The sequence below is a fragment of the Staurois parvus genome, unplaced genomic scaffold, assembly GCF_062004578.1.
Source record: "Staurois parvus isolate SC_StPar_1 unplaced genomic scaffold, SC_StPar_1.0 ptg001270l, whole genome shotgun sequence".
Classification (NCBI taxonomy): Eukaryota; Metazoa; Chordata; class Amphibia; order Anura; family Ranidae; genus Staurois; species Staurois parvus.
This window is the reverse complement of record NW_028319066.1, coordinates 2,468,277-2,538,962: the sequence shown is the minus strand read 5'-3', so window position 1 is coordinate 2,538,962 and position 70,686 is coordinate 2,468,277. Positions and strand designations below refer to the sequence as shown.

The window sequence follows — 70,686 nt, the reverse complement described above, 5'->3', positions numbered from 1 at the left end:
GTCGGGGTAAAGTTTCAGCACCACAAGCGGTAACCCCGAGCTACACTCGGGCTTACCATGCGGTGCTGCTCCGCGATCCCTTGGTCACTTACCTTGTCCTGCGCTCTCGCGATGTCCCTCCTGCAGTGTCCCCGGAAATGTAATCTGGCGGATGTCAGCATCTGTCATCTGTGTTCCGTCCCCTGCGATGTCGGGACGTACGGGGGACGGAACGGCGGGAAATTTGAAAATGACAAAAAGTGACATTCACTAAATACACTAAAATCACATAGTATAACATTTCTGTATCAAACCATTTCACATACATTTTGTCCCGAGTGCTTTGTCCGGCGCCCTGCCTGCGTTTTTACTGTTCTTTCTGCCTGGAAACTGAGAAATGTCCATGGCGTCCAAAAAGCGTCCCTTTAGGTCAAAAGCGGTTTTAGACCAGCTAGAGAACAGCGATAGTAAATCAGAACCACTTGCAGAATTGAGTGATAATGATTCGTGGAGAAATTCATCATCAGACACTGAAAACGATTTTGTGACTTTGCTCAGTGATGTGCGAACTTGGCGCTCTATTTCAAATTTCAGTGTTTTTGGTTTGATTATATAATTTAATTAAATTTATTATTATATTATTATTTTTTATGATTATTTATTAAATTATAATTTATGATTTCGTGTTTCAAGTTTTATCCTACCCGGGATGTTTACTAGACTCTTGTTCGAACAGATTTCAGTGAGTTATTCCTAAGAATTACAGGCCTACGATATAAAACGCCAAATTTCCATGCAAAATAATGGTACCGCTTTCAGCACCAAAAATCTGAAATAATCATACCGCCAGGGAGGTTAAGGAGATTCCCTACTAATTTTCACGAATCAACTGATAATCCAAATTCTTTATTTGCGCTAATTTGAAGACGAAATAAAAAGCAATAATGTGCAAAAATATATATTAATAATAATAAAAATCAGTGCAAAATGAAAATGAAATATAATAGGTGATGATAAATAATAAACAATTCAAAATAACAGTACAATGATGTCATCCAAAATAATGGTTATAAATTCCAACCAGCAATTACTTTCAAATATTAAAGGATTAGAAGCAACTGTCTAGAAATTGCAGCAGGTGACTTTCAGTAAGTCAGCAACATGTGACAACGGCTATGTAAATCGACCATGTGATCTCTCTACAACCAGATATTCAAAGCTCAATGAGTACCTTGGCATGAATTGATTAACCACTTGCCTACCGGGCACTTATACCCCCTTCCTGGGCAGGCCAATTTTCAGCTTTCAGCGCTGTTGCACTTTGAATGACAATTGAGCGGTCATACAACACTGTACCCATATTAAATTTTTATCATTTTTTTGAGACAGATAGAGCTTTCTTTTGCTGCTATTTAATCCCCTCTGGGTTTTTTATTTTTTGCTAAACAAACCAAAAACAACTAAAAATTTTGAAAAAAATAAATTTTTTTTTCTTAGTTTTTGTTATAAAATTTTGTAAATAAGTGATTTTTCTCCTTCAGTGATGTGCACTAAGGAGGCTGCAGTGATGGGCACTGATAGGCTGCACAGATGGGCAATGATAGGTGGCACTGATGGGCACTGATGAGGAGGCACTGGTAGGTGGCACTGATGGGCATTGACAGGCATCACTGATGGGCACTGAAAGGCAGCGCTCATATATGGCACTGACAGGCAGCACTGATAGGTGGCACTGATAGGCGGCACTGACTGGCACTAATAGGTGGCACTGACTGGCACTGTTAGGTGGCACTGACTGGCACTGTTAGGCGGCACTGATAGGCAGCACTGACGCACACTGATAGGCGGCACTGACTGGCACTGATAGTTGGCACTGACTGGCACTGATAGGTGGCACTTAAAGGCAGCTCAGATGGGCACTGATATGTGGCATTGATGTGCACTGGTAGGCACTGATATGTGACATTGATGAGGCACTGATGGGCATTGGCAGGCGGCATTGATGAGTACTGACAGCTGGCATTGATGTGCACTGGTAGGCACTGATATGTGGCACTGGCAGGTGGCATTGATGAGCACTGACAGGTGGCATTGATGAGCACTGACAGGTGGCATTGATGGACACTGACAGGTGGCACTGCTGGGGCTACACTGATCATCAGGGCACACTGATCATCAGTGCCCTGATGATCAGTGTAGATGTCCCCTCTGAGTAATGCCGATCACCGGCTCTCCTCGTGAGCTGTCAGCGTGACTGCCCGTGAGGAGAAAAATGCCGATAACCAGCTTTTCCCTTTTTACATGTGATTAGCTGTGATTGGACACAGCTGATCACATGACCGAGCCGACGTCTTCAGCTCTTTCCGTTGATCGGTGATCCGTTGTGTCGGAGGGACACAGCGCACCACCGACTGCTACGCTGCGCACTCCTGGAGCCACGCATGCACGGTTAGATTGGGAGAACATCATATGACATCCTCCCAGAATGAGAGAACTGCCGTCATTTCCTTATATGGTGGGCAGGAGATGGTTAAGAATACCATACACAGGACAATCCAATCAGCTTACAATCTATCTGAGGTCAATTGTTACACTAAGTTGTCTACCTTGTCATATATATCCAGCTAAACCATTGACTAGAAGCTAAAATTAGCTGCAGGGATATTAAAGGTAAAATCTTTCCCCCAGAGAAGTGAAATGAAATGAATTTATACTGCAGTTAAAATTATTTCACACCAACTCCTGTGCTAACCAAAACCGTAATTAGACGAAACAATTTCGCTGAAGATAGAAGGCGAGTACAAGTTAGCTGAAGAAAATGAAAGTTATAGTTACCAATATGGACTCTATGGTGTCAGTGATGTCAGCTCTCAGCTCACTTCAGGGTGTGTCTGTGTCTGTCTGTTGTCCCTCGTCTCATGTCTTGCCTTATGATGCCGTGTCTTTTTGGTGATGTGTCCCACGTCTCTGTCTGTCTCCTACTTTTTATCCCTCATAAACCCTAGGCGAGCAAATCTTATCTCTCCTAAATGTGACCTCAGACTAGGTGTCATTTTCTCTGCTAATTGATGTCAATTACCTGAAGGGGGCAGTAGAGGATTAGGAATGATTTTGGGTTTCTCTGACATGTCTTCTGTAACATTTCAAATGTTGACCTCTAACCCCGATTAGTAAGAATATCATGAATATCAGAGATAACTGCTTTTCTGACAGGATTGGTTTCAAACAGACTAGTACCCACGTCAGTGCAAATAATGCAATACCTAAAGTGATTCTGGAGAAGAAAAAAATCTACCTATGTATCCTACAAAAAGTTGAGGTTATCTTACTGAGACTTCTTATTATCTCACATCCCCTGTAACGTACCAACGTTGTAAAATAATTAACAAACTAATTCTTTATAATGTTTAAAAACATAATATCCACAATATACCAATATGAATTAATTGTTAAAACCAATTTTATATTAAAAAAAATATGTATATGGAGATTGAATATAGTAATATAAAACCTGAATTACGTAAGTAAGCAAGTATTCACTTCTTGCTATACTAATAATAATACTACAATTTACATTTTTGGTTAAAATATTCTTGTCAAATAATAATAACACCATTTGCAAAGTAAAGTTTAATGTGCACTCTTTTTCCAGAGGTTCATGGGGAAAACAAATAATTGTGAACAGTTCTTTTGTCCTTTGTTCAATCTAGACATGGATTCCTCCATTTATCTTACAACTTGGTATCATTTCTAGTCTTTATCCTGTAGCTGTCTGATACCATCATACCTCCCTCCACATTTATAACTTGGGAACATAAGCTGTAACAACTTTGGAATGTTTGCTCTTGAGGTTTGTGTTCAGACATCGTGAAAATAGAATATACAGAACGAAATGGCTTCCAGCATGCCCATGTAGAGACGATAAGTTCAGGCGTTCCTGTTTCATTTTGTGAGTCCAGAACATTTCCAACTTGGATACAAGGCTGTCTTTTGCTGGATATGGGATGTCTCTATGCAGGATATGTGGATGTCTTTTTGCTGGATATGGGGTGTCTCTTGCTGCATATGGGGATGTCGCTTTGCTGGATATGGGATGTGTCTTTGCTGGATATAGGGCTGTCTCATTGCTGGATATGGGATGTCTCTTTGCTAAATATGGGGCTGTCTCTTTGCTGGATATGGGATGTCTGTTTGCAGAATATGGGGCTGTCTTTCTGCAGGATATGGGATGACTCTTTGCAGGGTATAGGGCTATCTCTTTGCTGGATATGGGATGACTCTTTGCAGGATACAGGGATGTCTCCTTGCTGGATATGGGGATGTCTGTTGCATGTCTCTTGCAGGATATGATGATGTCCCTTTGCTGGAAATAGGGCTGTCTTATGCATGATATGGGATGTCTCTTTGCTGGATATGGGACTGTCTCTTTGCTGGATATGGGATGTCTCTTTGCTGGATATAGGAATGTCTCTTTGCTGGATATGGGGCTGTCTCTTTGCTGCATATGGGCCTGTCTCTTTGCTTGATATGGACCAATCTCTGCTCAATATGGGCCAGTCTCTTTACTGCATATGGGACTGTCTCTTTGCTGGATAGGAGGATGTCTCTTGCTGGATATGGGTCTGCCACTTTGCTGGATATGGGGATCTCTCTTTGCTGGATATGGGCCTGTCTCTTTGCTGCATATGGGGCTGTCTCTTTCATGGATATGGGCATGTTTCTTTTCTGGATATGGGGCTGTCTCCATGTTGGATATGGGGATGTCTTTGCTTAATATGGGGCTGTTGAAATCATCTGGAAGTACCTCTGAGATTACTTTGGTAAATGTTGGATATTTCTAATGTTGTGTACATTTTACTACATTGCTTTTTATTAACTAATTCTATACAAATTACTTGTATAGCCCCCCAAATTATACTTGGTATCCTGTTCTCTAAAGGGGGTGGTGCTAGGAGATGTGTAGGGGTAGAGACAAGGGGAGGGTCTAGCAGCCATTCTAGGTGTGGGTAGGGACAGAGACAGGTGTGACCTAGGGGAGGGGGGTGAATTCCTGCACCTTTTCTCTGGGAAAAAAATGCCCTGTGCAGTACCATCAATGTGCAGCACCCGGTGGGAGTGAAATTTATAGAGACTTGTACCCCTCCTCTGAATATCACGCTTGGATACTGGAGTCTGCGGTCATTTTTTTGGGTGTCTCATGTCTGGGGCCCCAATGTTCACCCAGGGGACAGTTTTTCTTGATCATGTTTTGGTGGAGCCCAGAGCCATGAAAAGCCTCGTTTATATTCCTGATGAAGTGGAGTCTACATCTGATAAACGCATCAGAAAGATCTCCATCCCATCAGCTGATTGGCTGGATTACAATATACAATCACCCAACTGGGAGGAGAATACAGGGGAGGAGCTATAAGCAAGGAGTGCTGGAAGGTGACACCTGTACATCTGAGACTTCAGTCCATGTATATGAGAAATATTTACATTGTTCCTGAGCACCACAAACTGAAAACACTATGTCATTCATTTTTAATATTCAAAGCAAACTCCCCCCTCCATCCATCCATCTATGTCTCCATGCTTCAATCACTTTTAGTACACCCCCTAGCACTTCTAGCTGTGGCCATCTTGAGTAAGGGCAGATGATTCATGTAGCATTTACTTCTTGGAATCAGTCTGCCCTTACAATCAGTCTGCTCCATTCACATTGAGCGTAGTGGTTTTTAGTGTTTTTCATGCATTTTTTGTGCATATTTTACCACGATGTGTGCGCGTTTTTGTGCATTTTCATACAGCGTTTTTAGCTGTTTTTGTGCTTTGGATTTTTTTTAAATTAGCCAATAGAGAAAAATATCATCTGTTGCATCATTTGTTGCTAGGTTTTTCTGCTTCAGCTTTTCCATCAGCTTTTATTTTTTTCTATTATTATTACTATTATTATTATTATTATTAACCACTTGCCCTCCTGAGGATTTACCCCCCTTAATGACCAGGCCTCTTTTTGCTACTCGGCGCTACACTAATTCAACTGACAATTGCGCGGTCATGCAATGCTGCACCCAAACAAAATTTACGTCCTTTTTTTCTCACAAATAGAGCTTTCTTTCGGTGGTATTTAATCACCTGTGCTCTTTTTATTTTTCACGCTATAAACAAAAAAAAAAATGTTTGAAGAAAAACAATATTTTTTACTTTCAGGTATAAAAAATATATAGTAAACTCAAAGTTAGTTATAAATTTAGGCCAAAATGTATTCTGCTACATGTTTTTGGTAAAAAAAATCCCAATAAGTGTATATTGATTGCTTTGTGTGAAATTTATAGCGTCTACAAACTATGGTATAGATACTGCAATTTACGCCATTTTTTTGCTATACAGCGCTGCGCTAGTTTAACGGACCATTGCGCGGTCATGCAATATGGTACATAAATGAAATTTATGTCCTTTTTTTTCACACAAATAGAGCTTTCTTTTGGTGGTATTTGATAACCTGTGCACTTTTTAATTTTGGTGCTATAAACAAAAATATTTTTGAAGAAAATTTTTTTTTTTTTTAAAAACTATTTTCTCATTTCGGTCATAAAAAATATCCAAAAAAACTAAAATTTTGTCATAAATTTAGGCCAAAATATATTCTGCTACATGTTTTTGGTTAAAAAAATCCCAGTAAGTGTATATTTATTGCTTTGTGTGAAAGTTATAGCGTCTACAAACTATGGTATACTGTAGATAATGGAATTTACACAGCTTTTACTTTCTGACTACTCATCACATTTCTTGAGGTGCTAAAATACCAGGATAGTACAAACACCCTCAGATGACCCCTTTTTGGAAAGTATACACCCTAAGCTATCTGCTGAGAGGCATATTGAGTCCATGTAAGATTTATTTTGTTTTCCACAAGTTTCTGGAAAATGACCAAAACATTTTTTTTTACACAAAGTTGTAATTTAAATTATTTAGTTCTCACACAAGCCATGGGTATATGTGGAATTACACCCCAAAATACATTCTGCTACTTCTACCAAGTATGGGGATACCACGTGTGTGAGACTTTTTGGGAGCCTAGCCACATACAGGAGCCTGAAATCCAATGACCACTTTGAAAGCCTGAAGGTGAGTAACTTCCTCATTTCACTTCCTTAATAACTATCACAGTTTTGAAGGCCCTGACATGCCAGGACAGCACCAAACCCCCCCAAATGACCCCTTTCTGGAAAGTAGACACTCCAAGGAATTTAAAAAGAGGCATGGTGAGTATTTTGCAGATCTCATTTTTTCTCACAAGGTTTTGAAATATAAAAAAAAATAGAAAAAAAATGTTTTTGTTTTTTTTCTTCATTTTCCCAAAACTTATGGCAACAAATGAGATCTGCAAAATACTTACCATGCTTCTTATCAAATTCCTTGGGGTGTCTACTTTCCAAAAAGTGGTCATTTGGGGGGGTTAGGTGCTATCCTGGCATTTCAGGGCCTCCAAAACTGTGATAGGTAGTCTGGAAGAGTAATGAGGAAATAAAGTCCTTTAAAAGCCTGAAGGTGCTTATTGTATTTTGGGGTCCTGTACTTGGCTAGACTGCCAAGTCGTCTCTCACATGTGGTACCCCCATACTCGGGAGAAGTAGCAGAATGTATTTTGGGAGGTAATTCCACATATAACCATGGCATGTGTGAGCAGTAAATCATTTAACTGACAATTTTGTGTAAAAAAAACAATTTTTTTGTCATTTTCCAAAAACTTGTGGTAAAAAAATAAATTCTTAAATTCTTCTGTTGATTCAACATGCCTCTCAGCAAATAGTTTGGGGTGACTACTTTCCAAAAAGGGGTCATTTTGGTGGGTGGGGGCGTTTTATGCCCAGCATTAGAAGTTTATGCCACACATTACTCACTCTTCTAACCACCTGAAGACCAAGGCTTTTCCGACACTTTTTGCTCACATGAAAAAAATCTGTATTTTTTGCTAGGAAATTAATTTAAACCCCCAAATGTTATATTTTTTTTAAAGTAGACACCCTAGTGAATAAAATGGTGGGTACTGCAATTTTTTATGGCACATAGTACTCGCGCAGCGATTTTTCAAAGCAATTTCTTTTTTAAAAATACACTTTTTTTTACTTTTAATGCACAAAAACACAATATATTGGCCAATTATTTGGTAAGATATAAAATATGATGGTATGCCGAGTAAATAGATACCAAACATGACATGCTTTAAAACTGCGCATGCCCCGTGAAATGGTGACAAACTGCATACATTTTTAATATCCATAGGCAATGCTTTAAAAGCCTTTAAAAGCTATCATTTTAGATTTACAGAGGAGGTCTAGTGTTAGAATTACTGCCCTTGTTCTGACATTCACGGTGATACCTCACATGTCTGGTGCAAGCCGACACAGGGTCAACGCTTGTGCACACAGATGTGCGTGCATGGGAGGGGCGAATTTTTTTTAAGTTATTTTGATTTTTTTAATTATTTTTACACTTTACCTTTCGTTTTTTTTTTTTATCACTTTTAATGCTATCACAGGGAATGCAAATATCCCCTATAACTTCAATGGGCATTGTCATATATTCTTTTTTCAGAAATCTGGGTTCTATCAGACTCTAGATATCTCCTCTGCCCTTACATTATCTAATCAAACCAAAATCGGTGTGATCAGATACTTTCCCAATTTACAAATGGCGCTGTTTATATCCTGCGAAACTGAAGTGATGAAATGCTCGTAGCTTCTGAATTCTTAGACTATAGAGATGATTGGCACCATTCTGGTCTCCAATCAGCTCTATGGTCAGCTGGCAGAAACACCGGCTGCATTCTCAGGTTTCCCCAATGGCACGGGACTGCCCGAGAACGCCATGGAAGGCAGCGGGGGAGGGGGGGGGGCATCATATCCTGCTGCTTGTAAAAGCAATCGTGCAGCTAATTAGCCACTAGGATTGCTTTTACATGAAAGCCAATCGCCGGCTGAAAAAAACGATACCAGGATGATGCCTGCAGCTGTAGGCATCATCCTGGTATAACCATTCAAAGTCCAGTGATGTACCAGTATGTCACTGGTCCTTGTTGGGTATATATACTATGTTCTTTTTTTTTGTATGCAGCCTGTGGACTGAATGAAAAAAAGAGAAGAATCTCTGCCAGAAAAAGTGTGTGGTATGCCCACCATTAGAATATACCACCCTCCATCCATCCACTTCTAATGGTGGGCACACATTAGGTCACACTTTGCCACATGCGCCAGTTCCAAGTTTGTACAAATGTCTAAATAGTGGCACGCTTGAATAAAAATTGTCCATGTATAAGTGGTACCCCATATGAAAAAAGGATGACACCAAGTCCCAAACTATCTTGTCACTGCTCCCCATGTAGTCTGGGCATCCAGGGGGCTCCACGTGACTATCTTTTTCCTCGTAAATCCAAAACTTATAAGTATAGCCTGTTGTCCTCTCACAGGTCTTCTACATCTTGACCCCATATCTGGCACGCTTGCAGGGTAGAAATTGTTTGAATGCAAGGCGGCCAGAAAAATTAATGAGGGACTCATCAACGCAGATGTTTTGCTGGGGAGTATAGACATCTGCAAATTTTTGGTTAAGGTGATTTGCGAGGGGCTGAATTTTGTGGAGCCGATCAAATTCAGGGTCACCCCGAGGATGACAGAGTGTATTGTCGCTGAAATGCATAAAACACATTATACTCTCATATCTATGCCTGGCCATGGCAGCAGAGAACACGGGATATGATGAATAGGGTCTGCGGACCAATACAACCACAATTCATTTCTTTTAGTAATGCCCATGTTGAGGGTTAGGCCCAAAAAAAATGTAAATTCGAAAACCGTAATGAGTTTCCATGCGAATGGTCTGGCAAGGTTTGAATTTGGGTTGGCGGCGATAAATTGTTGTGCATATAAATTTCTTAGATCCACAATCAACGCATACAGATATTCCATGAAAAACAGCTCCACAAATTAAGGGGAGTAGTTAAATAAAATTTTTCCACCTGAATTCCGGGTTGGGTAGTGAATGGGGGAAGTACAGCTGCTGCAGAATTTGTGTGCTGTCAATCGGGATTTGCAAGCACATCCGGAAGGATACTAGGAGCTCTATAGGCCTGTGTGCGATTTCTTGGTGGTTGCGGGACAATACTTGTGCTCGCCACCGCATTGGCTTGTACTGCACTTATGGGACTCGCCACATCACCAAGTCATACTGCAGTGCTGGTATTATTATTATTATACAGGATTTATATAGTGCCAACAGTTTGCTCAGCGCTTTACAGTATAATGGGAGACAATACAGCAACAATACAGTTCAATACAAGAGGGTCAGGAGGGCCCTGGTCCTGGGAGCTTACAATCTAAGAGATATGTGAAAGACCAAGATGTACTAGACCGCTGGTACTCACCAGTTCACCAAAAGGTAGCGCAGCACTAGTACTGGCACTCTGCTGCATATGAGAGTCATCAAAATTTACAGGCAAGTGCTAACAGAGATCAGGCCTGATTCTGCGAACACTGCAGTTTTGTGTGCAATGTATCAAGTGAGAGTGACAATGACCTACTGACACTGCACTTGCTGGGGAGAAGAGGGGGGGGGTAAGCATAGGGGCTAAATGCAGGTGTTGGCAGATGCCAGGGCTGATCCCACTAACGCTGCATTTTTGGGGAAGCTATACTAATGTGAACGCTGGCATAGTGCTGATCTGATCAAAGATATTGATTTGTTCAGACACTATACTAGCAATGGAGGTTTATTGTGCATGAGCGTGTTCCTGGCAGTCAAGGGGTTAAATGTATTGTCTGGTGTACTGAGGGACAATCTGACTCTATCTGGGAGGGGCGTGAAAACCACAGGAGCACAAATCACGTATGTATATATATATATGTGATTTTGCGCACCCATGCCGCCCTGTAGCAGTATTTCCACTATAGAGCGGTCAGGAAGCGGTTACAGAAGCGGTTTGTGTTACGTCGCTGCGTTACTTAACTGAAAATTGCGCAGTCATGCAACACTGCACCCAAATTAAATTTACATCCTTTTTTCCCACGAATTGAGCTTTCTTTCGGTGGTATTTGATCTCCTGAGCGTTTTTTATTTTTTGTGCTATAAAAAAAAGGCTGACAATTTTGAGAAAAAAAACAATATTTTGGACTTTTTGCTATAAAACATGTCCAGTAAAAAATTAAAAAATCAAATTTCAGCCAAAATGTATTCTGCGACATGTCTTTGCTAAACAAAATCCCAATACGTGTAAATTAATTGGTTTTCGTGAAAGTTTTAGCATCTAGAAATGGTGAGAAAGATACTGGGATTTTTTTTTTATACTAATAATGGCGGCGATCATCGACTTATTGCGGGACTGCGGTGGACATTTTGACATTGGGGGGAACTGACTTTGGGTCACTGACATCCCCAGTGACACCAATACAGTGATCAGTGCAAAAAAAAAAAACACTGACACTGTACTAATGGCAGTGGGGAGGAAGGGGTTAACTTTTTTAGGCAATCAAAGGGTTAACTGTGTGAGGGGAGTGTTTTACTAGTGGGCATTGGTGGGGTGTACATCACAGGAACACACTGATCCCGAGAGCTAAACTCCGCTCTCAGGAACAGTGTGTTAGGAACTGACAGGGAGCAGAGCTGCATTGAAAACAAAGCAGCTATGCTCTGTGTCACTGTTTGCCGGCAATCGCCAGGACCCGGCGGGTAATGACCATCCGGGACACGGTGATTGACACCCGCAGCCGCGATCGACGGCATAGGTAGGGCGGTCGCACACCTTGCACGCGCCCCCTACCTGTTTTGCAAAATGACGTTTTAAAACGTGATTTTGCACAGCGGTGCCACCCTGTGGCTGTTTTTATACAGAGGCTGCTCGGCAAGCAGTTAATAATAATAATAATAATAATAAAAAAAATCAATAGATATACTGCTACAGGGTGACATGGATGCGCAAAATCACCTATATATATGTGATTTTGTATTTCCAGGTAGGGGGAGCGCACTTGCCCTACCCTCGCCACCATTCACGACCGCATCTGTCAATCACCGGGTCCTGCCCGGTAATTACCCGCCAGCGCCCGGTGATTTCTGAGGATCTCCGACGGGGAGGAGGGCTACTTTGTTTACTAACAGTCCTCCTCCCTGTTAGCTCGGGCACACTGCTCTGGATGGCTGTGCACAGCACAGCCATCCAGAGCAGTGTGATTACAGTGAAGCACCAACACACTGCCCCCCTTAGTAAAACACTCTCAGCACATAGTTAACACTTTGATCGGCCCTCATGTTAACCCCTTCCTGCCTAGTGCCATTTGTACAGTGTCAGTGCTTTTTTTTAGCACTGATCACTGTATTGGTGTCACTGGCAATGTCAGTGACACCAAGTCAGTTCCCCCCCCAGTGTCAGAATGTCCGCCGCAGGTTCGCTATAAGTTGCTGATCGCCGCCATTACTAGTAAAAAAAAACTTCCAGTATATATACCACCATTTGTAAATGCTATAAGTTTCACGTAAACCAATTCATTTACTGGGATTTTTTTTTAGCACAGACATGTAGCAGAATACATTTTGTACTAAATTTATGATCAAATTTGATTTTTTACATTTTTTTACTGGATATGTTTAATAGCAAAAAGTCCAAAATATTGTTTTTTTCTCAAAATTGTCGGGTTTTTTTTTATAGCACAAAAAATAAAAAACACACAGGTGATCAAATACCATACAAACAAAGCTTAATTCATGGGAAAAAAAGGCCAAACATTTAATTTGGGTGCAGCGTTCCATGACCGCGCAATTGTCAGTTAATATAACGCAGAGCCGTAACGCAAAAAATGGCCTGGTCAGGAAGGGGGGGGGGGGGGATCCCCTGGAGGGCAAGTGGTTAATAATAATAATAATTTATCTAATTTTTTAAGGTTAGGGGTTAATTATTATTATTTATTTATCATGATTTTTATTTATATGTGTATTTATTTTACATTTATGTATTCATATTATTACAAATAAAAAAAAAACATTTTTATTTAAGCAGAAAATTGCACAAAATTGCTTGACAGCTCGCAAAAATGCGCCAATCGCACGTTTCTATTCTTTTGTATGAGAATAAAAACACGCCAAAAATGTGCAAATCTGTCCAATTTGAGCTACAAAAGTAGCTCCAAAACTTTTTCGAGCTTCAGGTGTGCTTCTTCAGGCAACTTGGAGTGGAGATGTGAACCATCTCTATGAGAAATATTCACTTTTTCCCGCTGAGCGTTTTGGAGCTTCGTGCTACAATACTCTGAGGTGTGAATACGGACTAACTCAGGCATTTAGGCAGAAGCAGGGGCGGACTGACAACTCTTGGGGCCCCTGGGCAATAGGGGATCATGGGGCCCCTGCAAGGCGGACTGACCATTTGGAAACTCGGGCACTGCCCGTGGGCCTGGGGTCAGTAGGTGGCCCCATGAGATGCCCCTGGTACCTTTTTTATAGGCTTTTTTGAGTTTGGGCAAGGACACAGAGGCCCCATGATCCACTATTGCCCGGGGACCTCATGAGTTGTCAGTCCACCCCTGGGCCTCTGTGTCCTTGCCCAAACTAAAAAAAGCCTATGAAAAAGGTACCAGGAGCATCTCATGGGGCCCCCTACTGACCCCGGGCCCTCGGGCAGTGCCCCAGTTTCCAAATGGTCAGTCTGCCTCTGGGCAGAAGGGTGTACTTAGCTGAGAAAGCTCCTCCTCCCTTTCTCCAGATGAAAGAAAAAAAATTTTCATGGAGATGGGATGATGGGATGTATGATGTTATTTTTGGCCTAGGTCAGAAACCAGGAAGCAACTAAAGAAATGTAAAAAAACAAGAAAAAGTTTATAATAGGTAAATATACCTTCCTATCTATTCACTAAAGCTGACAGCACAAGCGTTAAAAACAGTTCATGTTGATATTGATGGATGACGAGTTTGATTTGTATTGATTTAAGAATGAACAGAAATTCTTCCCGAGTTCCAAAAAAGTCATTTCTGTATCCTATGTACTGTGTGATATCAAACGGGCACAAAGCCGGGCTCTCTGGCGGCATCTAGTGGTAGCAGTTCATTGGTGTCAGGTTTGTGCTCTCTAGCGGCATCTTGTGGTTTTGACTGGGCAGTGACAGGTCTCTGCTCTATAGCGCCATCTAGGGGCAGTGGTGAGGCAGTGTCAGGTGTGTGCTCTCTAGCGGCATCTTGTGGTTTTGACTGGGCAGTGACAGGTCTCTGCTCTATAGCGCCATCTAGGGGCAGTGGTGAGGCAGTGTCAGGTGTGTGCTCTCTAGCGGCATCTTGTGGTTGCGGCTGGGTGGTGACAGGTCTCTGCTCTATAGCGGCATCTAGGGGCGGAGGTGGGGCAGTGTCAGGTGTGTGCTCTCTAGCGGCACCTTGTGGTTGCGGCTGGGTGGTGACAGGTCTCTGTTCTATAGCGGCATCTAGGGGCAGAGATGGGGTAGTGTCAGGTGTGTGCTCTCTAGAGGCATCTTGTGGTAGCGACTGGGTGGTGACAGGTCTCTGCTCTATAGCGGCATCTAGGGGCGGAGGTCGGGTAGTGTCAGGTGTGTGCTCTCTAGCGGCATCTTGTGGTAACGAGTGGGTGGTGACAGGTGTCTGCTCTATAGCGTCATCTAGGGGCGGAGGTGGGGCAGTGTCAGGTGTGTGTTCTCTAGCGGCATCTTGTGGTAACGACTGGGTGGTGACAGGTGTCTGCTCTATAGCGTCATCTAGGGGCGGAGGTGGGGCAGTGTCAGGTGTGTGTTCTCTAGCGGCATCTTGTGGTTGCGGCTGGGTGGTGACAGGTCTCTGCTCTATAGCGGCATCTAGGGGGAGAGGCGAGCAGTGTCAGGTGTGTGCTCTCTAGCGGGATCTTGTGGTTGCGGCTAGGTGATGACAGGTCTCTGCTCTATAGCAGCATCTAGGGGCAGAGATGGGGCAGTGTCAGGTGTGTGCTCTCTAGCGGCATCTTGTGGCTGCGGCTGAGCGGTGACAGCTCTCGGCTCTATAGCGGCATCTAGGGGCAGAGATGGGGCAGTGTCAGGTGTGTGCTCTCTAGCGGCATCTTGTGGTTGCGGCTGAGCGGTGACAGGTCTCGGCTCTATAGCGGCATCTAGGGGCAGAGATGGGGCAGTGTCAGGTGTGTGCTCTCTGACGGCATCTTGTGGTTGCGGCTAGGTGGTGACAGGTCTCTGCTCTATAGCGGCATCTAGGGGCAGAGGTCGGGCAGTGTCACGTTTGTGCTCTCTAGCAGCATCTTGTGGTTGTGACTGGGCATTGACAGGTCTCTGCTCTATAGCGGCATCTAGGGGCAGAGGCGGGGCAGTGTCAGGTGTGTGCTTTCTAGCGGCACCTGGTGGCGGCGATCAGTACTGTCAGGTGTGGGCGGGGTCCGCAGTTTGAACCGGGCGGCTGGCAGCACGCTGTCCGGGGACATGTCTCGGTTCGGGCGGGGAGGGAGAGCTCCGGATCCCCGGGCTGGGTTCCGGGACCAGAAGGAGAAGGAGCCGCCGGTTCCCCAGGGATTGATCAATGCGGCCCGGAAGAGCGGACAGCTGAACCTTTCCGGGAGAGGCCTGAGCGAGGGTGAGAGACGGGGGGGGGGTCTGCGGGTGATAGGTGTAATAATGGGGTGTCTGCGGGTGATAGGAACAAGAATGGGGTGTCTGCGGGTGATGGGAACAAGAATGGGGTGTCTGCGGGTGATGGGAACAAGAATGGGGTGTCTGCGGGTGATAGGAACAAGAATGGGGTGTCTGCGGGTGATGGGAACAAGAATGGGGTGTCTGCGGGTGATGGGAACAAGAATGGGGTGTCTGTGGGTGTTAGGTGTAATAATGGCGTGTCTGCGGGTGATGGGAACAAGAATGGGGTGTCTGTGGGTGTTAGGTGTAATAATGGGGTGTCTGCAGGTGATAGGAACAAGAAGGGGGGGTCTGCGGGTGATAGGTGTAATAGTGGGGTGTTTGCGGTGGATAGGTGTAATAATGGGGTGTCTGTGCATGATAGGAACAAGAATGGGGTGTCTGCGGGTGAAAGGTGTAGTAATGGGGTGCCTGTGCATGATAGAAACAAGAATGGGGTGTCTGTGGGTGATAGAAACAAGAATGGGGTGTCTGCGGGTAATAGAAACAAGAATGGGGTGTCTGCGGGTGATAGGAACAAGAATGGGGTGTCTGCGGGTGATAGGAACAAGAATGGGGTGTCTGCGGGTGATAGGAACAAGAATGGGGTGTCTGCGGGTGATAGGAACAAGAATGGGGTGTCTGCGGGTGATCGGAACAAGAATGGGGTGTCTGTGGGTGATAGGTGTAATAATGGGGTGTGTGTGGGCAGTAGGTGTAATAATGGGGGGGGTGGTAGGTGTAATGGGGTGTCTATGGGTAAAAGATGTAATAATGGGGTGTGTGTGGGTGGTAGGTGTAATAATGGGGGGGTGCGGTAGGTGTAATAATGGGGTGTCTATGGGTGATAGGTATAATAATGGGGTGTCTATGGGTGATAGGTATAATAATGGGGTGTCTATGGGTGATAGGTATAATAATGGGGTGTCTCTGGGTGATGTAGCCATATCGGAGTGTGTGTGGATGATCGGTGGTCCCCGGGGGGGAGGTTACACATGGAGGGTGTTTAGATCTCAGCCCCTCCTCATGTTGCGTCTCCCCCGCAGTGCCGTCGAGCGTCTGGCGGATAAATGTGGACACCCCGGAGGAGGCGCACACCAACGTGCAGTTCGGTGGGACGGACCGATGGTGGGAACAGACCGACCTGACCAAGCTGATCCTGGCCTCCAACAAACTGCAGTCCCTGTCGGAGGAGCTCCGCCTGCTGCCGGCTCTGGTGGTGTTGGATGTAAGACCGGAGTTCACCGATAAGCAGCCGTGTACTGTACTGTGACATCACAGCGTCCAATCATAGACCACACAGCACAGGAACTGTCATCAGTCCCAGCATAGGGAGTCTGAAGAAGGAGCGAAAATAGCTAAACAGGAAGTGAGAGGAAATCCCTGCAAATTAAGGGAATTCTTTGGGATCCCACAAGTCACCAGAACTAGTGTCCCCATTGGAAGATTTCCCCTCTATGACTTTTTTGGGGACAACCCACATTTTTGGTTTTTCTTTTACTTTCTATGATAATGTTAACCAGGACAAATAGAGAGGGGGAATCTCCATAATGGGGGCACAGACGGCAATAAATACCTGGCAGGTGTTCTAATCCCTCTCCATTCCATCCAAAACTTAAAAAAAAAAAGTTTTGCCTTTAGTTATTCTTTAGTCATAGAATACAAAGCTTCCTGTGAATGGTTGAGTGACGCTCAGCTTGACTCTTCTGTTCTGGGTGTCCTTGTCTCACTGCCTGCAGAGCCCTGTATACGTTGGGGTTAATTAAAGGCAAATAGTCTGTGCACTTTGTAAGTTCTGTTGCAGTCTGCAAGGGCATTTGCTCCAGAATTTAGTCAATGAGTTGAAGCTTCACTTTGCAAAGAACACCCAATCACATGCAAGGAAAATAAAAAAAAACAGCATTTTTGCTTGCACATGATTGGATGATGGAAGTTAGCAGAGCTTCATCTCTACAAAGTTTTCGAGCAAATGCCCTTGCAGAGGTTACAGTCTATTGGAATTTAGTAAATCAACCCTTATATGTAGCTGAGGCTACATACAAGTCATACAGAGCATCCAGGAAGGTCACCTGTTAGTGCAGCAAATTATTTATTTCGGCCAGCTTGGCCGAAATATCCATTAAGGCTTTAACAAGAATCCTACCGTCCCCCTCACTCTCCCTACTGTCGCCCAATCTGGGCTTCGGAAACTTTGGCAATAACAAGTCAAACAGCATCCGGTTATGGTTGTTATTTATTATTATTATTATTATACAGTATTTATAAAGCGCCAATAGTTCGCTCAGCGCTGTACATTACAAAGGGGGACAGAACATGTGACAGAACAATACCAATACAATGCAAAACATGAGGGGATCGAGGGCCCTGCTCTTTCGAGCTTACAATCTAGGAGGGAGGGGATGGAACAGATATCGGAGAAAAGTCATTTTCTGAAGATTTTTGTGTTTCTAGGTTCATGACAATCTGCTGCCGGAACTTCCCAGAGAGATCGGGGAGCTGGTGAATCTTCAAAGGCTGAATATAAGGTATGGCCTACTTTGTAATTCTGCTCCAGGGGCGGACTGACAACTCATGGGGCCCCCAGACAATAGGGGATCATGGGGCCCCTGTGTCCTTGCCCAAACTCAAAAAAGCCTATGAAAAAAGTACCAGGGGCATCTCATGGGGCCCCCTACTGACCCCGGGCCCTGGGGCAGTGCCCGAGTTTCCAAATGGTCAGTCCGCCCCTGTTCTGCTCTTATTAAATGTTGCTCTCCGCTTAAATCTGTAATATATATATATATATCTCATACAGGGGCGGACTGACCATTTGGAAAGTCGGGCACTGCCCCAGGGCCCGGGGTCAGTAGGGGGCCCCATGAGATGCCCCTGGTACCTTTTTAATAGGCTTTTTTGAGTTTGGGCAAGGACACAGGGGCCCCATGATCCCTTATTGCCCGGGGGCCCCATGAGTTGTCAGTCCACCCCTGATCTCATACATACAGTGGTACCTCGGTTTATGAATGCCTTGGTTAACATAATTTTCGGCTTACGAATGAAAATCTATTGAAAATAATGCCTCGGTTTGCTAATTTTTCACTAATTCTTTCCGCAATACGAAGTGTATGTTGGTGCCGATTTTTAAATGCAATTGCCGGCTTTTTGTTTTTTCTTTACTATCGTTTACAAGACTAGCTGTCACTTTCCCCGGAGTTACAGGAAACTTTGTTTCTTTTAAGACAATAAAAGGAAACATTGTTTCTCTTAACTTGGGGAAAATAAACTAAAAGAAAACTTTCACTCTGTTACCTGGGGGGGAAAGTGACAGCTGAGTTGTAGTGAAGAAAAAAAAAAAGCTGTAATTACATTTAAAAACCAGCACCATAATAAATAAAAAACACGGCGTGGGGTCCCCCCCCCCCAAAATCCATACCAGACACTTATAGGAGAACGCAGCCCGTCAGGTCAGGAAAGGGGGGGGGGACACGAGCGAGGGCCCCCCACCTTCTGAGCCATACCAAGCCACATGCCTTCAACATGGAGGGGTGTTTTGGGGCATGCACCTGGTTCCCATGTTGATGGGGAGAAGGGTCTCTTCCCCACAACCCTGGCCGGTGTTTGTGAGGGTCTGCAGGCAGGGGGCTTATCAGAATCTGGAAGCACCCTTTAACAAGGGTGCCCCCAGATCCTGCCCCCCCCTCCCCATGTGAATGAGTATGGGGTACATGATAGCTCTGCCCATTCACAAAAAACAAAAAGTGTAGTGCGAAAAAAGACAGGACACGGTCTTTGACAAGTCCTTTAATAACAGAATGTCCCCCGCAGTAGATCCAACTTCAATCACGATGTCCGCCGCTGACCCGAAAAAAAAAAATCCCGTTCCCGATGATCTGCCTGCTCCGTTGGTTTGACAGTTCTTAAATATGTAAGGGGTGGGACCACCCAGGGACAAACTCTATTGTGCAAAAATAAACAAAATGCAAATACACCGAGACGTCATCGCGTCAGCACCGCTGTCTAGATCAGAGAGGATTGCCCAGCCCTGAGTCAAACATAAAGAGGACCTCGTAGGGTCATGTGACTGACCTGAACACGTTATAAAAGGTAAGCATAAACACAAATTGGGGGGGAGAGCACAAAAGTTAGTCTTTCAGGTTTTTAATAAGATTTGAATTTTTTTCTTTATTTTAAATCTGGCTTGTCCGTATTTCTTTCTAACAAAGTCACAATAAGTTGAAGAGTCTTCCAGAAGAGCTGGCCCAGCTACAGAACCTCAAGAGTCTTCTTCTTCATCACAACCAGTTAGAGGAGGTCCCTAACTCCATGGGTCAGCTGACCGCTCTGGAGGAAATGGTAAGCTATTTATAATGATGGAAAGATGGTCCGGTAAAGCCCAACTCTGCCAAAAAATGTTCTTCCCATGCAATGGGGCTGTGCCTGCACTGCACGGGTCAACTGCTTGTTTTGTATAGGGGTGAGCAAAAAGCTTATACTCACCCGGTCCTTCGATCTTCTGGAAAACGGCGCTTTCCCACGGTCCATCAGTGGACTGTTCCTGGTCTATGGAGCCTGCTGTGGGCATGATGACGTCAGGATTGGTCTGCTATGCAAGACCAATGGAGCATGGGGGTGTCAGACTGTTCTTGTGCTGGGAGGATCAGAGGATAAGGTGAGTATATCTACGCTCTCCTATCCCCTAGAAAAAGACAAGCAGTTAAAGGAGAAGTACAGCTAAAGCTCTTTTTCTCAGTCGGCTGATTTCACTCAGCCAGTCCATGCTGGGGAAAGATGCTGACTTTAAAGTTGGGGTCCACCCCAGAGTCTGGAGCAGCACCTAGCTCAGCCTCTCAGCAATCCCCTTAGAGCCTGAGCCAACCGATCCCTACCTGTCTACAGCCCAGCCCTTCACTGAGCCTGGGGGAACAGAGCAGAGTTCTCTGCTCATAGTAGGCTGTGAGAACTCAGCGATCACGTGATCGCTGAGTTCTCACCCCTAGAGCCGGCAGGGGACAGATGCAGCTTCGAAGCGATGCTGCACCCACCTAGGTGAGTATGATATTCATATTTTTTATTTTTAAACTAAATCCCATACTTCTTTTTTACCTTGTGTGGGGCGGGTACAGCTCCAATGCTTGAGAATTGTTTTTTGCCTGGAGTGTGGGGGAAAAAAAAAACCCATAAACATACTGTACATTCTCACCTAGAAGGCTGTATCAGTGTTCCCATGGTTGGCTTATAGTGGTGTGCTGAAAGGCTGAGCCAGCTGCTGGTCAGGCATCTAGGCAGATCCCGACATTATTGTCAGGATCTCTGCAGAGCCTGTATTGGTTCTGTGACGTCAGCCAACAGTGGGATTTAGCCCACTGTCAGCTGAGTCTGAATCACAGGAGCGCAGAACTACAGGACCCACAGGAGAAGTATGCTTAAAAGAGCTTTGGCCATACTTCTCTTTTAAAAGCACAAACCACCTTTAAGTCTGTTTCATATTACAACCATATTTGGGTTCTAACATGAAGCATGATTGCCTACACTAACCCCAATCTGACCTCCCCTCTCCCCACCTGAATTGTGGGGTGCATCAAATTGGAGAATTGGATCCATTAAGTGTGACTCTGCCTGCATTGTAATCTCAGCAGTTCTACGGGTACATTGACTACACTGCCTGATACTGAGCCACCCGCTGTTGTGGAACTACCAGTCCCATGAGGCGTTGCAAGGCTGGCAGTTACAAACATGACTCCCACAGGCAGAGGCACAATGGGACTTGTAGTTCTTCAACAGATGGAGGGCTGCAAGTTTGACACCCCTGGGCTAGAGGGATAATCTTCAATTGTGTACATGTAAAAGCAATCCTAAAATATAGAACAAAAAAAAAAAATGAAAGTCGCCTTCAACGTACCTTTTATGCACAGATAAGCACTTACTAGAAATGTACTATAGTTTCCTTTAACACGGCGATAATATTGCAGGACTTCTCCAATAACAGTCTGAGGAGCCTTTCGAGCTGTCTTGGGGCCCTCACCTACCTCACCCGGCTGAACTTATCCAACAACAAGCTGAAGGTCCTTCCTCCGGAGATCAGCCACATGAAGAGTAAGATGGACTCTTTTATTTTCCTATATAGATATAGATGTTGTTTTTTAATCGCATAACACTCACTGGGCACACAGGATGGATATCAGACGGGCACTGATAGGCAGCACTGACTGGCACCATTGATAGGCGGCACTGACTGGTACTGATAGGTGGCACTGAAAGGCAGCTCAGATGGACACTATATGGCATTGATGTGGCACTGATGGGCACTGGCAGGTGGCAATGATCAGCACTGACAACAGGCATTGAAGGACTCTGACAGATGGCACTGATGGGGCTACATTGATCATCGGAGAACACTGATCATCAGTATAGATGCCCCCTCTGAGGAATGCTGATTACTGGCTCTCCTCTCCACTGTCAGTGTGACAGCTCGTGAGGAGAGAAATGCCGATAACCGGAATTTCCTTATTTACATGCGATCAGCTGTCATTGGACACAGCTGATCACATGACTGAGCCGAAGTCTTTGGCTCTTTCCGTTGATCAGTGATCTGCTGTGTCCGTGCCCCCGGAGCCATGCACACACGGTTAGAGTGGGAGGACGTCGTATGACGTCCTCCCAGAACGAGAGAACCGCCTTGCACCCACATTACCGTATATGGCGGGCGGAAGGCAGTTAAAAAAAAAATGTGGAGAAGACCAATTACCTTTTACAGATGTTTTCCTATACCAAGGATAGGAGGGGGGGGGGGATCCAGAGGCTGCTTAAGGAAAACAGGAATGCGGGGTAAGGAAAGAGGAGGAAGGGGGAAGAAGTTAACCATGGAGATGGTGGGGGGTGATATTGCTCATTAGAGTTGAAGGATGCTGAAAGGGGTAAGTAAACCAGGGTAGACAGATTAGAAAAACTAGTGCTGTGTTTTCAATTCCCTTCCTTCTCCACACCCACCATTGGGTGCTCTTTTGACATGAGAATTGCTTTTGATGCCTCCTTTGGCAGCTCTTAGGAGACAGTAGACTGGTTCTGGATTCCACCCTTGGCTACCACTAGCACACACACATTGACTTTGCATGCCCTCTCTCCCTTGCAGGCTAAGGGCCCCCTATACATATGCACACACATACTAGGGTCCGTTTAGACAGGATCCACTTAATCTATGAGCACGTCTTTGGAGTTTGGGAAGAAGCTGGAGACCCTGGAGGAAGCCAATGCCAGCACAGACAGAACATGCAAACTGAATGCAGATAGTGTCGTGGCTGGGATTGGAACTGAGAACCTCAATGTTTCAAGGCAGTACTAATCAATGACCCACTGTGACTAGCCCATTTTATATTAACCACTTGCCGCCCTGCCACTGTAGAAATACAGCGGCAGGGCGGCACGGGCAGGCAAAACCACGTTTTAAAATGTGTGTTTTGTAAACAGATAGGGGGCGTGTGAGGCGCGCCGCCGCCCTATCTGTCCCGCCGATCACCGCCGCGGATGTCAGTCGCCGGATCACAGCCAGTCCTTACCGACTGTTTTCCGGCGATCGGTGGCAAACAGTGACAGACAGCACAGCTGCAGTAGCTGTGCTTTCTGTCACTTCCCTGACAGCTCAAGGACGAGCTGATCGAGAAAGAAGAGTTTCTCTCTCTCGATCAGCGGTGTCCCGTGCAGCACACACTCCCGCCCCCTAGTAAAACACTCCCCTCACACAGATAACCCTTCCCTGCAAAATAAAGTTAACCCCTTCCTCCCCAGTGCCATTAGTACAGTGTCAGTGTTTTTTTTTTTTGCACTGATCACTATATTAGTGTTTTTGGGGATGTCAGTGACCCCAAGTCAGTACCCCCCAATGTCAGAATGTCCGCCGCAGTCCTGCCATAAGTCGCTGGTCGCTGCCATAATTCGCTGATCGCTGCCATTATTAGTATAAAAAAAACCTAAAAATCCCAGTATCTTTCCCACCATTTGTAAATGCTATAACTTTAACGTAAACCAATTAATTTACACGTATTGGTTTTTTTTGTTTAGCAAAGACATGTCGCAGAATGCATTTTGGTAGAAATTTATGACTAAATTTGATTTTTGCATTTTTTTTTTACTGGACATGTTTTATAGCAAAAAGTCCAAAATATTGTTTTTTTTTGCTCAAAATTGTCAGCCTTTTTTTTTATAGCGCAAAAAATAAAAACCGCACAGGCGATCAAATACCACCAAAAGAAAGCTCAATTTGTGGGGAAAAAAAGGATGTAAATTATGTACCATATTGCATGACCGCGCAATTGTCCGTTAAACTAGCGCAGCACTGTATAGCAGAAAAATGGCGTAAATTGCAGTATTTATACCATTGTTTGTAGACGCTATAACTTCCACACAAAGCAATCAATATACACTCATTGGGATTTTTTTTTACCAAAAACATGGAGCAGAATACATTTTGGCCTAAATTTATAACTAGCTTTGAGTTTACTATATATTTTTTATAGCTGAAAGTAAAAAATATTGTTTTTCTTCAAAATTTTTGGCTTTTTTTGTTTATAGCGTGAAAAATAAAAAGCGCACATATGATCAAATACCACCGAAAGAAAGCTCTATTTGTGTGAAAAAAAGGACGTAAATTTCGTTTGGGTGCAGCATTGCATGACCGCGCAATTATCAGTTGAATTAGTGCAGCGCCGAGTAGCAAAAAAGAGGCCTGGTCATTAAGGGGGGTAAATCCTCTGGAGCTCAAGTGGTTAAAGTGAAGCTCCAACAAAAAGGGGAAGTTCAGCTTTGATCCCATGAGGGATCAGGTACCAAATTTTGACAGATACGCACTCCCACTTCCAATGCGACCGCCTAGGTGATCGGAAGCAGAAGTTGTTCTCCCTCCCCGTAGTGTTCTGGAACATGTGACAGGTCCCAGAAGACTAGGGGACCATTCACAAGGCACACTACTCCCGCATGTGCTGTGGGCACTTGGCTGTGAAGCCACAAGCTGTAGCAGCTGGGTGCCCACACTTAGGATGCCGGTGCCGGGGAGTGAGGATGGCTGGTGAAACCGGCTGTGGCGAGTACACTGCTGGATCGTTGGACGGGTGAGCTGCTGTTTTTTTTAAAAGTCGGCAGCTACAGTTTTTCCAGCTTCTGACTTTTATTTTTTTTAGGTTTGACTGGAGCTCTGCTTTAAGCATCCTCTGGTGAGTCCCTGAAGCATCCCACTCACTAGCCAGAGGAATGTAAATACAATGCTGGCAGAAACAACTGTACATTCCTAAAGCTTTGTGACCATCACACCTTGTTGGACATCCCTTTCCAAACCAATAGACAGTCATATGGAGTTGGCCCTCTTTGTGGCAATAGCAGCTTCAACTTTTCTGAGACATTTTTCCACAAGATGTTGGAGTGAGTCTGGGGACATCTGGGCTTATTCATATGTGAGGTCAGGTACTGATGTTGGATGAGAAGACCTGACTCACATTGCAATTCATCCTAGAGGTGTTCAGTAGGGTTGAGGTCACTCCTCATCAAATTAAGCCTTTAACCCCTTACCCTCCAGAGGGTTTACCCTCCTTCCTGACATTTTTTGCGATACGGTGCTGCATTACTTTAACTGACAATTGCGCGGTCATGCAACGTCACACCCAGATGAAATTTACGTCCTTTTTTTTTTTTTCCCACGAATTGAGCTTTCTTTCAATGGTATTTGATCACCTGTGCTTTTTTTATTTTTTGCGCTATAAGCAAAAAAAGACTGACAATTTTGAGAAAAAAAAATATATTTTGGACTTTTTGCTATTAAACATGTCCAGTAAAAAAATCCAAAAAATCTAATTTTGTGATAAATTTAGGCCAAAATAGTCCTACTAGTAATGGCGGCGATCAGCGACTTTTAGCAGGACTGCGGAGGGCATTCTGACACGGGGGGGGGGGACTAACTTGGGGTCACTGACATCCCCAGTGACACTAATATAGTGATCAGTGCTAAAAAAAACAGAACTGACACTGTACTAATGACACTGGGCAGGAAGGGGTTAATGTGAGGGGCGATCAAAGGGTTAACTGTGTGTAGGAAGTGTTTTACTAGGGGGTGGTGTCTGTGTGCTTAACTGTAAGCACACTTATCGGAATGGCTGTGCTGAGCACAGCCATCCCAAGCAGTGTGCCCGAACTGACAGAGAGGAAGACTGTTTGTAAACAAAACATATTGGTGATTGTTGGTAATCACCATTGGCCGGTGGGTAATCACCGGCTGGGACCCGGTGATTGACATCCGTGTCTGTGAATGACAGCGCGGGTAGGGCGCTCACGGCTCGCGTGCGCCCCATACCCAGAATTGCAAAATTACATACATACAAATATAGATAGATAGATAGATATAGAGATAGATAGATATAGATAGAGATATATATATATATAGATAGATAGATAGATATAGAGATAGATAGATATAGATAGATATATATAGAGAGAGAGAGAGAGAGAGAGAGAGCTATATATATAGAGATAGATAGATAGATATATATATATGTGATTTTGCGCACCCGTGCTGCCGTGTAGCAGTATATCTGCTATACAGCAGCGGGTAAGCGGTTAAGGAGCTGGCTGTGTGCACAGGGACACAGTCATATTGGAACAGAAAAGGACCTTCACCAATGTGTTACCACAAGGGTGGAAGCACAGAGTTGTCTAAAATATCTTTGTTTGCTGCGGTAATAATACCCTTCATTGGAACCACCTGACCTCAATCCCTTAAAGGCGTCTACATGTACTTTGGCGATATAGGTAGGTCTAATAGTCAGCTGATTACTAACTTGGGCTATATAGTTTATACATTTTTCTGCTTGACTCCTGCAGGTCTCCGTCAGCTGGACTGCACCTCCAACCTGCTGGAAGACATCCCTCCTTCCCTGGCCGGTATGGACTGTCTGGAGCAGCTGTATCTGAGGCAGAACAAACTGACCTTCCTGCCAGAGCTGCCCGACTGCAAGCTGCTCAAGGTAAGGTCTTATAATGTGATTATTTCCTGTAGTTATATAGAGCCGCCATGTTGTGAAGAACATGTAACCATTCACTCCAATCCCTGCCCCAGAGGAGCTTACATTTCTTGGGTCTCTGGAATAAAGTGTGTAATGCTTGTATGAATTATATTTCTTCCCAACCAAGGAGCTTCTGCCTTCAGGGCTCATGTCCTAACTAACTAAACCTACTGTCAGCCTCATTCCAAGCCTAATCTATCTAGCCCTGTAAAGAAGAAAAATCGCTGTGCTTACCTGTTCTGCAGCTGCTCCGGTCTCCAGTGGCGCCCTCTATGTGCAGGAGGCAGCCGACAACGGCTAGGAAATGCCTGGAAAGTGACGTCACTATAGGGCAGCAGTTGTCGGCTGCCTCTCTTACACATATCTGTACTCTGACATCTCAGCGTGGCACCGGAGTGGCTGCAAAACAGGAAAGTATAGAGATTGTTATTCTTTACAGGGCTAGATAGACAAGGCTTAGAATGTGGCTGAGAGTAGGTTTACGATTATTAGTTAGCTTTTGCCTTTACTTCCACTTTAACCGCCTCCCACCCGCCGTATTGATAAATTTGATGGATAGGTGGGAGCTCTTGTTCTGGGAGGATTTCATATGTCCTCCCACTCTAGCCGCTCATGCATGCCCCTGAGGGCACATGTTGCTGTAGAGAGCTAATCACATGCAAGCAGGAAATACTGACAGCGTGTGAGGAGAGCCGATAAGTGGCAATCTTCAGAGGAGACATCTACACTGATAATCAGGGTACTGATTCAGTGCAGCCCCATCAGTGCCCATAAGTGATGCCTGTCAGTGCCCATAAGTGATGCCTGTCAGTGCCCATCATTGATGCTTATCAGTGATGCCTGTCAGTGCCCATCAGTGATGCCTATCAGTACAGTCTATTAGTACCCATCAGTGCCTTTTATCCGTACCCATCAATGATGCCTGTCAGTGCTGTCTTATCAGTTCCCCCTATCAGTGCAGCCTCATTAGCACACATCAGTGAAGGAGAAAAATTACTTATTTAAAAAATAAACTAAGAAAACTTTATTCCCCCAAAATTGCAGTGTTTTTTTGTTTGTTTAGCAAAAAAATAAAAACCCAGTGGCGATTAAATACCACCAAAAGAAAGCTCTGTGTCAAAAAAATTATAAAAACTTTCATATGGGTACTATGTTGCATGACCGCACAATAGTTATTCAAAATTCGACGGCGCCAAAAGCTGAAAATTGGCCTGGGCAGGAAGGGGGTGAAAGTGCCTGGTAAGCAAGGGGTTAAAGTCTGGGCACTAAAAAAGTATTCAGCCACACCACAGGCATACCTCCCTCTCACTTCTCTGACAACGGGTGCAGGGCTCCAGTAGTCGCTGTCCGCTCCTTAAAGTCCACTCTCAAGCAACAAGGTAAGGGAAACCACTCTCCAGTAAAATCCTTGTGAGTTTCCTGAATAATTCTATGCACAAGCTCTTTCACCTGCCCCATGAACTGTAACCCATTTCGCTCCATTCAGAGCTTTTTCGTAGAATTTGTGAATAAGCTCCGGATGGAGTGAAATGCATTAGGACCCGTGGGACAGGTAGATTAGCTTGTGCATGGTTTCTCTGAAGGTAGTGGTAATGTTGCCTCCTGAGCATGCGCAGGAGTCAGTCATCCCGAAACACAGATTCTGGGCTGGTGGTGTCAGCTGAGCTGTGCATGCGCAGGTCAGTTTACATGCTGGAAAATACAGCGAGCAGGCTAGTAGGTACATCTTATTGTTCCGCTTTGACAAGGAGAATTTGCAAACCTTTTTTTATGTCAAAAATAATAATTGAAGTGCTATTATTCATGTGTTAGTGTTGAGTATTTTCACACCATAACTACCCGCTTGTCTTTTTCTATATACAGTACATTTTTATATATAAATGTTGGCCTCTGATCCTTTAACAGGAGCTGCATGTTGGGAACAACCAGATAAGTACAGTGGGCCCCCAGCACCTGACACACCTCACTTCCCTCTGTATTCTCGAGCTGCGGGATAACAAGCTGAAGAGCCTACCAGATGAGATAATCCTGCTGAAGGGACTGGAGAGGCTGGATCTCAGCAATAATGACCTTGGCAGGTAAGACCTATTCCAGGCACAATTATGCCTTTAATGCAGCTTCGCTACAGCTTCACTGTTATAAATGGCAAACAGCTTCTTCTTTTTTTTTTTCTTTGCAGCCACCTAGTGCACTAGGTAGGCACAGAAGTACCTATTTGGGGCCAGCAAATGGCAGGGGTATGCAATTGCTCAAAAGCAGTCATTGTGCTTTTGTGCCCTATAGAATTAGATCTTTATGGTATTGTTACTCCTAAACACTCCCTATCAGGGGTGGACTGACAACTCAAGGGGCACCTGCTCAATAGGAAATCATGGGGCCCCTGTGTCCTTGCCCACACTCAAACAACACCCATAAACGCCTATGAAAGGTACTAGGGGCATCTCATGCGACCCCCTACTGACCCCGGGCCCTCGAGCAGTGCCCGAGTGGATAAATGGTCAGTCCGCCCCTGCCCCCTATAGAACCCCTCTTATAGCTAACACTGGAGATATCCTGTATGTTTGGCTTTATCTAGATAAAGTATTTTATTTTATGTTTTCAGTTTGCCCGGTGCCCTGGGAAATCTTCCGAATTTGAAATCCTTACAGCTGGAGGGTAATCCACTGAGGGGGATTCGTAGGGACATACTGAGTGTGAGTATTTGGCACAATTCGCCAGCTAGGGTCTTACTGCTTAAAGGGTAGGTTCACCTTTTCACAAAAAATGAAAAGGTGAGCAAGCTTTAAATATCTTGACCACTCCTCTGTACCTCATTGCACATAGATGCCCCGTGGTGCTGGTGCAGCAATCCGCACACACTACAATACACCGCTCCGGAGTAAGTATGCATCATAATGTTTGGGGTGGTAAGCGCTCATTGGTCAGAGTGACCACATGATCAATGAGAAACACCTTGGATCACCTTACCTGAAGAAGAAAAAGTCTTAGATGTGCTACTCATTGGACTACACAGTCACGAATCTATGCTGACGAATGAGCTCTTGCCATTGCGAACATTATGGTATATACTCACTACAGGGTTGTGTATTGCAGCGTATGGTGCACGGACCACTACACCAGCAGCATGGGGCATCGCCGCTTTGTGCTGGAGGGGTAGCCAGGATATTTGAAATTAGTTCACGTTTTAATTTTTCATGGAAAAAAAAAGGTGAACTTACCCTTTAAAGTGAACTTGTGCTTTGCCCATTCACCACTGAAACAGACTGGAATCTGTCTCTCTTACAAATAATAAAAAAAAAACTAACATATTTGGGTATTTTACAGGGGGCTGTCACAGTGGTCACATGATCGAAAAGCTCCTGATCGCAAGTAGCAATCAGGAGCTTTCCATTCGGCGCTGGTAACCGTGCTGGTGGCGCATGCTGTCAGCACAGATCTATTTAGGTATGCAAATTTGCAGCATCTCGTTATCAAGGACCTCCTGCCAAGAGTCCGCATATTTGTGTACTGTCATTTTTATATATAAATGTTGGCCTCACTTTAATGATTTTTGTGGCTGGAAATTAGAAGTTTAACTAATACGTGTGTGTATATGTATGTGTGTGTGTGTGTATATATATATATATATATATATATAATGTATGTATGTGTGTGTGTGTATATATATATATATATATATATATATATATATATAATGTATGTATGTGTGTGTGTGTATATATATATATATATATATATATATATATATATATATATATATATATATATATATATATATATATACGTATACATTTTTGTTTTTTCTTGTCCCTTTAGAAAGGCACTCAGGAACTACTGAAGTATTTAAGAGACAGAATACAAGTTTCAGGTAAGTTATTTCCACTCTTCAGTTGACGCATCACATCTGGGCTCTGAGGTTATTGTTTAAAAAAAAAAAAAAAAATCTTCCTGCTTCCCCTTTTCAAAAAAGTGATGATAGCTTTCAAGGATTTACCTTTCTATCTTGAGGCTTTAATTTCTTCTATTTTGACCTGCAGCTCCTGCTAGTAGGGACTTCGTGTCCTAGGGTGATAACGCTGCCATAGTCTGTGCCTCTGCAGGAGCAGCATTGTCTCCCTAGGGAGCTGGAACTTGGTTAGCTGTGTTCTCAGCCTATAGCTCAGGCTCCAGTTTCTCCTCCAGTGATGTAGTGGAAGTAGAGTAGAGTGCAGCACAGAGCCAGGAGCCGTGCATAGCTTTGTTTTTAATAAACTGAGTACATTCTGTATACAGTTCTATGCAGAAGTTATAGGCATTTGTAGAAAAAAGCTGTAAATGAAGAATGATTTCTGAAATAGAAGTGTTCATACTTTATTTTTATCAATTAAAGTGATTCTAAAGGCTTATTATTTTTTCTTTTTTTTTTTTTAAGAAAAAATAATAATCATGTCTATACTTACCTGCCGTGTGCAGTGGTTTTGCACAGAGCAACCCAGATCCCCCTCTTCTCGGGTCCCCCGCATGCTCTCCTGGTCCCTTCCTCCTGTCGGGTGCCCCCACAGCAAGCAGCTTGCTATGGGGGTACCCGCTGCTCCGTGTGTCCATTCACACACAGGGCCGCGACTCGTTCCCACCCCCTTTCTCTTCTCATTGGCTCACTGGCTGTGACTGACAGCAGTGGATGCCAATGGCTCCCACTTCTGTCTCAGCCAATGAGAAGAGGAAGTCCCAGGATAGCTGACAATCCAGTGCACAACGCTGGATCGAGAGGGGGCTTAGGTGAGTGTTAGGAGGGCTGGGGGTGGATGCATGAAAGTAAAAAATCTTGAGCCTTTAGAAACATTTTAACAAAATGAAAAGTTAATGAACAGAAGAGAAATTCAATTCAAATCAATATTTGGTAAACAAAGAAGCCACCAGAGCGCTGAATCCGTAATTGTAGCAATGATTTAATTGAGATAAAATGAAGTAACTTACATGATAGTCTGCGGTAAACAATTTGGACAAAGGAAATGGATATTTAATAGCAAGAGTCAGGGACACACAGAGCTGGAAGGTGGGAGCCTGGTCCGCCCGGAGTGTAACTTTTTGCAGCTGCAAAACCTGTGTACAGGACATAAACACTCCTAAATCTTCAGCCCTGGTTAATACTGATGCGGTGCGGAATTCACAGCGTTTTCTGTGCGAATTCCGCACCGCATAAGAATCGCACCCCGTTCATGCAAACTGCTGAGGGTGTGTATGTTAAGTTAACACCACCCCGAAAGCAGTCTGCAAAACACGGTGCGATGTGCAGAATCGGATCACTTAGGTGTGAATACCCATGCAATCCGATTCTAATGCGGACCCAAAAAAGGGTCCTGCACCTTTTTGGTGTGGTGCGATTAGAGCCATACAAAATGTATGGCTCCAATTGCACCGCACACAAATCACGTGTGATTTGCACAGGAATGCGGTTCGGTTCCTATGTGAATCACATGTGATATACCGCACCGCATATGTGTGGACCCAGGCTCAGTGTGGATCCGAAGGTGCTGGGAGATTGGAGAGTGACTAACGCGTTTCAGTGTCCTGCCCCTTTGTCACGTTACCTGCAAAAAACAAGCTCAGCTTTAAAGCAGGCGGGCAAAGGAGAGAGAAGCAAACGACAGCTGCAATCAATTAACCACTTAAAGACCGCCCGAAATGTACTGCGGATGGGTGGCAGCTACAGGACCAGCGATGTACCCATATTTCACTGTGTTTTTCCGGGTTTGGAGCGCCCCACGCTAACCCCTGCTGTCATTTGCTACAGGACATGTTTGCCAGCAGGTCCTGGCCAATGTTTTTTGGCCGGGACTCTGCTGATGATCTGCAGCAAATGGAGAAGCAGATCTGTGCTTGTATTTGTAAATACAGACCCAGGATCTAGCTGGATCTTCTCTCCCTGGAACCTTTTTGTTCCAGGGAGAGAGGAAAGACACACCCAGGGGCGGACTGGCCATTTGGAAACTCTGGCACTGCCCGAGGGCCCGGGGTCAGTAAGGGGCCCCATGAGATGCCCCTGGTACCTTTTTCATAGGCTTTTTTGAGTTTGGGCAAGGACACAGGGGCCCCATGATCCCCTATTGCCCGGGGGCCCCATGAGTTGTCAGTCCGCCCCTGGACACACCACATGTGAGTAAAAGCAGCACATTTTCACCCACACCATAGTTAGATACATATTAACCCCTTGATTAATGTTTTTTTAACCTTTTGATCGTCCCCAGATGTTGACCCCTTCATGCTTAGTGTCATTAGTACAGTGTCAGTGCTATTTATTAGCACAGATCACTGTATTGGTGTCACTGGAGATGTCGGTGGCAGTTAGTTCCCACCCAGTGGCAGTGTCAGAATGCCCACCACAGTCCCACTTTAAGTCGCTGATCGCCATCATTACTAGTAAAAATAAATATGGTAAATAAAAATTCCAGTACATATGCCGTCATTTGTAGACGCTGTAACTTTCATGTAAACCAGTAAATATACACTTATTGGGATTTCTTTTTTTTACCAAAGACATGTAGAAGAATACATTTTGGTCTAAATTTATGAAGAAATTTTATTTTTATTTTTTTATTGGATATGTTTAATAGCAAAGAGTCAAAAATATTGTTTTTATTTTTTAAATTGTCAGTTTTTTTTTTTATTTGTTTATAGCGCAAAAAATAAAAAAAATGCAGAGGTGATCAAATACCATTAAAAAGAAAGCTCTATTTGTGGGGAAAAAATGACTTAAATTTAATTTGCATGACCACACAATTGTCAGTTAAAGTAACTGGTCATGAAGGGGGTAAATCTTCTGGAGGGCATGTGGTTATTTAAATGTCTCTAAAGAGAACTTTGACAGACTAATAGGGCTACTGAGAAAGCCGATTAAAAAATTCCAAATATTTATTCTAAAAGAGGATAAAGTGAAATGGGGAGGGGGAAAGAATAATAATAATAAAAAAAAAAATACTAATGGCCGCCACCAAGCCAGCTCTGTATGCCAACACTCTATCTGTATCACAATCTAAATGGTAAGTTATAAATAAATAGCATGCAAATACATACTTCCAAAAAGGACACTGCTGTGGCACCTTGTAACAACAGCCACTGTTTGGTAATTATATTGATTCCTGCATCAAGACTGAAAAATAGGTAAAACATAAAGTAATTTTTTTATTTATTTTTTTTTAACCATTTCAATACCGTGCAATTTTACACCTTCCTGCCCAGGCCATTTTTCACGTTTCAGCGCTCTCACACTCACAATTGCGCAGTCATACAACATTGTACCCAAACTAAAATTTTATCATTTTCTTCACACAACTAGAGCTTTCTTTTGGTGGTATTTAATCACCGCTGGGGTTTTTATTTTTTGCTAAATTAACAAAAAAAGACTGAAAATTAAAAAAAAAAAACAAGTTTTTCCTTGTTTCTGTTATAAAAGTTTACAAATAAATAATTGTTCTTCATAAATTTAGGCCGAGATGTATTCTGCTACATGTCTTTGGTGAAAATAACCCAAATTAGGATGTATTATTTAGTTTGTAGGAAAGTTATAGAGTTCACAAACTATGGTATAGATCTGAATATTGATCAATCCTGAAGTACTGACAGCCAATCTAATTTCTTGAGGTCCAAGAATGTCAGAATAGTACAGATATCCCCCAAATGACCCCTTTTTGCAAAGTAGACAGTCCGACGTACTTCATAAGAGGCATGGCGAGTTTTTTGAAGTTATATTTTTTTTGTCATAATGTTTCAGAAAATGAAAAAATTGAAAAAATTATTTTCACTATTTTTTTTTTTTTACATACTGTCACCAGTGCAGTACAGCGTCATCATATAACTGGCATGACAGTGAACAGGGACACTGACTGGTGACAGTATGGGAAAAAAAAAATTATATATATTTTTTTAAATTTTTGTATTTTTAATTTTTTATTACATTTTTTAAAAACATTTTTTAAGATTTGCTTTCATATTTTACTATGACCAAAGTAGTACAATGTTACCATAGTAACATTGTACTACTTTGGGGAAGTGATCAGTATTTTTTTTTTTTTTTTTTTTTTTACACAATTTGCTTATAGCAAAGAATTACTTTGCTATAAGGAAGCATTTACCTGAATGAAATCGATTCATTCTGTTTTTGTGTTTTTTTTTTTTTGTGCTTAGCTGTGATTTGGTCACAGCTAATCACATGACATGTGCATGTGATTAGCTGTGACCATTCACAGCTAGGCACTAGTATACAATGGATGGCATGAATGAAGCCATTCATTGTATAGAACTGTCATGTGACCTGCTGTGATTGGTCACAGCAGGTCACATGGTACCAGCAACGGGGGCCGGTACTCAGATCTGTACCTCGGACACGGCCGGTGACAGATCGCGCCGCTGCGCGGCTCTGCATTAGCGCAAACTGTGCATGTGCGGCAGCACTCCAAATAGCATGCACCCGGAATGCCGAAGCACTTTTGAAGCTGCCAAATGGCCATTGGCCGGGCGGCTAATGGTTAAATATTGACCTTTATAATAAAATAAAAAATTAAAAATAGTAAAACCCCACATATTGTATTACTGATACTGCATAATCTTACTCTCTCCTGTTAAAAAATGCTGTAATGACGTTAGGAAATGAATATATTAAAATGAAAGACACACCAGGGACCCAGAGATAGAATGATATGTATTTCGAGCTCCTCGTTTAGCCCTCCTGAGATTCAAGATTAATCCGCCAACTGATTAAAAAAAGAACACTAGAATCCAAAACTCTGCATGCCCCCAATTCCCTCAGCCAGTGGTCACTCTGCAGTTTTTTAATTTTTATGTCAACTTTATATGTAAAATTGTCACATAAAGTTGTAGTTGTTTGTCAAATCGAGTTGCCTTTGCCGCTGTATGCCTAAGATCTAGATGAATCAAGCTGGTGAGAAAATACAGATCAAGCTCAGATAAGGAACCTGGTGGCAAGAAAGTTATCTGTGAAATCAGAAATTAGTCAAATGATAAAATACATTTTGTGTCCTTTTACAGGTTTGCATATCTGAATTTATTTGTTGTTTCTCAATCACATTGAATTTTACATCTATGTAAGTTGGTAAATTTACACATTTTTACATTCAGTAGGAATTTTGTAGATTCCAATCTGCCTGTAGAATCCAGTGGTGATTTTAGTGTTGTTACTGTATTTTTGTACTAGGAGTAAAAAAAGTAAATTAAAAAACGTCTTTTTTTTTTTTTTTATATAAGCGTTAAAGAGTGAAGAAAATACAAGTCCTGTGGTCACGGCTATGACACTTCCAAGTGACTCTGTGGTTAATACACATGCGATTACTACACTGAAGACTTTAGAATATAGGTAGGGCTCTTTTTATAATTTATAGTAGTCATGTCCTTCATCAATATTGCTGAATGATTCTCATGATTTTCCATGAATTAAAAATTGATACAAATAATACTTTAATATACACTATATTGCCAAAAGTATTTGGACTCCTGCCTTTACACACACATGAATTTTAAGGGCATCCTGATTCCCAGTCTTAGTCCGTAGGGTTCAATATTGAGTTGGCCCCGCCCTTTGCAGCTATAACAGCTTCAACTCTTCTGGGAAGGCCGTCCACAAGGTTTAGGAGGGTGTTTATGGGAAGGTTGGACCATATTTCCAAAAACGTATTTGTGAGGTCAGGCACTGATGTTGGATGAGAAGGCCTGGCTCACAGTCTCCGCTCATTCATCCCAAAGGTGTTCTATGGGGTTGAGGTCAGGACTCTGTGCAGGCCAGTCAAGTTCCTCCACCCCAAACTGGCTCCTCCATGTCTTTATGGACCTTGCTTTGTGCACTGGTGCGCAGTCATGTTGGAACAGGAAGGGGCCATCCCCAAACTCTTCCCACAATGTTGGGAGCATTAAATTGTCCAAAATATCTTGGTATGCTGACGTCTTAAGAATTCCCTTCACTGGAACTAGGGGGCCAAGCCCAACCCCTGAGAAACAACCCCACACTATAATCCCCCGTCCACCAAAATTTACACTTGGCACAATGCAGTCAGGCAAGTACCGTTCTCCCGGCAACCACCAAAGCCAGACAAGTCCATCAGTTTGCCAGACAGAGAAACGTGATTGGTCACTCCAGAGAACACGTCTCCACTGCTCTAGAGTCCAGTGGTGGCGTGCTTTACACCATGGCATCCGAATCTTTGCATTGCAGTTGGTGATGTAAGGCTTGGATGCAGCTGCTCGGCCATGGAAACCCATTCCATGAAGCTCTCTATGCACTGGTGTTGTGCTAATCTGAAGGCCACACCAAGTTTGGAGGTCTTTAGCTATTGAGTGTGCAGATGGCTGGCAAATTCTGCACACTGCGCTTCAACATGCGCTGACCCCGCTCTGTCATTTTACATGGCCTACCACTTGGTGGCTGAGTTGCTGTTGTTCCCAGTTGCTTCCACTTTTTTTTATAATCCCACTAACAGCTGACCGTGGAATATTTAGTAGCCAGGAAATGTCACGGATGGACTTATTGCACAGGTGACAACCTATCACAGGACCACGCTTGGAGTCACTGAGCTCCTGAGAGCAACCCATTCTTTCAGAAATGTTTGTAGAAGCAGTTTGCATGCCTAGGTGCTAGATTTTATAAACCTGTGGCCAATAAAAAAACGAGGATTTAGAGGGCCCTGCTCATAAGAGCTTACAGTCTAATAGGGTGGGGCAAGTGGTACAAAGGGTCATACCTGTGGGGGGATGAGCTGATGGAAGTGATAAATGTCTACACAGAGGTGTGATAGGCTTCCCTGAAGAGACGAGATTTCAAGGATCGCCTAAAGGCAGCCAGAGTATGGGATAACTGGACAGATTGAGGTAGAGATTTCCAGAGGAATGGGAGAGGCTCTGACGAAGTCCTGGAGACTAGCATGGGAGGAGGAGACCAGGGAGCTTGAGAGCAGGAGATCATGAGAGGAGCGGAGATCACTTAGAGATTGTTTAGTAGAAGCAGCACATAATACACACATTACATAATGTTAGGTACACATTTAACCCACTGTTCGCCCTAGATGTGAACTGCTTGTTAAAGTCCCACCCAGCCGTTATTTTGCTATAGGCCAGGCAGGAAGTTGTTAAAAAAGGAAATGTGCTTTAACCACTTCCTGTCCGCCCTATAGCAGAAATACTGCTACAGGGCGGCACGGGTGCGCAAAATCACGTGTATATATAAGTGATTTTGCATTTCTGGGTAGGGGGTGTGCGGCTCGCGCGCCCTACCCAACACCACCATTCATGGCCACTGCTGTCAATCACCGGGCCCCAGCTGGTAATTACTCGCCGGCGCCCAGTTATTTCCGACAATCACCGACGGGAAGGAGGACTGTTTTGTTTACTAAGTCGTCCTCCCTGTCAGCTCTGGCACACTGCTCTGGATGGCTGTGTACTGTACAGCACAGCCATCCAGAGCAGTGTGCTTACAGTGAAGACACCGCCCCCTAGTAATACACTCCCTGCACACAGTTAACCCTTTGATCGTCTCTTATGTTAACCCCTTCCTGCCCAGTGCCATTGGTACAATGTCAATACTTTTTTTTTTTTTTGTTTTAGCACGGATTACTGTATTGGTGACACCAAGTCAGTTCCCCCCCAGTGTCAGAATGTCCGCCGCAGTCACTGATCACTGCCATTACTAGTAAAAATTAAAAAAAAAAAAATCCCAGTATTTATACCGCCATTTGTAAATGCTATAACTTTCAAGTAAGCCAATTAATTTACACGTATTGGGATTTTTTTTTTAGCAAAGACATCTTGCAGAATACATTTTGGCATAAATTTAGGATGAAATTAGATTTTTTAAATATTTTTACTGGACTTCTTTATTAGCAAAAAGTCAAAAATATAGTTGTTTTCTCAAAATTGTCAGTCTTTTTTTTTTTTATAGTGCAAAAAATATAAACGCACAGGCGATCAAGTACCACACAAAGAAAGCTCAATTCATGGGAGAAAAAGGGCGTAAATTCAATTTGGGTGCAGAGTTGCATGACCGTGCAATCGTCAGTTAAAGTAACGCAGCGCCGTGTCGCAAAAAATGGCCTGGTCAGGAAGGGGGGTAAATCCTCAGGAGGGCAAGTGGGTTAATAGGATACATGGTATCTAACACCTCGGGTGTGACTTGGCATGCGATTTGCATGCTCTGCAACTTGCAAACTTGCATGCCAAGTCGCACCCTATTGTCTGCAATTACAGCGGTCCTATCGGTGCGGTTCTGAGTTGGTCGGAGCCGCATCGATTTCCAAAGTAGTGCATGCGCTACTTTTGGTACGATTTGCATAGACATCTGTGTCAGATGTCTATGCAAATCGCACCTCAAATCGGCATGTCAGCTGACTTTGAAATTGTGCGACTTACATTGAAGCCAAGCAATTTCAAAGTCGGGATTGGTGTGACCGGGGGGTAAATGACAATTTTGTGTTTATTCATCCTCCATGTATTTGTCCCTTGATCAGGGATGTCAGACATGAGATGCTCTTGCATGTCCCCATTATATTCCACCTTGACTACTGCATCACCCCCCAGTGTCTCGCGCCAACACAGACCTTTTCCTTCATTGCAGATGTTCCTGTTTTTGTTGTTCACTTTGAGTGATCCAGATGTTACATTTTCATTTTGTTTCTCCTTTTTTTTTCTTTTTCTAGCGACAAGCAGGCTGCTGCCATTCCAGATGCAGTTTTCGATGCTGTTGGCTCCTGTCTTGTCACCACAGTAAATTTCATCAAAAATCAACTGACTGAGGTGCCCCCAAGGTAAACTCTGCTTTATTTAGGATAGCAAAATGTCATTTGTTCTGAAGATGCAAAATCCACATTGTGTGTTAAATGGAATTTTGTAAAAAAATTTTATTTATTTTTTTTAATGCTGAAGCCCAGCCTTCCCAGTTGTACAGGCTCCTCTCTTGTACTGAAGTTGCTTACTTTGATTTTCTTACAATGTGCATTAGTAGCTGCAGCCAGTCAAATAGTCTGCATAATTTCTTGGCTGGAGGATGTCCAGCATCATCTAGCCCTTTGCTTTGTAGTATAACTGTCTCTGGCCCACCCCTTTCATTTATTCACATGTGGGCTTTACCGAGGGAGGTCTGAATGCAAATGCCGTTTGTCTAGAAATGCCCACTCCTCTAGACCCCTGGGGCCCAACTTGTGGCCCTTGGTATATGATGTGTGGCCCTTGGACCTCAGGAGGCTGTAGTGGGAACGTAAAAATGTATATTATATAGGGCGCGCTTGTTGGAGCCCAACCTCTGTAGCTGTAGGATAAAGATGCCAGGTTTATATCGGATGGATGGCAGCAGTAACATTGAGGCAGCTCTTTTTAGAGTGGAAGCAAGGCTCTAATACAGTAACATAAAAAAGAGAGGAAGGCGCCTCTAAGTGCAATATAAACAATAGATAAATTGCACTTACAAGGAAAATAATTAAAAATACTCATCATGGGGTGTAATAAAATCCAGGTGGAACATGAGGCTTGGAGAGCAGAGTTGGATGTAGGAGGTGAAGGGGGCAGTAATGCATTTCAGAGCATGCTCAGTAGGCTCCCTCTTCAGACCTCTGAAATGCATTACCGCCCCCTTCACCTCCTACATGTGACTCTGCTCTCCAAGCCTCATTCTTGATGCACAGGCACATCCTGGGCTCTACTTCCTGATCCTATAGACAGAGTTTGCTGCTGGACGGCAGGATGTTCCACCTGGATTTTATTACACCACATGAGTCTTTTTACTATTTATCTTGTAAGTGCAATTTATCTATTGTTTATTAAATTGTCAATACTGCACTTAGAGGTGCCTTCCTCTCTTTTTTATGTAGTGGGAACGTTGATTAGAGTAACAGCATTGATCTCAATTAGTCTCATGTCACATGTTCCCAGTAGTGATGCACCAATATATCGACTTTAGTGCAAAATTGTGTCCTATTGACCCAAATGCAAACTCGCCCCTATTGATTTCAATGCAAAATCACGCACCCTTAACTCCAATGGAAAAACACCCCCTATTGACTTCAATGCAAAATCACATCCTATTGACTCCAACGCAAAACTACGTCCCATGGACTCCAATTTAAAAACGCCCCCTATTGACTTCTTTTTATGCAAAGTTGCGTCCTTTTGACTCCAATGCAAAATTGCATCCCATTGACTCCAGCAAAAAAAAAAACTCCCCCTATTGACTTTTAGTGCAAATTTGCGGCCTGTTGACTCCCATGCAAAATTGCATCTCATTCCAAAGTAAAAATGCTCCCTATTAGCTTGAATACAAAATCACATCCTATTGACTCCAATGCAAAATCGTGTATTTTTGTGTGCGTTTATTTTTTTTATGCTTTACTTTGTATATTTGTGTCAAAGGTGTAAAGGACTCACTTTGTCGGACTTACAAACGAATCCGATTTAGGAATATTCTCCCGCAACGAAACTCGTTCATAAGTCAGGGACTTACTGTGTTAATTAAAAAGTCGAAAATAATACCATTTTATATATTAGAAATATTTTTTTTTAAAAATTGTTTATTTTGGTTTCGGTTTTCGGCCAAGTGCATCCTGAATTTTCAGTTTTGGTTTCAGTCCAGAATTTTTATTTCGGTGCATCACTAGTTCCCAGTTTCGTATTGACTCCTGCAGCATATTCTCATCCGTAAATGTAGCGTGTCCACTCTCTCATTTCCTGTATTCAGTCTGCAGTCTCTGACAATCCTCCGAAGCATTCCATATATTAAACATTATGTGCGGCCCTTTGCTGATGGGTTGCATTTGACAACCACTACTCTAGACATCCACCCAACAAGAACAGGATATTTTAATATTTACATATGAGTTCTGTAAATATCAAAAGGGTCGGGACTGAGGAGTTCTGAGGCAGGGTGCTGCGATGTTTTCAGGAACTATGTACAGCATTCTGCTGGCCTTTACCACCAGCCATGATCTGTCTGCATTGCATAGGGAGGCATAGCTGCCCAGTGATGACATTACTGGTTCTAAAATAAGGTATGTAATTAAAATCAAACTTTTTTTTTTTTTAATTCGTTGATATGTTGGTGAGGAAGGAAGGGAAAAAAGGGAAGACAAAATATTAAACAGATTAAACTTCAGCTTTAAAGATTCTGCAAGTACAGAACAATACCTGTTAATCTAACAGACATTCGGTGAACTCCTAACGTCCCGTGCTATCTGCTAAAATCTGCAATCCAGTGAAAGATGGGGTGACCCAGGGACAGTCACAGAGGATGGGGGGGAGTCAGGGTGGATTTGATTTAAATCACGATTTAAATCACTAGTCAGTAAGGCTTGATGTAAATCCTAGTTTTCTACATAGACTAATTCTTGCTGGTATAACTTTAATATACAAGTAGATGAAGATTTTTAGAATAACAACTTTTCATATTAGTTTTTTTATCCCCAGTTTAATAGGTTAATCATTCATATTTGGACAACTTTTCTGTTGTACTTAGGAAGGAGAAAAATAATCATTACCTTAATAATAACAATTTAAATGGATTTATTCAACTGAAACAATAACATTCCAGCAGATGTGATTTGCTTAAACATCCATGTTTGGTAACTAATTTGGCTAAACAAAATATATATATTTGAAGAAACTTAGACTGTCAGCCCCTCCTCCTCACACTTAGTTTCACTTTCTTCTTGTGCAGATCTATTCCACTCCAAACAATCAGAAAAATATTGTTTCTATTCTATTCACTGAACTTCTTGAAACTTGGCAGTGAAGGGGTTGATTCTGTATTCATAGGTTTGTAGAAGTTAGGATGAAGGTCTTTTTCTTAACTCTGTTCATGTTATAACATTTTTGCTGTGAAGAAGAGGCATGTGATCTCCGCTGAGCCAAATTCAGTTTTGAGAACTGCAAAAGTAAACCAACATCTGTGATAATATCTTGTAGGCAGAGAAACTGCCCAATAATCTTACAAAAACCTCTGGAAGAGCATGACATTGTGAATGGATTCATAGAATTTATTTACCAAAAAAATTAAACATATACAGCCTTATTCTACATAATTAAAAAACGAATCTTTATTTCATGATGGAATAACCTTTGGATGGTAATATATTTTTCTCAAAAAGCATTTTATTTAAAAAAATCCGATTTAAATAAAAAAAATCCGATTTTTTTTTTTTTTTTTTTTTTTTTGATTTTTAAAAAAAAAATCATTGATTTTTATCCACCCTGGGGGGGAGTACTAGATGATGCTCATGCTGATGCCCTATAAAGATGCCCTATAAACCAGATGATGATGTGGGCTCTGTCTGACTTGCAGCTTCTAATGCACATTGGGAGTTGCTCAGTGTGCAGTGAAATCAGCAATTTAAAGCGGACCTTCACCCTCTTGCAGCACTCTCCTCCCCTTCATCCCGCCCCCCCCAAGGGCCTATTTACCACAAGGCATTTGCCTAGGGTGGCATTTTTCAGGGGGGCAGCAGCATTTTTCAGGGGGGCAGCGCTGCCTCCTGGAAGAAGGAACACATGCAGCATGGGGACCAGGTGGGATCTGAGAGGGACTGCTTGATTGTGTATGCAGAGCCCGACTCTTGTTTCCGGGCATGCCCGGAGCTGTGAAGGTGAGTGTCTTCTCTCTCGCCGGTGTGGGGTGGGTGGCCAGTGTACGGGGGGTGGTGGTAGTAGAAGGCTCTCTCGGGTGGGGGGGCTGTGGTGTTATTGGTCAATGTCAGGCTCTCTTTGTGGGGGAGGGGGGTGTTGGTCAGTGTCACGGTCTCTCCATGTGAGGGGGGGGAGCCGATTTTTGTGTTGCCTAGGGCAGACCGAAACCTAAATACACCACTGCCCCTTCCCCTTGCAGTGCCGATATCCCCTCCCGTGACTTATGGAAATTGCCTAGGCGAATGACGTGGTACCCCCCCCGGTGCCTCCTGAGATTAATGACATTCAGTCCCATTTACTGAGGAGGAGGGGGCGGGCCTAGCAGTGCCTGCCACCAGAAGAGCCGTCAGCTGGCACCGGAAGAGCCGTCAGCTGGCACCGGAAGAGCCGTCAGCTGGCACCGGAAGAGCCGTCAGCTGGCACCGGAAGAGCCGTCAGCTGGCACCGGAAGAGCCGTCAGCTGGCACCGGAAGAGCCGTCAGCTGGCACCGGAAGAGCCGTCAGCTGGGACCGGAAGAGCCGTCAGCTGGGACCGGAAGAGCCGTCAGCTGCCACCGGCAACATAGCAGCATCGGACCCATGCAGTGGCTGCAGAGAGGAGGATTCCAGCAGCTCAACGTTGGATCCTCTGGCTAGGTGAGTAGGTTTACAGTGCAGAAGAGAGTAAAAGGTAAGCAGGAGGGGGGGGAAAGACTAAAGCTCCTTTTTAAATAGAGAAGAGGAGCCTTTACAACTGGGCAAGACAAGAAGGGAAGGCTGGAGAGATGTACTGCAAATGTTTTGTGTACAGTGTCCTAACACATGTTTTAAATATCTAAGGGGGTTTCTAAGACCCTTTCCTCTGCCTTTTTGGGGTCTATAGTTTTGCTCCCCACTGCCTGTATTCAGAATGGTGAGTCAAATGGTAGTAAAATGCAGACTTGTAGCAGATGATGATCTGCGATTTTTTTACAAGCACCGAGGGAAGCCGGTGTAATTTCCCAGCACTTCCACGCCGAGCGTCTGCCTGTTGAAGAGCCCTCAAGGGGAATTTTAAATCCTTCTTACTTACTGTAATTCACTGTAAGTGCTTTCCACAAGTCATCTTAGGTGCGTGTGTTCGCTCTGCTTCAGCACTTGCAATAGCGCAGTCCTATCGCCAGTGAGATGAAGACGCCGGGATTTCTTGCCTTGACTGGGATTCAGAGGCAATCATAAATTATTGGAATATTTAAGCGGTATTTAACCCAAAACCAAAAATGTTATATCTTACAGTTTAACAATCATTAGATGTGGTGGCTGCATTAGTTTTCTTTTCTTTAGGCTTTTTTTCCCCTCTTTTTTCACCTGCTAGTCTGGCCAGTAACACTCTTCCTGTATTAGAGCACCTCCGCTATGGATGAAGGAGCACAGGGGGCAGATTTGGTCAGCAGAATTGTCAGTCTGGGTGAGGGGAGACTTAGATGTACTAGCCAGGGGCGGACTGACCATTCGAGCACTCGGGCACTGCCTGAGGGCCCGGGGTCAGTAGGGGGCCCCATGAAATGCCCCTGGCACCTTTTTTATAGGCTTCTTTTGGGTGTGGGCAAGGATACGGGCCCCATGATCCCCTATTGCCCGGGGGCCCCATCAGTTGTCAGTCTGCCCCTGGTACTAGCAGATTTAAATACACTAACAAATTAAAGCAAACCTCCAGCAGTTACAGCATATTTTTTTTTTCCTTTTGGGATAAAGGTTTTGCATAAGTCATTGTAAGCACCCCTGTTAGTGGTAAATGGTTTGTATCATCCCTGTAACTGCAAGACAGGTTGTTCTTTGAAAAACAATAGACTTACTGGCTGCATCACTAGGTAAAAATAGAAGAAAGAAAGCCTAAGAAGAAAACGAATACAGCCATCACATCCAAGAATTGGTAATATAATAAATGTGTACTTTTGGGTTCGATACTGTCACCATCTGATAAGCAAACTGAAGGCTGTGTCAATGGCCTTACTTTGATATCCGTTTTAGAATTATTATTATTATACAGTATTTATATAGCGCCAAAAAGTTTGCCCAGCGCTGTACATTATAGTGGGGGACAGTACATGAGACAATACAGTAACAATACAATACACGAGGGGTTCGAGGGCCCTGCTCCTTGGAGCTTACAATCTAGGAGGGAGGGGATAGAGGTACAGGAGGAAGTGGCTGTGGGGGATGGAGTGGTAGGAAGAGTGGAGGATATTGGCTGTTAGGTGTGGGTGGGGTAGGCTTCCCTGAAGAGATGGGTTTTCAGGGTGCGCCTAAAGGTGAGGAGGGTAGGTGACAGTCTGATGGATTGGGGTAGTGAGTTCCAGAGGATGGATGAAGCCCTGGAGAAGTCCTGTAGTCGGGCATGGGAGGAGGAGACCAGGGAGCTAGAAAGTAGGAGGTCTTGTGAGGAGCGAAGAGTACGGGTTGGGTGGTATTTGGGTATCAGGTCGGTGAGGTACTTTGGGGCATCTCTATGAACAGCTTTGTACATCAATGTTAGTAGTTTGAATTTTATGCGTTGGGCAATCGGAAGCCAGTGCAGGGATTGACAGAGTGGGGTGGCGGATACGGATAGGTTGGTAAGGTGGATGAGTCTGGCCACAGAGTTCAGGATAGACTGAAGTGGGGATAGTCTGTGATGAGGTAGGCCGGTGAGGAGGGAGTTGTAATCGTCAAATCGTGAGATAATAAGGGAGTGAACGAGTTGTTTAGTAGTGTCTGGGGTTAGGAACGTACGTATTTTGGAGATGTTGCAGAGGTGGAGCCTGCATGAGTTTGCCAGTGATTGGACATGGGGCTGGAAGGACAGGTTTGAGTCTAGAGTAAATGGTTTGTATCATCCCTGTAAATGCAAGACAGGTTGTTCTTTGAAAAACAATAGACTTACTGGCCGCATCACTAGGTGAAAATAGAAGAAAGAAAGCCTAAGAAGAAAACGAATACAGCCATCACATCTAAGAATTGGTAATATAATAAATGTGTACTTTTGGGTTCGATACTGTCACCATCTGATAAGCAAACTGAAGGCCGTATTAATGGCCTTACTTTGATATCCGTTTTAGAATTGTTTGAGATCTTTCATAATTCATTGACAGGTTTATTTTATCCGCAGTTGCAAAAGCTCTACTGCACACTGATGTCAGTGATCTATTAAAACTTCATTGTTGCGGACATGTACATAGTTACATAGTTAGTCTGGCTGAAAAAAGACAAAAGTCCATCCAGTTCAGCCATTAAAAAAAAAAGTTATAATCCTATACCCACAGTTGATCCAGAGGACACAGGAGCCTCATCTGGGACCTCCTCAAATGTTAAACCCAGGCATCCCTCTGCCTTGAAAAAGGAATCCTGCTAGGTCCCAAAACATTTGCCTGTGATGACTGTTAAAGGACCAGATTGTCCCTATACCAAGGTGTGCTGGTGAAGGTCCTTACTTTATTGTGGTTGTATGGTGGCACCATCCATCAGTTCATTACAGCACCCTACACAAACTATGGACGAGCCTGTAAGGAGTGCGACAGATCTCAAAGGCGACATCTCTATGACTAAGCCCTTTCCAGTTGAAACGCGTCAGTAAAGAGGTCCCAGGCCATGTCTGGAAAAATAAAGTTTCAACACGATGCTGACATGCCCAATGTGTGTCTTTTGCAACTGAGATACCTGGGGTGTGGACAAGCTCTGTCTAGCCTGCACTTGGCTTTACAGACATTGGCGGAGTTTGGGAGAGGCAAAGCGTCTTCTGGTCTGCATTTGGGCTGCAGTTGACTTCCTTCTGACCTGTATTTAACGTGTTTCAAGCAGGTTTTGCATTCTCATAGATTTGTATGGGAATGCAAAACCTGTTTGCATGTGAACAAAATCTCAATAACACAAGGAGTTCTGGTCTTACTTGAGAAAATAAAAAACAGGGATATCTATTGTGGCCATTCTACTGGAAAGTCAACCATTCTGGTAATGTCTGATAGAGAGCCTTCTGGGCCACCATCAGCGCAAGGCAACGGGTCTCTTTCATACCCCAACAACAGCACATAATGACCTTTCCTTTGCTTCCTCCATTACTCTCTTCAGCTATAGATGGCAAAAAATACCCAATAATTTCAGGTGTGGAGGATCATGTAACTCATTCCAGCACTGATGCTAAATTGGTAATTGGTCCAGTGCTGTCACATGGGAACAGAAGGTCTGCTGATCATTGGCAATAAAGTTCTGCACACCACTTTACCAGCACAAAAGCAAACAAAAAAGTAGCATATACAATTGCTACACAAGTTATATTGTAATTTAATGGTATTAAACATTACCTTTCCTTTTTCATCTGCAGCGCTGTCATTTTTTGTAAAATGCAATATGGCAACCTGGAGGCGTTCTGTATACAGATGGTCCACAGAACACCCCCCCCAGAAATATAATTTCCTGCTTTTGTGATTGGCTTTCTGATTTTCCCAGAAGCCTGCACTAAGATACAAGTCCGATTTCCCCTGCAAAAGAAATGTCATTTTTGATGAGATACTCCCAAAGGGAAATGACATGTAATGGGATGCAGACCCTGCCACTTTTCTCATTAGAACCCTGCGGGTGCAGCAGATGATTGATAAATATAAAATCACTCCCAGTCACATTACTTTTTCACATGTCCACAAACAAATGAAGAGCTATTTCTTCAGAATAACAAAAGGTAGGAATCTGCAGTTTGTTAAAATCCCTGCAATGTACATAAATCGCCCAGAGGGGAATGTTTCTTTTCTCAACAAAAGTGAAGTTATTCTTTAAACCCCTACATAGTGTATCAAGCTGCTAATACAATAATTGCAATTATATAGAGGAAGCACACCACATCCAAAGAATGCTTTTGCTAAAAAGTTGTCTTCAACACATAGAGAAGCATTCAAGTAGAATAGGTTCAAATATCCAGATATATCACATGAAGAAAAATATATCATATGAAGAAAAATATATAGAGTATTTGTTCCATTTTTAATTCCAATATATATCTAAAAGAATACACAGATAAAAAGAGCACCACTCAGTCATATAGTAGGTGATGTTGTGACTATATACTGTTCCCTATATAAAGTACGGCTTACGCAGGGCTTTCTATCTTAGATTAGTACTTTCTGGTGCTGCATGGGGAGGGTGGCGGAGAAAGGCAGAAGCAGTGTATACAGTGACAGACTGTCACTAGATGTTAGTGCCGGTTTTTTAATGCAATTGCTGGGGTTTTTTTTTTTTTTTTCACTATAGCTCAGAAAATCAGCTGACACTTTCCCCGAGCTAAAAGAAACGTTTCTTTTTAGTTTCTTTCCCGAGCTAAAATGAAGAAAAAAAAAAAAAGCCGGCAATTGCATTTAAAAACCGGCACTGACGTATAGTGACAGCCAGTGAGGGAGCCTCTCTGTATTCACTGCTCCTCTCCTGCCCCCTCCTTGCACACACTGCCCCACCCCACCCCACAAAGAGGACCTGTCACTCATATGCTATCATATAGGGGACTATTGGTTCCCTATGTGATAGCAATAAAATCTTAAGTTAAAAAAAAAAAAATATATATATATATACAGTCATGGCCGAAATTGTTGGCACCCTTGATATTTTTCCTGAAAATCAAGTATTTCACACAAAAAAGGTATTGCATTAACACATGTTTTGCTATACACATGTTTATTCCCTTTGTATGTATTGGAACAAATATAAAACAGAGGCAGAAAAGCAAATATGACATAATGTCACACAAAACCCCAAAAATGGGCTGGACAAAAGTATTGGCACCCTTAACTTAATATTTGGTTGCACACCCTTTGGAAAACATAACTGAAATCAGTCGCTTCCTATAACCATCAATAAGCTTCTGACACCTCTCACCCGGAATTTTGGACCACTCTTCCTTTGCAAACAGCTCCAGGTCTCTCTTATTGGAAGGACACCTTTTCCCAACAGCAATTTTAAGATCTCTCCACAGGTGTTCAATGGGATTTAGATCTGGGCTCATTGCTGGCCACTTCAGAACTCTCCAGCGCTTCTTTGCCATCCATTTCTGAGTGCTTTTTGACGTATGTTTGGGGTCATTGTCCTGCTGGAAGACCCAGGATCTTGGACGCAAACCCAGCTTTCTGACACTGGGCCCTACAGTGCGACCCAAAATCCTTTGGTAATCCTCAGATTTCATGATGCCTTGCACACAGTCAAGGCACCCAGTGCCAGAGGCAGCAAAACAACCCCAAAACATCATTGAACCTCCACCATATTTTACCGTAGGTACTGTGTTTTGTTCTTTGTAGGCCTCATTCCGTTTTCGGTAAACAGTAGAATGATGTGCTTTACCGAAAAGCTCTATCTTGGTCTCATCTGTCCACAAGACGTTTTCCCAGAAGGCTTTTGGCTTACTCAAGTACATTTTGGCAAACTGTAGTCTTGCTTTTTTATGTCTCTGTGTCAGCAGTGGGGTCCTCCTGGGTCTCCTGCCATAGCGTTTCATTTCATTTAAATGTCGACGGATAGTTCGCGCTGACACTGATGCTCCCTGAGCCTGCAGGACAGCTTGAATGTCTTTGGAACATGTTTGGGGCTGCTTATCCACCATCCGGACTATTCTGCGTTGCAATCTTTCATCAATTTTCCTCATCCGTCCACGACCAGGGAGATTAGCTACAGTGCCATGGGTTGCAAACTTCTTGATAATGTTGCGCACTGTGGACAAAGGCAAATCTAGTTCTCTGGAGATGGACTTGTAACCTTGAGATTGTTGATATTTTGCCACAATTTTGGTTCTCAGGTCCTCAGACAGTTCTCGTCTCCTCTTTCTGTTGTCCATGCTTAGTGTGGCACAGACAGACACACAATGCAAAGGTTAAGTGAACGTCTCTCCTTTTTATCTGCTTTCAGGTGTGATTTCTATATTGCCCACACCTGTTACTTGCCCCAGGTGAGTTTACAGGAGCATCACATGCTTGTAACATTCTTATTTATCCGCAGTTGTGAAAGGGTGCCAATACTTTTGTCCAGCCCATTTTTGGAGGTTTGTGTGACATTATGTCGAATTTGCTTTCTTTCCTCCCTTTTTTTGTTTTGTCCCAATACACACAAAGGGAATAAACATGTGTATAGCAAAACATGTGTTAATGCAATACGTTTCGTGAGAAATACATGATTTCCTGGAGAAATATCAAGGGTGCCAACAATTTCGGCCATGACTGTATATACATGAAAGTAGAAAAAAAATATTTAAAAAAATAGGAGCCTTCCCACCCCTCTCATACGCCGACATTTTGGTTTCAGCTCGGTTTTCGGCCACATGCATTCTGATTTTTCGATATGCACACACTGCCCCCCTCCACCCCACAAAGATGGCCTGTCACTCATGCTATCACATGGGGGACTATTGGTACTTTCCGGTGCTGAATGGAGAATGAATTGAGTTGGTAAGCTAAATCCCAAAGGAAGACATAGTCCACTCTAAGGCCTCGTTCACATGGGGCATACTGTAGCATACACCTGTGCAGGGCCAGGTTTACCTGCATGGGGATGCACAGGTGTTCAATGCAGCCCCATGCAGGTAGTCCCATTGATGTCAGTTGGGATGCAGCAGCTGCATGGACACAGCTGCTGCTCCCAATATGATATCCGTGTGGGTGCGGATATGTGTCTCTGAACGCAGACAGTGAGTTCGGTGACACAGATCGACACGGGTGTCACATTGGGAGCAGCAGCTTTGTGCAGTCACTGCATCCTATCTGACATTAAAGGGAGTACCTGCACAGCAATGAACAGCCCTGCATGGGCATACGCTATAGTATGCCCTGTTTGAATGAGACCTAAAGTTACACTGACTACTCTTTGCAGCACTTTTCAGGAGCATTGGTAAATATTACATTGGCTTTGTACAGCTCTGGCAGGTGCCATTAGTTTACATACCTGTACATTTTTGGCTTGGAGGAAGAAATCCATATTGGAACAAGGAGTAAAAACAACAAATTCCCAGCTAACTTGCCAGCCAGCCTGCAATAAACTGAGTTGTCCTGTCTAACAGTTCACGCTAAAACCAAGGGGTTAAGTTTGCACACATTTACAAATATATGCGCAAGCTGCAGTGGCCACATCCCAGCGCCCCAGTATACTGCAGTCCTAGCTATAAATGTTGAGAGTCTCCAAAGTTGGAGCACATATATAATAATGGATAGATTATGGGCAGGCATGCCTGAAGGGAGCCCACCCCTCCTTAAAGGTATAGGGGCGCATTGGATACCCAGCAATAGCACACTGTCATTGAAGGTATACAGTGCATCCCCCTCACCAATTCACTTTGATCAGGGGACGTGCTGGATACCTTCGCTGCGCTGTTTGATATGCGACGCCCTTCCATGTGCTCCTTGCTGCAAAGGCCAGTTATAGGTTGGGGTCAGGGGCGGACTGACAACTCATGGGGCCCCCGGGCAATAGGGGGATCATGGGGCCCCTGTGTCCTTGCCCAAACTCAAAAAAGCCTCTGAAAAAGGTACCAGGGGCATCTCATGGGGCCCCCTACTGACCCCGGGCCCTCGGGCAGTGCCCGAGTTTCCAAATGGCCAGTCCGCCCCTGGTTGGGGTGTTTGCCATTTGTTTGTACAAGGAGTAAAAACAAGCTCCACGCAGATAGTAGCCCTGCTGTAAATTGATGTTGGGTTTCTAGGGCAGCTAGGTCAGAATACTGACCATGGAACCACAGGGCTGCCTGGGTTTGCCAAGTTACAGATGGGAAGTATAGGGCGACAGAGGTAATTGGTGCCTTTATCAAACAAATGAGTGAAGCTATAAGAGAACAAGACCCCCTCTAATTGTTGTTGTTGTGGGGGAGATCAGGGGTCACTCATAGTTACTGAGATCGAAGAAACTCTTGGCTGATTTGGTTTGTAGGCGGATGCTTGTGATTTATAGTATGTAATATTTTTTTTTTACATTTTTTTCTTGCAGGATTGTAGAATTGAAAGAATCTGTGTGTGACGTCAACCTGGGTTTCAATAAAATCCCAGCAATCACCTTGAATTTGTGCATGTTACTGAGATTAACACATCTGGATATGAGGTCAGAATCTCATTTATTAATGATCAAGGGCTTTCATTTTTTTGTAATATGTGACCTTGCAAAATAATAATTTAGTAATGATTGACAGAGTTCTGTAAGTTCTGGTGGAGATAACTAAAAATCTGCCCCAGTGCCATAATCTTATGTAAAATGCTGGCATTATTAACCCCTTAGTGACTAAGTGTAAGAAGACTGCTAATGCCTAAGCACAATTTTGCAACTTTGACATGTGTTAGTAAAACCGCACATATCTTCGCAACTAATTTGTGCGTCCAGGTGGATTATACCTTTTTTTTTTTTTTTTCTTTTTCCCAGGAAAAATTGGTCTTTTTTGTTGGTAATAGATATCTCCTGATATTTCTTTTCTTTATTATCAAAGGAAAACTGTACCAAAATAGTAATACAAAGTGTATGTGTATGTGTATATGTGTGTGTGTGTGTGTGTGTGTATATATATATATATATATATATATTATTTTTTTTTTTATTTAGCTGTATATTTTTTTTGCCACTAACATACCATCAAAGAACAACTTAAAATAAATTCCCCTGCCTCTGATGATACAGCGATACCACATATGTGTATGTTAGTTGCTGTTTGTGCCCGTAGAAGGGCCCAGAAACAATGGTGCACATTTTGCTTTTTTTATCCTACCTAAAACATATTGACACTGATACTTAAAAAATACCCTTTTTTGTTTTTTAAATACTGACCATGGCCTTTGGACCTGGCCTCTGACCTTTACAAACACTAACCCTGGCACTAACCTGGAATAAAAACCTTGATCTAGGCATTTTTTCTTTAACTTTAATTTTGTTTATATTTTTTTATACACATTTGTTTGTTACATATCTCCCTGAAAGGGGAGAGAAATACAACGTATTTTTCTCTCCATTCAGAGGAAAAGTAAAGAGAGGGGCGGGCTGCACAGTGATGGATCACTGTGATAGCCAATCTGAGAGTGTTTCAGATCATGGAGCTTCCACATCTCCATGGATGATTTTTTTTTTTTTTGTGTGGAGACATTTGCTTTGCATGCCAGGTTAACCTTAAAGCAGCCTTTCTCAGCCAAGGTTCCAGGGAATCCTAGGGTTCTTCTAGAGGTTGCCAGGAGTTCCTTAAACTATGGCTGATTGACTTCCCATTTTGGTGGTTACTGCGTAGTTCCAAGAAGAAGGCCACTTGGCAAAGCCAGTAGAATGACACCAATGACTTTAAGGCACCAATGTAAGGGAGGTAATCTTTCTACTGACCACCAATGTAAGGGGCATTTTTCCCATTTGATCTCCAATTAATAGGTTTCGGTAAGAGTTCCTCAAGACCTGAAAATTATTTTAGGGGTTCCTTTGGGGTAAAAGCTTGAGAAACGCTGCTTTAAAGTCTATCCACACCCCCAAACGTGTATTACACATGTGATACATTGTAGCTTACCAGGCCTTGGGTATGGTGCCTGTTCTTGTTTCCATTTTTTCCCCCTTTATTTTCACCTGGTGATCCTGCAATGGACACTCTTCCTGTAAACCTCCTCGCTCACTACTTTATTCGTTGAGGAGCAATATTGTCACTGTAGGCTATTCTCTGGATTTAGACTTAAAAACCTTCTCCACTGCTCATATCTGAGGACTGGTATGCTGCAGTACATTACATTGCTGTTCTTGAGTTTCAATATCCTATAACAAAGTATGTGTCCATACCTGTGTTGTATTCAACAGAACCTGCAGACATTGGTCATTACTGTATGTAACCTCTTGGTGTCTTTAAAGTGACATTAAAAGCAATTTAAAAAAAAAAAAAAAAATAAACATGTCTATACTTGTTCTGTGCAGTGGTTTTGCACAGACCAGCTCCAATCCTCTTCTCTAGTCCCCCACTGGCACTCCTGGCCCCTGCCTAGTGCCTGCACAGCAAGCATCTTACTGTGGGTGCACCCAAGCATGCTCGCTCCTGAGCTGCTGTTCTGCATGTCCATTCACACAGAGCTGCAGCTTGGCCCTGCCACCTCTCTAACCTTATTGGTGAAGAGGGAACCTCCAGTGCTTTCCTCTGCTGTCTCAGCCAATAAGGAGGCCGAGTCCCCGGAGAGCCGAGGCTCCTGTGCACATGGCTGGATCGTGATGGGGATCAGGTAAGTATTAGGGGGGCTGCTGCACACAGAAGGTTTTTTTACCTTCATACATAGAATGCGTGGAGGTTAAATACCTGGAGCCTTTACAACCATTTTAAATGTCTTCACTGTGATTTGTGAAAAATTTACTAAACTGATTTTTCTTATTGCAGGAATAACTTTCTGTCATCACTCCCTGATGAGCTGGAAGCTCTGACCCACCTGCAATCCATCATCCTTTCTTTTAACAGGTCTGTGATATGTATTGTCAGTGGTATAGATTTTTAATGTGTCACACCTGCAGAGCTCGACAAATCCCAGGTAGCCATGGTGACTAGAAATTGCCTCTTGGCGCCTGGGTTCACACATTGCCATCCATAGACTTGAATGGGAAATTGCGCCCCATAGACTTGAATGGGAAATTGCGCCCCATAGACTTGAATGAGAAATTGCGCCCCATAGACTTGAATGGGAAATTGCGCCCCATAGGCTTGAATGGGAAATTGCGCCCCATAGGCTTGAATGGGAAATTGCGCCCCACAGGCTTGAATGGGAAACCGCGCCCCACAGGCTTGAATGGGAAACCGCGCCCCACAGGCTTGAATGGGAAACCGCGCCCCACAGGCTTGAATGGGAAACCGCGCCCCACAGGCTTGAATGGGAAACCGCGCCCCACAGGCTTGAATGGGAAACCGCGCCCCACAGGCTGGAATGGGAAATCAGGACTTGGGACTCTTTTTATGCTTTGTCACAGTAAATGATATTTATTTTTCCATGACACATTGTTTGATATAAACACATAAGATATACACACGTTCATTCATTTATTTTTTTTTGTATAGTTGGAATTCATGTGATGTCTTTTTAGTAGCACACAGCTTATGATTTTATTTTTTATCTCTAGGAATATTTGTATTGTGCGGCACTTATTCATCTACAGTCAGGTCCATAAATATTGGGACATCGACACAATTCTAACATTTTTGGCTCTGTACACCACCACAATGGATTTGAAATGAAATTAACATGATGTGCTTTAACTGCAGACTGTCAGCTTTAATTTGAGGGTATTTACATCCAAATCAGGTGAACGGTGTAGGAATTACAACAGTTTGCATATGTGCCTCCCACTTCAGCTAATGTGACCCAAAGCTGAAAAGGCAAATGAGGTTGTGAAGGCGCCCAGTGTCCTCTTTATCAACTGATGACATCATTGGTTGGTAGGACACTGGCAGCTAGAACGTCATAATGGTGCACAATGAAAACCTGTGGCTTTAGGTAACTAAAAGGCAGGCTTGTTCAACCTACTGACTTGTATACAGTTTTTGGGCAATATTTTGGCATTTTATCAAGGCGCCCCTAAAGAAACCTGAAGGCTCCCCAAAGTGCCTAGGCTCCCTGGTTGAAATAGGCTTCCTTATTTCATCACTTGGTCTCTGAGCTTCTCTATACAGTGCAGACAGATCATGGGTGATGGGAGGAACTGACAGGGTGCTGTCCATAGCTTCCTGAAAACATCACAGCCCCCTTCCTCAGTAATACTTCTCTTAGGTGCCCTCAGCCTTGATGGAAGCAGTGGACTGGATCTTGAGAGGAGTTCTGCAAATATTAAATTTTCCTTGATGGGTGGATGTCTGCGGGAGTGGGCTGTATTTGTATGCAGACTGTCCTAGGTAATACCCAAACACAATACTGGGCCTCGCATCATTGAAAGAACTGAAATCCGATGAATGAAAGGGCGAGTCAGGGACAGTCAGAGTGGGGAGGAAAGGACTATGATGCTGGATGTTCTAAGAAATTAGACTGACTTCTATCTGACTTGTTGCAACTTTTAATGCACACTGTGACAAGCTCACAGGGTGCAGAGTAAGCAATTTCAGTAAAACTATGCAAGACTGAAGGTAAGGCTGGAGGTCAGATTTAAATCGCCCCAAGATCTGAACACTTTTATTGGCTGCACTTTTACCTTCAAATTGCGTGCAGAAGAGCAGCAATGGATCACTGAGGGAGTGAGCTACTCAATGGTGGGTTAGCAAGACTGGTGTAACAATGCTAAATTTGTGTATGATTTATGGCGGTTATGCTCTTCTGTGTAGCGGACACCTTGGGGAGTCCCTTGTTACACCATTTAGTGATCAGTCATCACTTTTTCCTGATAAAAGATTCCAATACACTTTGGAGTTCGACTATTCGCTCTGTCTGATTGGTTGATAATGTGATCGAATCCAAGGCAAGCTGATGCATAAAGGAATTACAGATTCCAAGTTTGCAATTGGATAGAAAACTGGATGCAAGTGGGGCTAGTAGTACCCAAGGACAGATTTGGGCACCATTGACATAGGCAGCCTATAACAGGGTCCCAGCACCTCCAGAGTGCAGTAAGAGACTTGTAGTTCCATGGAAGGTTGAAAGTGGTATGTTACTTAGGCCAAATAAACACCTTGTGTGTGTCGGAAATGCATGCACTTTCATGGCACGAACAGAAACACAGAGATTCGGCAGTGCCATTAAATGTTAATAGCACCCCCATGCATCTGCTAACATGCGCACCAAACTGCATGGTGCTACACAAAGTGAAAAAGGGGTCAGGGACTTCTTTGGAGTATTTCTTGCATGTAGGGTAACCCATTGCAATTAATAGGCTGCCCGTACGACGTGCGGAGATGCACATCCATCGCACCTGTTGGTGAACGGAGCCTAAAACCTTCTAACCGTGATGAGAATATCGGACAAATGCAAGTGTACAATCCAAACGCACACGTTCCTGCGTTAAAAATGGCGGTGTGTATAAGTGGGTGCTGCAGCGACCGTCGGCTGGAACCGAACAGAATCAGCAAGGGAGAATGTCACCAGCACACCGAGGATCACCAATATGGGCCCAAACGTTTTAATGAATGATCATAGTTACAGCAAGGCAACGTTTCGGAGTCTCGCAGGACCCCTTCATCAGGCATGTGACGTCACATGCCTGATGAAGGGGTCCTGCGAGACTCCGAAACGTTGCCTTGCTGTAACTATGTGATCGTTTATTAAAACTTTTGGACCTATATTGGTGATCCTCGGTGTGCTGGTGACATTCTCCCCTATTGGACAAATGGTCGTCCATTTTTTTTTTTCCTTTTTGTATGCTAGTCTCGTATGAGATTTTTTGTAACTTTAGTAACCTCTTAATTTTCGATATAACAGAACACAACTTCGGAAGTGATGTATTGTAATGTATTCTTTTGTTTCCAAGCATGCACAGTCTTGGCCACTTGACTTTTCGCAGACAAATGTTGTACTGACGAAACGAAGATCGTTCATTCTGTAAAAATTGTCTTGCTTGTCCCTTCATATAATTTTGCATGACCCGTCGTGGTCGTCTCCCGAAAGCTGTGTACTAACGAGAAGATTATCAGACGATCGCTCTGAAAGAGATATTTTTCGTCTGATTTTCTCATTGTGTGTATTAGGTTTAAGCCTTGATTGAACGTTGTATTCCTGTGTAAGCAACTTAACAGCATCATTTATTCCTCTGTTTCCAGGTTTAAAACTTTCCCCGAGGTTCTGTACCGGATCCCTACTATGGATACGATTCTCATTAGCAGCAATCAGATTGGATGCATAGATCCTTTGCAGCTGATTAAACTGACAAAGCTGTCCACCCTGGACCTCCAGAATAACGACCTCCTGCAGATCCCGCCAGCCCTGGGGAACTGTGAGAGCATAAGGTGAGGGATCATTGAGTCATGTTTCCTGGTAGTCTGGTATAGCTAAGCCTGGGGTCACTGGAGAGCTTTTCATGTCTGTGATCTCGCCTCTGTGAAGGATAGCAGAAGGCCCTCTGATCCAGCCAGAGACACGATTCCAGAGATTTTTAGGTCTTGTTCCCATGGGATGTATCAATGCATACTCTGTGTAAGGCCGTGTTTACTTACACTCCGTGTCTGTGTGCATGCAGCAGCTGTATCCAAATTGACATCAATGTGACTGGATGTGCAGAACACCTGGGCATCCCCGTGTGGGTACACATGGCTTTCATATGGGGTACATATTAATACATTAAGTGTGAACTTAAAGGGGACGTACAGCCATAGCTTTATGTGCCTGAAAGCTCATTGTTCACTCCTGTGACCCGTTTTCAGGCTAAAGTTCAATGTGCAACTCAATCAATAACCTCCTATTCTGTGAACCCACCAAAAGTCACACTTTCTCCCTAGAAAGTTTACTATATTTAAACCTTTTTGTGATATACTATCTATAAGATAAATAAATATAGATAAATAAAATACATAAATCCTAAAGTGTCCAATTCAACAAAAGTCCCACATGTGTCCAATAAAGTCCAAAGATCCAAACTTCCATCCAGTAAGAAGGATTGACTCCTATTAATCCAATGAAACCTTAAAAAAATGAAAAATATACACCATAGTGCATTACCTTTTAAATCTTCAAAATAAACCAATATTGTGCAAACACAAATCACACACATATATATATATATATATATATATATATATATATACACACTAAACCCCAAACTGTGAGCACTCTGTGATCAACTGCAACACTGTGAACACTCCGTGAGACAACACCCAATAGTGCTAAGTACTAGGGTAGGGATCCCTTCAGACGAAGTTCGGAAGTGACGAAACGAGTTAGGGGAGGTGACGTCAAGACGCACGTACGCTAACCGGAAGTGTCGCCGCGCCCATTTTGTTGGTTACCTACACATGGTGTGTGCCAGTGTTTGGTAAACCTCCACAGAAAACCTTTTGTCAGAGCTGGAAGTTGGTTACTATAATGTAAGTTACTATTACATTTTATCTATGCTTGGAGATCTGTCTTAAGACTCTTCTTGTCTTTGTGAGGACCTTGGAAGGAGTATCCATAAAGAAAGAATGGAAGATTATGGTTCCATATTATCGATATGTGTATAATTACAGAGAGGGTAATAGTACCTAGCACTATTGGGTGTTGTCCCACGGAGTGTTCCCAGTGTTGCAGTTGATCAGAGTGCTCACAGTTTGGGGTTTAGTGTGTATATATATGTATATGTGTTTTTGTTTTTCTTTTCTTCTTCACATTTTTGTGTGATTTGTGTTTGCACAATATTGGTTTATTTTGAAGATTTAAAAGGTAATGCACTATGGTGTATATTTTTCATTTTTTTGAGGTTTCATTGGATTAATAGGAGTCGATCCTTCTTACTGGATGGTAGTTTGGATCTTTGGACTTTATTGGACACATGTGGGACTTTTGTTGAATTGGACACTTTAGGATTTATGTATTTTATTTATCTGTATTTATATTTATTTATCTTATAGATAGTATATCACAAAAAGGTTTAAATAAAGTTCAATGTTGGCTGCTGTCACAGAGCCAGTCCAGGCTGGGGAAAGATCCTAATCATATGGTCAGGAGCCTGGACCAGCACCTGGCTCAGCCTCTCAGCGAGCCACTGAGAGCCTGAGCCAGCTGCTCCCTGCCCCTCTACAGTCCAGCGCTCCAGTGAGTGCTGGAGGGGCAGAGCAGACAGTGGTGACTGACAGAGCGGCAGGGAGAACAGCACAATCAGCAGTGTTTGATCGCTCAGTTCTCTTCCTTAGAACTGGTGGGGAACAGATGCAGCATCGGATCGACCTAGGTAAGTATAATTTAAAAATCCAAAACTTCTCTTTTAAAGCTGAAGTTTAATCTGCTTGATTGTTGCCTTCCCTGGTTACATAGTTAGTCTGGCTGAAAAAAGACAAAAGTCCATCCAGTTCAACCACAGAAAAAAAAGTGATAATCCTATACCCACAGTTGATCCAGAGGATGGCAATAAAAAAAAACAGCAAAGCATGATCCAATTTGGAGGTTCCTTCTTTCTTCCTTCCTGTCCCCCACCAGTTCTAAGGAAGAGAACTGAGCGATCAAACACTGCTGATCGCTCAGTTCTCCATGCCGCTCTACGCAGAGAGCTGGAACCGTCAGTGACCTCTGTCTGCTCTGCACCCCAGCACTCGAGCGCTTGGCTTTAGAGGGGCAGGCAGGGCTGGCTCAGGATCTCAATGGCAGAGAGGCTGAGCCAGCTGCTGGTCCAGGCTCCTGAGTGGATCCGGACCATATGGTTAGGATCTTTCCCCAACCTGGAATGGCTCTGTGACATCAGCCACCATCAAACTTTAGTTTCTTTTAAAGCTGAAGTTTAATCTGTTTGATTGTTGCCTTCCCTGGTTCCTCCTTTCCTCCTTCATTAACTTGCCGATGCCATTTTTAAGAAATATGTTTCCTTTTTCTTGACATCATTAAAATATCATATGTTAGACCCAGCAATGTCATTGCTAGGTCTCTGTGTTTTTCTATGCAATGCAGGCAGATCATGGTTGGTGGGAGGGGCTTGAAGGGTGTTGTACTTGGCTTCCTGAAAACATCATAGCACCCTGCCTCTGTACTGCTTTCAGGAGCCCTGATACAACCAGTGGAGGAGTTATGCAAACATCAAAATGCCTTGATGGGTGGATGTCAATCTGGAGGAGAGGGCATTCCTAGGCAAGCCATATTTGCATGTTAGACCACCCTAGGTAACGCCCACATGTAATTCTGAGCGTCTATGTGCTGAAATTCAATTATTGGGGTTGGCAGGGGACAGTCAGGCTGGAAAAGAAAGTGCTAGATGATGCTGGACATCTTTCAGCCATGAAATGACTTGCTGCAGGTTCAAGTGCACACTGTGAGTAGCTCACAGTGTGCAGTGAAATCAGAGGAAAAATTTCAGTCCAGGAGAGGAGCCGTTACAACTGCAAGACTGAAGGGAAGGATGGAGGTCGCATTTAAGGTTCTCTTTTGCAGAGACCAATTTAATTTTTATTTTTGACTGAAGTATATCTTTACCTGGCCAAGGTGATCTCACAGTAATGTGTCTAATGCTGGCTGTGTTGTCCACAGAGCTCTCCATCTGGAAGGAAACCCCTTCAGGAACCCACGGGCTGCCATTTTGGCCAAGGGGACTACAGCTGTTTTGGAGTATCTCCGGAGCCGTATTACCACCTGATGGCGTCCAGTGAAGAGAAGCGGCCGGGGTTCCTTCATAGAGTTCCGGGTCTTATCCAATGCTGGGAATTTGTTGGTTTAATCTAAAACAGTGGTTCTCAACCTGTGGGTCGTGACCCCTTTGGGGGTCAAACAACCCTTTCACAGGGGTCCCCTAAGACAATTAGAAAACACATATTTCTGATGTGTAAAGAGCAGCTACTGTGTAGAAAGCAGCTGCTGTGTTGAAAGCAGCTACTGTGCTGAAAGCAGCTACTGTGCTGAAAGCAGCAGTATTGGAGGTAAAATGACACTTCATGAATTATAATTACTGGGTAAATAATTTTATGGTTGGGGGTCACCACAACATGAGGGACTGTATTAAAGGGTCACGGCATTAGGAAGGTTGAGAACCACTGATCTAAAAGGTTCCACTGCTATCGTCCATTGCAATTCCTGACATGGCACAGAGCTCTGGACTTGTCTATCACACTGCTATGGGGAGACGCAACCAAATGTTGGGGAGCCTTCTTGTACCTCAAATGTTTCTCACACTGCCAACACTAAACGTCTTGAGGAATATACTTTAGGTAAAAAAATGTTTAGATTTTCCATTTGATGACAACCTTGAAATGAATTATGTGAAGGGCCTGTCCCTACTCTGGGTTATTGACCCACTGTTAACTTGGTGTAATGCAGATTGGGGTTGGGTGGATGTGCTGGCCGGCAGAGCTGTGCAGGGATGGGGCCATCACCGTCACTTCCCCCATGCAGCCCCTCCACTATACACAGGGGTATGTGTAGCACTGTCATTCTGCCAGACTCCTGTAGCAGGATCTAACACATCGGCATTAAAGCTGTACTCCGGTCTCAAAAAGGCCCTCAGCCTCGAAAGATATAAATATATAAATCCACTTTCTGAGTGCTAAACGTCTCCACAAACCCAGTTATTACCTTGTAAAAGAGGCAATGACATCATCATGTGAACTATGACATTGACAATCCTATAACCTACTTTCTGTGCGTTTTGGATGCAGAAAAAAAGCAATGCATGTAGTGTGACCTGGCCCTAAACGTTGCAGTTTGTACATCATGTATTTGTACATAGCCTGTGCAGAGAGCAGAGTTGTAGGAGGGGCCGAGCAGGCTCCACCCACTACAGGCTGCCTGCAGAAAACTACAGGAGGAGGCGAAGACAAGACCAGTCACCCTGCACAAGGAGAGAGAGCAGCAGTGAGCGGTCTTTATTACAGGAAGTAAAGTCTCACACTGGATTACTGCACAGATCTGGAAGAAATACACAAAGCCCACCGAGATTCCAGAAGAATACACATGATGAATGTATTCAGATATTTGCTTATCCCGGAGTTCAGCTTTAAAGTGGAAGTTCACTGTCAGTGTGATTTTTTTTTTTTTTTTTTTTCCCCCAAATCCCCCCCCCCCTCCCCCCATGCAATTCAATGAGCTCTGAATGCTACATACCAGCACTCTGGTTTTAAATTGTGCATATCATCTCATTACACATGCAGCTCTGGGGGAGGGGGCTCTCCACAAAGACCACGGGACACGTGGCCCTTCGTTATCCTGTCATTTGCAGGACAGGCTGGACATTATGTGCCCCTTAGTACCAGCTCTGGGTCCTTCAAGCTGTGCTCATGTGCAGTGTGCTGTCCCTGTCCCAGCTAGGCTTGGTGGCTGTAACTCCAGGCCATTCCAGCTTTGCACATGTGCAGTATGATCTCTCTAGATGAGCTCAGCTAGAGAAGGAGACAGTGAACACACACAGATGGACCTGCATGGAATGGACAATAGGGGGCGCACAATTGTAATGTTCAGCTCGTCCTGCAAACGGGAGTACAGAGGGGGAATGGAGGGGCCACCAGTCTTTGTGGAGAAGCCCCCCACAGGAGGATGAGCATTTAAAATAGGAGGAGCGCTGGTATGGACTTTTCAGAGCATATGGAATTGCATTGGGGGGTTTTGAGAAAATCTTGCTGAAAATGAAGCCCATTTTGCATTATGGTGTGGGGTACAAGGTGTGAGGGGTGGAGCTCTCCAAGGAGATGGACTCCAACACTTGCCTAGGTGCTTGTACTGCTAAGTAGTGAGTTCTATTTCAGCCCAAATATTTCTAAGCCAATAAACGGCCCATTGTGGCTCTCAGATGCCCGAAGCGCTGCGTGTGACCTTTCTCAGGGGCTGAATTTGGTTGCATGTAGCACCACCTTGACACACAAAGCCATATAAACTATTGACTGTGTTTGGGCATTTATATTAGTGCACCAAGTAGACCACAAATCACAGTGCATGCTCCAGTGAAATGCGACCTGCATCAGAAATAGGAAATCGCTCTTTGATTATGCAGTCCAGATGTGTTCTGGATGCGTTTTTGCATGTGCGGTTTTGATGCATTTCAATGCTTTTTTTATGCATTCCAGTTATTTTTTTCCCCTCTTTTTCTGCAATTTAAATAGGAACATATGCGTTCCGGTGTTTTTGATGCATTTTACCACGTTCCAGAAAAAATGCAGCATGTTTTACTTTTTTTTTCTGCAACCGGAACGCACTGGAACAGCAAGCACTGATGTGAACTATGACATTGACAATCATATAACCTACTTTCTGTGCGATTTGGATGCAGAAAAAAAGGAACTGAAACACATGTAGTGTGACCTGGCCAGGAGCGGACTGACCATTTGGAAATTGGGGCACTGCCCGAGGGCCCGGGTCAGTAGGGGGCCCATGAGATGCCCCTGGTACCTTTTTCATAGGTTTTTTTAAGTTTGGGCAAGGATACAGGGGCCCCATGATCCCCTATTGCCCGGGGGCCCCATGAGTTGTCAGTCCGTCCCTGGACCTGGCCCTAAACGTTGCAGTTTGTATGTCATGTATTTGAAAAGGCTGCATATGTTTTATGTATTCACCATAAAAGAACAGTGCTCAAATATGAATACAGTAATGTAAAACATATCATAGAAAAACTGTTCCAAGGCCATAGAAGTGCTTAAAGTGTCACTAAAGGCAAAACGTTTCTTTTTAGTTTTGGATAGAGTGGAGATGGATTAGAACCCCTTTCTGTATTTGTCCTGCTGACTGTTATCACTAAAAGTTGAAAGCAAAAGAAAATCTTAAGTTTTAAGTGATTAGCACTTTCGCCTGGCAGTACTTGGGTCCGCCGTTTCAAATCCCAACCATGGCAGCATCTGCCTGGAATTTGCATGTTCTCCCTGTGCCTGCGTGGGTTTCCTCCTACACTCCAAAGACATGCTGGTAGTTTAATTGGCTCCTGTCTAAATTGGCCCTAGTATGTGTATGTATGAATGTGAGCTAGGGACCTTAGATTGTGAGCTCCTTGAGGGCAGGAGCTGATGTGAACATATATTACATACGGAAATCGCTGTGTAAATGGATGTCACTGTACTTGTAATGAATAATCTTCCAAACGGGACTCTAGTTCTGGTAACACCCTAGGATTCCGTCACTTTGGAGGGATTTCCTTTCACTTCCTGTTTTGGCTGTGCAACAGGAAGTGAAAGAGAAATCTCCCCAATGGGACACAGAGGGCCAAAAATAAATTGAGAGGGGTTTATAACCCTCCCTTATTTTATCCAAAATTAAAAAGGTTTTGTCTTTAGTGATACTTTAATAGGTGACAATGCCTTTTAAACTAGAATTATAGGCAAAACTTTTTTTCATTTTGGATAGAGTAAGGGAGGGTTATAACCCGTCAGATATTTTTTCGCCATCTCTCTCCCTTTGGGGAGATTTCCTTTCACTTCCTGTCCCATAGCCAAAACAGGAAGTGAGAGGAAATCCCTGCAAATTAAGGGAATTCCTTAGGGCCCCCTAGGTCATCAGAACTCATGTCTCCATTGGACGATTCCCCCTCTATTACTTTTTATGGGGTTTCTTTTACTTTCACTTTTTGATGATCATGGTAAACAGGACAAAGAGAGAGGGTGAACCTCTCTGACAGGGACACAGACAGCAAAAGAAAGCTGACTGGTGTTCTAATCTTTCTCTCTCTATCCAAAACTAAAAAAAGATTTTGCCTTTAGCTATACTTTAATGAAATCTGTGTTGGAGCCCAGATGACCTTCCACCAATCAAAACTGCACCTACCAACAGTAGATTATAGGAAGGTCATAGTGGCCTGAAGCTTAGAGCCATACACTGGAAAACTCATCAACTCCCCAATAGCTCATGGTCACCAGGAGGATTCCAAAAATTTAAAAAAAAGCCTCATATAGTGTAAAATTGTTAATACAAAGATTCAAAACAAACCACTGTCCACTCACACTATACAAGTGCATACATTACACATCCATGGGCACCACAATATGGCTGCTAAATATTGATTGCACCAAGCCCCAGGGGGATCGCTAGACAATTCAACCTTACACCCGCTCACAGAATTCCACAGTGTGCCACTAGCATGCGTGATGACGTCAACGTTGTCTTCACCAGGAGCTGTTTTGATTGGTGGAGGATCACATGGTGACCAACACGGATTGTTACCTATCCACCACCAATCAAAACTACAAAACAGGATGAGGAGGCAATGGCAAAACACGTAGGGTGGGACGTCCTCATGCACGCTACATGTGGTATGCTGTGGAACTCCGCTGGCAATCTGTGAGCCATTGGTAGGACGAGTCTTGGAATTCCCCTGGCGCTTGGTACAATTAATCTTTAGCAGCCATATTGTGATGCCCATGGATGTGTAATGTATGCACTTGTATAATGCCAGCTGATAGTGGTTTGTTTTTAGTCTTTTTAATAATAAGCAATATTACACTATATGAGTTTTTTTTTTAATTTTGGGTATCCTTGTGATGAGCATGAGCTATTGGGGAGATAAGATTTCCTGTGTGTGGATCTAAACTTCAGGCCTATTTTACCTTCCTATAATCTACGGTAGGTAAGTGCGGTTGTGATTGGTGAAGGATCATGCATGGATTGTCTCCCATTAATCACTTATATGGACTTGGGACGGTTTTTCTGTTGTTTCATATTACTGTATCCTTCATAAGATATATAAATTATTTAATATTGATCATATCACTGTTAAGGTGGAGATGTGAGTGCTTTTGTGGTAAATATATATATATTTATAGGGAATATAATATATCTCTCCCCGGACCCTGCATTCACTATATCTGGTCTCCCCGGACCCTGCATTCACTATATCTGGTCTCCCCGGACCCTGCATTCACTATATCTGGTCTCCCCGGACCCTGCATCCACTATATCCGGTCTCCCCGGACCCTGCATCCACTATATCCGGTCTCCCCGGACCCTGCATTCACTATATCTGGTCTCCCCAGACCCTGCATTCACTATATCTGGTAAATATATATATATATATTTATTTCAGGTACTTATATAGTGCTGTCAATTTACGCAGCGCTTTACATATATATTGTACATTCACATCAGTCCCTAACCCTCAAGGGGCGTACAATCTAAGGTCCCTAACTCACATTCATACATACACAGGAGCCAATTCACCTACCAGCATGTCTTTGGAGTGTGGAAGGAAACCAGAGTACCCGGAGGAAACCCACGCAGGCACAGGGAGAACATGCATACTCCAGGCAGGAGGTGCCATGGCTGGGATTCGAACCAATGACCCAAGTACTGCCAGGCGGAAGTGCTAACCATTAAGCCACTGTGCTGCAATATATATATATATATATATATATAATTTATTTTGTTTTCTTTTGAGTGTGAACAGCTGCTTTGGGTTAATCACAGCCTGTGTATAGTGTGTCTTTTATATTTTATGTGCCTGGAGCAGGCACCTTAGTACACTGAGCAGTAGGTGGCGCAAGTCTCCTTCTAAACTATAGTCAGTGCAACTTGATAGATAGTTGAAAAAAAGTTGCAAACTATTTCACACATAATTTTCCTGTTGCCATTTCTTACTCTGTGCCACTGATAGTTTATTGGGTTCCAAGTATTTTGCAAGAATAGGTCCTGTTGGGTTAAAAAAGAGCCTGATAGCAGAGTACGTTTGGTAGTTGTTTAAAGTTTTTGAGATTCCGTAAGCGCCCCTCCTTAATGTGATAGTCCAGTATTGTCTACATTTTTTTTTTTGTAAGATTTTAGCACCTTTTCCAGTAACATTTCTAAATATTGCTCATTTACAAAGTCTTGTTGATGGAAAAAAAAATCAATAGCTTAGAAATAGGTAAACTTTTTTCTGCCTTTAGTTGGTTAAAAGTTAAACCTCAATAAAGGACAGTTGTGGAAATCCAGTACAGAACACCTTCCCCAATAGGTCAGGGGCGGACTGACAACTCATGGAGCCCCCAGGCAATAGGTGATCATGGGGCCCCTGTGTCCTTGCCCAAACTCAAAAAAGCCTATGAAAAAGGTACCAGGGGCAACTCATGGGGCCCTACTGACCCTGGGCCCTCGGGCAGTACCCGAGTTTCCAAATGGTCAGTCCGCCCCTGGTCAGGGGTCTCCAAACTTTCCAAAGAAAGGGCCAGTTTACTGTCCTTCAGACTTTAGGGGAGCTGGCTATGCCCAGTGGGAGTAAACAATGCCCAGTCTTTGGTATTAGGGGGAGAAATAGTCGGTGCCAGTGGGAGGAATAGTGCCCCATTGATGGTGTCAGTGGAAGAAATTGTGCTCAATCGTTGGTGTCAGTGGAAGGAATTATGCCCCATTGTTGGTGTCATTGGCAGGAATAGGGCCTCAAGGCAAGCAAAGGGCCACAGTTTGGAGACCACTGTTAGAGATAAGGAGAGTGGAAGGTGTTCTGTAGTCCAGCAGGAGACAGCTAGTTAGGGATGACAACACTACTTGGGATGTCACTGCAGCAGAGGTAGAGTTGTCGGCTCAATACAAAATGTAAAGTATCTTTGCGGGAAAACTTTTTTTTTAGGTTTGGATGGAGTAAGGGAAGGGTCAAACCCTTTGTTTTTTTGTTTTGTTTTTTTAAATAAAGTGAGAGGGAAATCTAAAATTTTTGAAGTCCCCCAGAACAAGAGGTGATAGGAAATCTTCCCATGTTCCAGGGACAGCTAAGATGGAAACTCTCTTTATTTTGGGAGATTTCCTCTAACTTCCTGTTGTGTCTCTGGAACAGGAAGTGAGGCCAAATCTCCCAAGTGGCACACAGCCAAAAAAAAAATAGGTCTTAACCCTTTCCTATGCTCTTCAAAGCTCAAATGAAATGTTTTGTCCATACATACACTATGTTCCTAGGCTAGCTCACCCACTGTGCCCAGTACAAGGTGATCCAACTCTTCCTTATGAAATGTTAAGGTGTTTTCTATTATTCAGCAGAAGGAGTGAGACTTTTTGTCGCAGGTGTGAGCTTGTGTGCAGGAACTGTGGCAGAGAAATCTCAATATGACCACAAAATGAGCTTAGAATGCTGCTCAATGCTGGGTATTCTGTTTCTCATGATCCACAGGAGTGGAGGGGGGGGGGGGCAGGTATATCAGTGTGCCTAGCCAGAGCTAGGCAGAGCGATGTGTGTAGAGGAAACACCGCTCTCCTGGCCAGCCACAGTGACATGTGAGTGAGGATCAGCTTCAGCCTACAAGTCTTCACTAAAAAACCACAAACTGACGCGTTTCACCCAACTCATCAGGGCTTAGTCGTATGACTATGTCCCGGTAGGTGGGGCGAAATGCGGAGACATGTAGGCTGAAGCTGATCCTTACATTTTGCCCCACCTACCGGGACTTAGTCATATGACTAAGCCTCGGTGAGTGTGGTGAAATGCGTCAGTTTGTGGTTGTCATGGTGGCTGGCCAGTAGAGCGGTGTTTCTCCATTCACAGGGAAATCTCTGCCATAGTTCCTAGGACATACAGTAGAAGCGAGTGGGTGATTCGTCTCTCCAGACTCCGGCTCTAATTAGAATATCACTTTAGGGCCCTATTGAGGAGGTGAGACGGTGTCCTGGGACCTGCAGCTTTCCTCTGTTGAACATATAATATATTGTGATGATTAAAAATGTACTAATTGGTTTATATTCCAGCGTCTCGTCTGTATTTGGTTCTGTCCCCTTTCATGGACCCTGACCGCTGCATGCTGTGTCCTTAAACTGCTCCAGTCAGAATACAATTGCCAGGAAATGCCATGGAACCCTCCACTGTGGCTAAAAAGTTAAATATTTAACTTATAGAAGTTCTACACAAGCCATTTTGTAATTCCTTGTTATTAAAAGTTAGTTTATTCATTTCTGCCTGCAGCCTGTGATTTTCTAAGAGCAAAAAAAAAATCACCACTTTTGCAACCAAGGCAACAGTACTCTTTATAAAGAATGGTCCAAATATCACGTTTATCTGCCCGTGTGATTGGCTCACTATTATTCCCAATAAATATTCACTGGATGGACAATTTCAAGTATCCAGGACATTGACCTTTACATGGGGATTTACTAAAGCTGGGCAAATTGGTGGATCTCTGCAATGTTTTCAAAACGACCTTTGAGCTGGATCTTCATCTTCAGGAAGAGGGCATGTTTGGAGGTTGAGCTCATTGAAGGTCTTCCTGATCTCTCGGCGTCTTCCAGTGATGTTCTTCCGCTCTTAAAGCGCATGTGCCACTCAAAACACCTCGAGCGACTCATTGCAGCATCTCCATAAACTTGCCGAATCGTGTGAAATGTCTCTGGCAGATCTGTCCAGTTTCATGCAGAATTTCACATTTGCTCTTTGCTATTTCATCATGGACAGCAAGTTAGAACAGACGTGGTAACGCACGTGGTCAGAATAGCAACAGTTGTACAGCTCCCGATGCCAGGACGATGTCTTTTGGCACACTGACTTGTGAAGATCAGTGCTCCCTGTGACTGTGCGTACAGCCTTGTGCTGCCATCTGTTGGTGTGTTACAAAACTAGTCTCAAAACTTTTTGATACCGCCTCGTATGTGTGTAGGTATATATATATTGTATCTATCTATCTATCTACATAGATAGATATCCATCCAAAGAAAACAATTTTTGCATTTTGAATGGAGTAGGCGTGGGCTATACCTGCTATCAGTTTTTTTATTTGCTATCTGTGTCTCATTAGGGAAAGTTTCTTTTGCTTCCTGTTCTGTATATTTAACAGAAAGTGAGAGGATATCTTTGCAATGTGAGGGAAATCTCCCCCCCCCCCCCCATAAAGCAGTATAAAAACCCAAATGCAAACATTTGTTATATTGCAGCTTACCAATTCTTAGATGTGATGGCTGCATTCATTTTCTTTTTTTTTAATGCTTTCTTCTGTTTACATCTGGTGATCCAGCCAGCAAGTCTGATTT

The 70,686-nt window shown here is 43.5% G+C and overlaps 1 protein-coding gene across 1 annotated transcript; it reads left to right on the top strand.

Moving 5' to 3' along the window:
- Positions 1-15,366: 15,366 nt before the first annotated feature.
- LRRC40 (leucine rich repeat containing 40) lies at positions 15,367-69,615 on the top strand. Its single transcript, XM_089660767.1, has 15 exons — positions 15,367-15,564; positions 16,649-16,830; positions 18,054-18,127; positions 19,805-19,934; positions 21,551-21,674; positions 26,442-26,584; positions 28,529-28,701; positions 29,226-29,316; positions 30,440-30,491; positions 35,864-35,972; positions 39,298-39,405; positions 52,205-52,315; positions 54,594-54,671; positions 57,945-58,130; positions 61,330-69,615. The coding sequence occupies exons 1-15, from the start codon at positions 15,414-15,416 to the stop codon at positions 61,433-61,435; spliced, it is 1,818 nt and encodes a 605-aa protein (XP_089516893.1). The 5' UTR covers positions 15,367-15,413; the 3' UTR covers positions 61,436-69,615.
- Positions 69,616-70,686: the final 1,071 nt, after the last annotated feature.

Coding starts and splice junctions, on each gene's coding strand:
- LRRC40 (XM_089660767.1), top strand. CDS start 15,414: ATGTCTCGGTTCGGGCGGGGAGGGAGAGCTCCGGATCCCCGGGCTGGG. Junction 19,935..21,550: donor TGACCGCTCTGGAGGAAATG/GTAAGCTATTTA, acceptor ATAATATTGCAG/GACTTCTCCAATAACAGTCT. Junction 28,702..29,225: donor AGCAATAATGACCTTGGCAG/GTAAGACCTATT, acceptor TTATGTTTTCAG/TTTGCCCGGTGCCCTGGGAA.